This window comes from Bos indicus, chromosome 16 (assembly GCF_029378745.1).
Source record: "Bos indicus isolate NIAB-ARS_2022 breed Sahiwal x Tharparkar chromosome 16, NIAB-ARS_B.indTharparkar_mat_pri_1.0, whole genome shotgun sequence".
Classification (NCBI taxonomy): Eukaryota; Metazoa; Chordata; class Mammalia; order Artiodactyla; family Bovidae; genus Bos; species Bos indicus.
This window is the reverse complement of record NC_091775.1, coordinates 45271740-45343562: the sequence shown is the minus strand read 5'-3', so window position 1 is coordinate 45343562 and position 71823 is coordinate 45271740. Positions and strand designations below refer to the sequence as shown.

The window sequence follows — 71823 nt, the reverse complement described above, 5'->3', positions numbered from 1 at the left end:
GTCACCTTTTCTGTAACCACATATTTGACTGTCTGGGAAATGGAATTTTCTGAAAATCCAAACCACCTTTTCTGAGCATCAGTCATTAATGGGTCTCCTGGTCCAACCTGGACTCTTAGACATCAGAGCAGCGAGACACAAACTCATCCCTGTTTCATTGTGGGTCCTTTAATCCCTCCACTGATCAGCTGTTTGCAGTTACCCTGGCTCTTGTATAAAGCTTTTAAAATTCTGCACGGTGTTTTTTTGACCACTGGATGTCATGAGCGCACAACGTATGCTTCAGCTAGAAAAACTGCATGCTTAAGGGAACACGGCTTCACCCACCATGGCAGTAGGTGTCTGTATGGCCGTGGAGAGGGCACCAGTAAAGTAATCAGGTTATGAGCTCTTGAAAAGTTTGTTTCTGCAAGCACGACTGAGAAGTAAACAAAATACAGGCGATTGAAGATAAGCAAAAACACAGCACTGGCTTCCTCTTTGTTTTTTTCCAGTATATTTCAGTGGATTAGCTGTTATGGGAGGAAAATCAAAGTCTAACGTAAAATACTCTTAGGGCCACTTCTCAAGTATTTTGATCAAGAAAGGTGAGTGACCTGAAACTGTTTGGCCTCAGATGGTACAGAGCTCGGCTCAACCAGCAAATTAAAATGAGGATAAGTAGATGCCAGTTGTCACTATCTTATTTCCCATTGACTGGTCTTTTAATTGGGTTTCCCAGGTGACACAATGGTAAAGAATCCGCCTGCCAATGCAGGAGATGTGAGTTCAATTCCTGGGTTGGGAAGATTCCCCTGGAGTAGGAAATGGCAACCTACTTCAGTATTCTTGCCTGAAAAATTCCATGGACAGAGGAGCCTGGCGGGCTACAGTCCATGGGGTCATAAAGAGTCTGATAAAACTGAGTATGCTTTCACATAGGTCTTTTAATTTCACTAGAGAGTAACTTGTAAATTGTCCCGAATACAGTTGATCCTACTTCAGAATCATGTGATTATGGGATTTTTGGCTATGTCCAGTCTTGGAACCAGTACTTCCTCACTGATAAATGTACTCCTGATGTCCTCTCTAAGCCGGGGCAGCTGAGAGAGGCCTGAATGTGCAAATCAGCCCCTTTAGTTATTCCTCTTGGCTATGGGAAATCGCCTGTGTTAATGACATCATTAACATTCTTTTAATTAGGAAGGAAGGTCAATGAACAAAGGAGGAAATAAACTGGGGCTCCAGAGAAGTTAAATCTAATACTTCTGAGGACATCAGGGTCATTTATCCCCTCAGTAGGTTTGTCTGCAAGTTACAAGGATTTTAATGGTTTGTGAAAACCTATTCATGTTCACGAAGGTGGAACTGTTGAGATGTGGGCTTAGAGAAATTGGAGCCAAGGCGTTGGGAAAAAAGAAACTATCCACAAACTTAGATAAGACTTCTCAAAATATATATTTTTATTTCTACGAGGTATTAAACAATAGACATGTTAAAGCAGCAGCCCAACATCTGAGCAAACCCAGGAGTGAAGAGGAAGATGCTTTGACTTTGAGAATTCACCCTAATTCTCCCCATCCTTAACACTAATGATTTCCAGCATGGAAAAAAGAGCAGACTCGGAATGTAAAAAGAAGATTTGGTCATTCTTCAGAACTATCGTACAGGAAGAAATATTGGTGCGTGTTTTGGGATGGACAGTGAAAGCCTCTCTTAAGAGATGGACCTTGAGCAGTGACCTGAATGGGATGGAGGAGGACCCATGTGAGTATCTGGAGGAAGAGCATCTCAGGCGGGAGAACAGCAGGTGCAAAGGCCCTATGGTGAGAGCTCATTTAGTAGGTTTAAGGAACAGCAAGAGGCAGATGGAGTGATAGGAGATGATGTTGCAGAGAGAGCAGGGCAGATGGTGTAAGGCCCGGAAATCATGGTGAGTACTCAGTGTTACCCTGAGCGAGATGGGAGCCATTGGGTAGCTTTAAGCAAAGACCTCTGGGAGATGGCTTGTGCTTTAGAAGGATCTCTGTGGCTACTTGGAGAATAGACTTCAGAGACCAGAGTAGAAATGGGAGTCCAGGTGGAGGCCACTGCAGGTGTCCAAGCAAGGGAGCTGGTGGCTTAGATCAAGCTGGTGATGGATCAGCGTCTGGTAATGGATTGAGTGTGGGTGACCCTCACATTTACTGAGTTTCTTCCTGCCTTTGAGTTGCCATCCTGGTGGGCATCCTTTGCCATTTCCATTCTCTGGTTTTTTCCCTGAAAGCAGTATGCAGGTAATTCCATGTGCCATTGTGGAAAAAGAAAACAACACCACTATTTTTTAGATTGGTGCTGGTGTGAGTAGCCACATTACTCTCTTGGGTGTGTATTTTAAAAGGTTTTTGTTTGTTTGTTTTTAAAATTAATGCCAAAAGTCAAGCATTATAATTTGTAAACTTAAATTATATGTCTTGTATCTTATTAGCTTAGTAGTTGGAATGACTTAGTCTTTAGGTGCAAGATTGTTGTTAGAGGACAGAGAGAAAATGTTTTATGGATTATGAGACTGTACATTTTTAAAAATAGCAATATGCAATAAAGAGATGAATTCATTCATGGTCATACTGAGTGGCATCTGGGATCTTAACTCCCCAATCAGAGGAATCTAACCTGTGCTCCCTGAAGTGGAAGTACAGAGTTTTAACTACTGGACTGCCATGGAAGTCCTCCCAAAATCTTACTTATTTTTAGTATTTGTTTCCTCCAATCAGAATGTAAGCTCTGTGAAAGCATAGCTTAGAAAAGTGACAGAAATATTGTATATTTGTGGATGTATCGTATGTTTTTATATACAAGTGACAGGCCACCCCCCAACCCCCACAACTACCAGAGATTCACAAAAAGGGATATTTTTTGGATAACAAACAGTGTGGAGGCAGTATCTGATATTACTTCAGCTTCTCTCTGAAACCATTGAGGACCCAACTTTCTGCTCATTCGACTTGGCCATCATTAGCACCCTGGCTTTTTATCTTCAGGGTCACAAGATAGCTGCTGCAGCTCCAGGCATCTCAGTTGATTTTAAAAAGGGGAAGAAACAATGTTGGCAAGCTCTCCTCTCGTCTGTTTTTATAACAAAGGTAAAGATTTCCCAGAAATGTCCCCACTTGACTAACTTTTATGTCTCAGTGAAAGTCATGACTACTATTAGATACAAGAGAAACTGAGAATTGGGCAATGTAAAGGAATTGAGTAGCCAGCAAGCATCCTTCCAGAGCTGAGTGAATGAACTGAAAGAGAGTCATTAGTAAAAGATGATACTCATCTAAGGGACCCAAAAAGCCCTATGGATATAGACTGAAAACTAGGAAAGTCTCAGAGAATCTTCATTCATTCATTCATCCTTGTTTTCTTTAGATTTTTTCTATCCAAGTTCACAAACGACACTAGATTATAATTTTTCTTTTACACACTGTCCTTGTCAGATTTTGGTGCCAAAGCTATTCTACCCTTATAAAATGGGCTGGAGAGAGTTCTCGATTTTTGGCAGGTTTTTTTTTTTCTGTGAAAGGCCAGATAGTAAACATTAGAGAGTAAATATTTGGCTTTGCAGAGCCTACAGTGTCTGTCCTAACGTCTCGACACAGCCGTTACGGTGTGAAAGGAGCCACAGACAGTACGTGAAACAGCATGCCTGGCCAAGCTTGGCCCACAAGCTGTGGTTTACTGGTCCCTATTCTAGGCTGTGTTTTGTGTATGTTTAGATTTATGTTTTTAAATGTTTGGAAAAACTCTCCTGTAATACCTCACAGGCCTGTTTTTGATTTGGAAAATATTTTTAAATTGTGGATTCAATTTCTTCAGTAATTATAGGACTGTTCTGGTTGTCCCTTATGCAGAGGGACATTATGCAGAGACATTACCTTACATCGTATTTTTGAAGAAATTTGTCCATTGGATCTATGTTTTCAAATGAACTGACAAAGAATTTTTAATTATTAACTATTTCTTTTATTATGGCAAAATACATACAAAATAAGCATACTCATTCTAACCATAAAACTTAAAATTTAAAAACTCGTGGTAAAATATACACAACATAAAATCTACTATCTTAATCATTTTTCACTTCTAACACATAGTTCAGTAGTGTTAAATACATCTACATGGTCGTGTGACAATTTCCAGAGCCCTTTTCCTCTTGCAATCCTGAACATTTTAGTCTTTAAATTTTTTTTTTCCTTTTTTGACTGTGCCACACATGTGGGATCTAGGTCTCTGACCAGGGATTGAACCTGCACTCCCTGCATTGGAAACTTGGACTCCTAACCACTGGATCTCCAGGTAAGTCCCCATTTTAACCATTTTAAGTGTTTGATTTGGTGGCACTAAGTACATTCACAACGTTGAGAAACCATCGCCACTATTCATATCCAGAACTTTCTCAACATCCCAGATAGAAACTGTACCAATTAAACAAAACCTCCCCAGCCCCCTCTCCCCCTAGACCCTGGTAACCTCTATTCTACTTTCAGTCTCTATGAATTTGCCTGTTCCGGGAACCTCATGTAAGTGGAGTCATATAATACTGGTTCTTTTGTGTCTGGCATATTTCACTTAGTGTAGTCTTTTCAAGGCTCATCGTTGCTATAGCATGTATCAGAATTTCATTTCTAGCTAATGCTATGGTGGCAATCATTTTCCAGTATTAACAAATTAACATATTGTTTACCTTAAACTTGTGTTAAATGTCAACTATAACTTGATAAAGTTGAGAAAAAATTTTTAAAAAGATCTCATTCCTTTTTAGGGCTGAATAATACTCTATAGATATGGATCTACCACATTTGCTGATTTGCACCTTTTGCTGATTGTAAAAAATTACTGTTGTGTACACAGGTGTGCAGGTAACTGTACTTTCAATTTTGGTGGGGGGGTCTACATTGAGAAGAGGAATTGCTGGCTCCTAAGGCAATGGCACCCCACTCCAGTACTCTTGCCTGGAAAATCCCACGGAGGGAGGAGCCTGGTAGGCTCGGACACGACTGAGCAACTTCACTTTCACTTTTCATTTTCATGCATTGGAGAAGGAAATGGCAATCCACTCCAGTGTTCTTGCCTGGAGAATCCGAGGGACGGGGGAGCCTGGTGGGCTGCCGTCTATGGGGGTAGCAGAGAGTCGGACACGACTGAAGCGACTTAGCAGCAGCAGCAGCATGGTAATTCTATGTTTAACCTTTTGGGAAATTGCCAAACTGTTTTCCTTTATTATGGACATGTAAATATTACTTTGTTTTTGGCTGCGCTGGGTCTTTGTTGCTGTGCACAGGCTTTCTCCAGTTGCGGTGAGCAGGGACTCCTCTTCATTGTGGCGCATGGGCTTCTCGTTGCGATGGCGTCTTTTGTTTCGGAGCATGGGCAGTAAGGAATGAGGGCTTCAGAAGTTCCAGCATGCTGGTTCAGTCATTGTGGTATACAGGCTTAGTTGCTCCTTGGCATGTGGAATCTTCTCAGACCAGGGATAGAACCCATGTCCCCTGCATTGGCAGATGATTTCTTATCCACTGGACTGTTAGGGAAGTCCCTATTATGGACATTTTAATCGAAGGTTTTCATATTGAAAATTGCACAAATCTTAAGTGTACAGTTCACTAAATCACATCACATCAACACCCCGGGTAAACTGTCACTAGTTCAAGATCATGACCAGCTCTCCAGAAGACCCATGTTCTCTTCCATTCACTTCTCACACTATTGGTTAGTTTTGCCCATTTTGGAACTTTATAAATATAAAATAATATTTTATTTATTCTTTTGTGATAGACTTCATTCAGCATATTGTGAGGTTCATTTATGTTGTTCCCTGGAGCAGTAGCTAATTCATTCCATTGCATAAATATACCACCATTTATTTATTCATTCTTCTGTTCTGTAAAATAATATTTTTATTTTAAAATTAATTTTAAATATTTGTTTATTTGGCTGTGCCAGATCCCAGATGTAGCACGAAGGATCTTCAAACTTTGTTGTGGCATGCAGGACCTTTCATTGTGGCATCTTTAGTTCCCTGGTAGCTCAGCTGGTAAAGAATCTGCCTGCAGGAGACATGGGTTCGATTCTCAAGTCGGGAAGATCCTCTGGACAAGGGATAGGTTTTTGGGCTTCCCTCGTGGCTCAGCTGGTAAAGAATCTGCCTGCTATGTGAGAGCCCTGGGTTCGATCCCTGTGTGGGGAAGGTCCCCTGGAGAAGGGAAAACCTACCCACTCCAGAATTCTGGCCTGGAGAATTCCATGGAATATACAGTCTCAAAGAGTCAGACACGAGGCAAAGAGTTGGACATGTCACAAAGAGTCCGACACGACTGAGCGACTCCCACTTCTTCACTTTCATTCATGCCATTGTAAATGATGTACTTAAAAAGAATAAACTTATTTTAGAATAGTTTTAGTTTAAAAAAAATATTGCAAAGATGATGTAGAGAGTTCCTATAGCGGAAGCACTTTTTAAATAAAAAAAGTTTTAGTTCCTAATTTTCTGTTGCTGTTACATAAAAATACAATTGCATCTAGGCTTCCCTTATGGCTCAGATGGTAAAGAATCTGCCTGCAATGCAGGAGACTCAGGTTTGAGCCCTGGGTCGGGAAGATCCCCTGGAGAAGGAAATGGCAACCCACTTCAGTATTCTTGTCTGGAGAATCCCTTAGACAGAAGATCCTGGCAGGCTGCGGTCCATAGTGTTACAAAGAGTTGAACAGAACTGAGCAACTAACACTTTCACTTTCATATTGACTTTGTATATATTAACTTTATATATTTGCTTATTAATTGTAATAATTTATCTATTGATCATTTTGGATGTTTTACCTATCCAATTATGTCATCTGTAAATAAGACTGTTTTATTTCTTCTTTCCAAATCCCTAAAATTTTGCCCCTGTATTGAACTTGCCTGGACTCTCAGGAAAAAATTAGCTGTGGTAGCAAGTGTCCTACTCTTTCTCAAACTCATGGGAAAACGTCCAGTATTTCTTCTTTAAGAGTGATGTTTGCTATAAAATCTTTTTTTTTTTGTAAACATTCTTTATCTACAGTTTAGATTGATAAAATCCACACTTTACCTTCAGTTTTTTTTTTTTTAATTAATTGAATTTTGATTTTTATCTTTTGGATGATGAATTTTATCAGTTGATATTTCTCCATATGTTGAAATGCTTTTGGTATCATTTTACCCTTATTTTTTGTTACATTAGTTTCCAAATGTTAAGCCAGCCTTGCATTCCTGGGACAAACCCAACCTCTGATGATATATTATCCCATTATATAACTCTGCCTTAATGATCTCTGATGCTTTTAGAGAGTCTAAAAAAAAAAAAGTAATTTGTCCTGCATTTCTAGTTACTTTAATGGAAGTATTGATAAAATAAGCTATCTTTCTTTTGCTGAAGATTTTTAATTTCAGTGTATTGTTCTGTCCTCCTTTTCATTTTTAAATCAGTATGGCAGAGGTTTGTGTGGACACAAAGCAAAGGAATCCGCATCCAGTGCAGAGGCTTCCCATGCATGACTCAGGCCAAAAGCTGACTGCTCCTTCTCCCACACATTAAAAGGGTGTTGGCCCACCCACACCTGGCAGATTGACTACACTGAGTCTTTGACCCCTCTCCTCTCTGCTATTAACATTTTTTTCAGGCTGCTGGGTTGCTGTTCCAGTCCATCCAGCTGACTCTGGTCCTACTATTATGGCCATTAAAAGTTCAATGCAGTGCCTGGCAATTGTATTGTTGTTGTTTAGTTGAGAAGTTGGGTCCCACTCTTTGCAACCCTATGGACTGTAGCCCACCAGGCTCCTCTATTCATGGGATTTGCCATGCAAGAATACTAGAGTGGGTCGCTGTTTCCCGTTTTTTTTAAATTTGTTTATTTTTAATTGAAGGATAACTGCCTTACAGTATTGTATTGGTTTATGCCAAATATCAACATGAATCAGCCATAGGAATACATGTCCCCTCCCTCTTGAGCCTCCCTCCCACCTCTCTCCCTATCCCACCCCTCTAGGTTGTTACAGAACCCTGGTTTGAATTCCCTGAGTCATACAGTAAATTTCCATTGGCTATCTATTTCACATATGGTAATGTATGTTTCCATGTTACTGTCTCCATACATCCCACCCTCTATGTCTGTGTCTCCATCAAAAGTGAAAGTGTTAGTTGCTCAGTCATGTCCGATTCTTTGTGACCCCATGGAGTATAGCCTGCTAGGCTCCTCTGTCCATGGAATTCTCCAGTCAAGAATACTGGAGTGGGTTGCCATTCCCTTTTCTAGAGGATCTTTTTGACCCAGGGATTGAACCCAGGTTTCCTGCATTGCAGGCAGAGTCTTTACCATCTGAGCCACCAGGTAAGCCATGTGTCTCCATTGCTGTCCTGCAAATGATGCCATCAGTACAATCTTTCTAGATTTCGTATATGTGCATTAGTATGTGATATTTGTTTTTTTCTTTCTAACTTACTTCACTCTGTGTAATAGGCTCTAGGTTCATCCACCTCATTAGAACTAATTCAAATGCATTCATTTTTATGGCTGAGTAGTACTGGCACTCCACTCCAGTACTCTTGCCTGGAAAATCCCATGGACAGAGAAGCCTGGTAGGCTGCAGTCCATGGGGTCGAGAAGAGTCAGACATCACTGAACGACTTCACTTTCACTTTTCACTTTCATGTATTAGAGAAGGAAATGGCAACCCGCTCCAGTGTTCTTGCCTGGAGAATCCCAGGGACGGGGGAGCCTGGTGGGCTGCCATCTATGGGGTCACACAGAGTCGGATACGACTGAAGTGACTTAGCAGCAGCAGCAGCATCGGTATTCCATTGTATATATGTACCACATATATATATTCTTTATCTATTCATCTGCCTATGGAAATCTAGGTTACTTCCATGTCCTAGCTATTGTAAATAGTGCTGCAATGAGCATTGGGGTACATGTGTCTTTTTCAATTTTGGTTTCCTCAAGGTATATGTCTAGTAGTGGGATTGCTGGGTCATATGGTGGTTTTATTCCTAGTTTTTAAAGGAATTTCCATACTGTCTTCAATAGTGGCTGTATCAATTTACATTCCTACCAATAGTGCAAGAGGATTCCCTTTTCTCCACACCCTCTCTAGCATTTATTGTTTGTAGACTTTTTGATGATTGCCATTCTGACTGGTGTTAGGTGATACCTCATTGTAGCTTTGATTTGCATTTCTCTAGTAATGAGCCATGTTGAGCATCTTTTCATGTGTTTATTAGCCATCTGTATGTCTTCTTTGGAGAAATGTCTGTTTAGGTCTTTTTCTACTTTTTGATTGGGTTGTTTGTTTTTCTGGTATTGACTTATATGAACTGCTTGTATATTTTGGAGCTGTAAGGAATTTGCCTGCAATGCAGGAGCTGCAGGAGACAGGTTCAATCTCTGGGTTGGTAAGATCCCCTGGAGGAGGACATGGCAACAAACTCCAGTATTCTTGCCTGGAGAATTCCTTGGACAGAAGAGCCTGAAGGGCCACAGTCCATAGGATCATAAAGAGTTGGACACAACTAAAATGACTTAGCATGCATACATGCAATCCTTTATCAATTGTTTCATTTGCTATTATTTTCTTCCATTCTGAAGGTTGTCTTTTCACCTTGTTTATAGTTTCCTTTGCTGTGCAAAAGCTTTTAAGTTTAATTGTCCCTCTTGTTTATTTTTGTTTTCATTTCCATTACTCTAGGAGGTGTGTCATAGAGGATCTTGCTGTGATTTAGATCACAGAGTGTTTTGCCTATGTTTTCTTCTAAGAGTTTTATAGTTTTTGATCTTACATTAAGGTCTTTAATCTGTTTTGAGTTTATCTTTGTGTATGGTGTTAGGAAGTGTTCTAATTTCTTTTATACCTAGCTGTCTAGTTTTCCCAGCACCAGTTATTGAAGACTCTATCTTTTCCCCATTGTATATTCTTGCCTCCTTTGTCAAAAATAAGGTACTCATAGGTGCGTGGGTTTATTTCTGGGCTTTCTATCTTGTTCCATTGGTCTATATTTATGTTTTTGTGGCAGTACCATACTGTCTTGATTACTGTAGCTTTGTAGTATAGTCTGAAGTCAGGAGGGTTGATTCCTCCAGCTCCATTCTTCTTTCTTAAGATTGCTTTGGCTATTTGGAATCTTTTGTGTTTCTGTATAAATTGTGAGGTATTTGTTCTAGTTCTGTAAAAAGTGCCATTGGTAATTTGATAGGGATGCATTGAATTTGATAAATATTGCATTTGGTAGTATAGTCATTTTCACAATATTGATTCTTCCAACACAGGACATGGAATATTTCTCTATTTGTTTATATTTTCTTTGATTTCTTTCATCAATGTCTTATAATTTTCTGTGTACAATTCTTTAGTCTCCTTAGATAGGTTTATTCTTAGATATTTTATTCTTTTTTTTGCAATGGTGAGTGGGATTGATTCCTTAATTTCTCTTTCTGATTTTCCATTGTTAGTATATAAGAATGCAAGTCATTTCTATGTATTGATTTTGTATCCTGTGACTTTGCTAAATTCACTGCTTAGCTCTAGTAATTTTTGATAGTATCTTTATGGTTTTCTATATATGGCATCATGTTGTCTGCAAACAGTGATAGTTTTACCTCTTCTTTTCCAATCTGAATTCCTTTTATTTCTTTTTCTTCTCTGATTGCCATAGCCAGGACTTCTAAAACTATGTTGAATAATAGTGGTGATAGTGGGCACCCTTGTCTTTTTCTTGATCTTAGAGGGAGTGCTTTCAGTTTTTCACAATTCAGAATAATGCTTGCTGTGGGTTTATTGTATATGGCCTTTATGGCCATATGTTGAGGTAGGTCCATTCTATGCCCATTTTTTTGAGGAGTTTCTATCATAAATTGGTGCTGAATTTTGTCAAAGGCTTTTTCTGCATCTGTTGAGATTATCATATGATTTTTTATCTTTCAGTTTGTTAATATGTATATCACAGTGATTGATTTGCTTATATTGAAGAATCCTTGCATCCCAGGGATAAACCCAACTTGATCATGGTGTATGATCATTTTACTGTGCTATTGAAATCCATTTGCTAGAATTTTGTTGAGGATTTTTGCATATATGTTCATCAGTAATATTGGCCTGTAATTTTCTTTTTTGTGTGTTGTCTTCATCTGGTTTGGTATCAGGGTGATAGTGTGTCACAGTCTTTGTAGACCAAGACCTGGGGACTGGAGTTGATGAGAAGAGGGATGCAGGGGACCCAAGTCTCAAGTGAAACAAGGGTGCTTTATTTGTAGAAACACATATTTATATATCTTCATACAAGGCAGCTTTAGGCAGTAAAAAAAAAAAAAAAAAAAAAAAACACACTGAGCAAAAACAAAGCCAAACAAATAACAATCTTCAAAGGGCCAGAAAGCATTCCATATCCTGAGTAAGAGGGGCATAACTGAATAGATTACATTTAAGTAAGGTCATTGAAGGGAGTCACTGAAAGGAATCCAAACAGGTGCCCTTTCTCATGATCACAGTCCTAAGAACTGCGTGCAGCTCTGCTCGTTCCTGTTTTCCAGGAACTGATGAGGAATAGAGAATCCTTGAGAAATGGCACACAAAAGAAAAGAATAATATATTGGATCCCTTAAAGATGAACGTCCCCTGACAATAGTGGCCTTGTACAATGAGTTTGGAAGTGTTTTATCCTCTGCAATTTTTTGAAAGAGTTTTAGAAGGATAGGCATTAACTATTCTCTAAATGTTTGATAGAATTCACCCGTGAAGCCCTTTGGCCCTGGGCTTTTGTTTTCTGGGAGATTTGTGATCACAGTCTTTTTTTTTTACTGCTTGTAATTGGCTCATTCATAATTTCTTTTTTTTTTTCCTGGTTCAGACTTGGAAGATTGAGCTTTTCTAAGAATCTCTCCATTTTTTCTATGTTGTGAAAAGACAGGAAGCAAAAAGCAAAGGAGAAAAGGAAAGATGTACCTATTTGAATGCAGAGTTCCAAAGAATAGCCAGGAGAGATAAGAAAGCCTTCCTCAGCGATCAATACAAGGAAATAGAGGGAAATAATAGAATGGGAAAGACTAGAGATCTCTTCAAGAAATTTAGAGATACCAAGGGAACATTTCATGCAAAGATGGGCTCAGTAAAGGACAGAAATGGTAGGGACCTAACAGAAGCAGAAGATATTAAGAAAAGATAGCAAGAATACACAGAAGAACTGTACAAAAAAGATCTTTATGACCCAGATAATCACAATGGTGTGATCACTCACCTAGAGCCAGACATCCTGGAATGTGAAGTCAAGTGGGCCTTAGGAAGCATCACTATGAACAAAGCTAGTGGAGGTGATGGAATTTCAGTTGAGCTATTTCAAATCCTGAAAGATGATGCTGTGAAAGTGCTGCACTCAATATGCCAGCAAATCTGGAAAACTCAGCAGTGGCCACAGGACTGGAAAAGGTCAGTTTTCATTCCAATCCCAAAGAAACGCAATGCCAAAGAATGCTCAAACTACCGCACAATTGCACTTATCTCACACGCTAGTAAAGTAATGCTTAAAATTCTCCAAGCCAGGCTTCAGCAATACATGAACCATGAACTTGCAGATGTTCAAGCTGGTTTTAGAAAAGGCAGAGGATCCAGAGATCAAATTGCCAACATCTGCTGAACCATCGAAAAAGCAAGAGAGTTCCAGAAAAACATCTATTTCTGCTTTATTGGCTATGCCAAAGCCTTTGACTGTGTGGATCACAATAAACTGTGGAAAATTCTGGAAGAGATTGGAATACCAGACCACCTGACCTGCCTCTTGAGAAACCTGTATACAGGTCAGGAAGCAACAGTTAGAACTGGACATGGAACAACAAACTGGTTCCAAATAGGGAAAGGAGTACATCAAGGCTGTATATTGTCACCTTGCTTATTTAACTTATATGCAGAGTACATCATGAGAAATGCTCGGCTGGAAGAAGCACAAGATAGAATCAAGGTTGCCGGGAGAAATATCAGTAACCTCAGATATGCAGATGATACTACCCTTATGGCAGAAAGTGAAGAAGAACTAAAGAGCCTCTTGATGAAAGTGAAAGAGGAGAGTGAAAAAGTTGGCTTAAAGCTGAACATTCAGAAAACTAAGATCATGGCATCCGGTCCCATTACTTCATGGCAGATAGATGGGGAAACAGTGGAAAGAGTGGCTGACTTTATTTTTCTGGGCTCCAAAATCACTGCAGATGGTGATTGCAGCAAAGAAATTAAAAGATGCTTACTCCTTGGAAGGAAAGTTATGACCAACCTAGATAGCATATTGAAAAGCAGAGACATTATTTTGCCAACAAGGTCCATCTAGTCAAGTCTATGGTTTTTCCAGTGGTCATATATGGATGTAAGAGTTGGACTATAAAGAAAGCTGAGCACTGAAGAATTGATGCTTTTGAACTGTGGTGTTGGAGAAGACTCTTGAGAGTCCCTTGGACTGCAAGGAGATCCAACCAATCCATCCTAAAGGAGATCAGTCCTAGGTGTTCATTGGAAGGACTGATGTTGAGGCTGAAACTCAAATACTTTGGCCACCTCATGTGAAGAACTGACTCATTGGAAAAGACCCTGATGCTGGGAAAGATTGAGGGCAGGAGGAGAAGGGGACGACAGAGGATGAGATGGTTGTATGGCATCATCGACTGGATGGACATGGGTTTGGTGGACTCCAGGAGTTGGTGATGGACAGGAAGGCCTGGCGTGCTGTGGTTCACGGGGTTGCAAAGAGTCGGACACGACTGAGCAACTGAACTGAACTGAACTGTCCATTTTATTGACATATTGTTGCTTGTAATAGTCTCTTATGATAATTTGCATTTCTGCATTGTCTGTTGCAACCTCTCCTTTTTCATTTCTAATTTTGTTGATTTGACTCCTCTTTTTTTCTTGATGAGTCTGGTTAAAATTTGTCAACTTTGCTTGTCTTCTCAAAGAACAAGCTTTTAGTTTTATTAATCTTTTCTATTGTTTTCTTCATTTCTTTTTCATCTATTTCTGCTCTGATCTTTATGATTTCTTTCCTTCTAATTTTGTTGTTGTTCTTCTTCTTCTTTTCCCAGTTGTTTTAGGTGTAAACTTAGGCTGCCTGTTCAATGTTTTTCTTGTTTCTTGAGGTAAGATTGTATTGCTATAAACTTCCCTCTTAGAACTGCTTTTGTTGCACCCCATAGGTTTTGAGTTGTTGTGTTTTCATTGTCAATTGTTTCTAGGAATTTTTTATTTCCCTTTTGATTTCTTCAGTAACCTGTTCGTTATTTAGAAATGCATTGTGTAATCTCCGTGTGTTTGTGTTTTTTACAGTTTTTTTTTCCCCTGTATTTGATATCCAGTCTCATAGCATTGTGGTCAGAAAAGATGCTTGATATGATTTCAGTTTTCTCAGATTTACTGAGATTTGATTTGTGACCCCAGATGTGATCTACCCTGGAGAATATTCCTTGTGCACTTGAGAAGAAAGTGTATTCTTCTGCATTTGGATGGAATGTCCTGAAGATATAAATTAGATCCATCTGGCATGATGTGTCATTTAAGGCTTGTGTTTCCTTATTAATTTTCTGTTTTAATGATCAGGTCACTGGTGTAAGTGGGGTGTTAAAGTCCCCTCCTATTATTGTGTTACTGTCAATTTCTCCTTTTATATCTGTTAGTGTTTGTATTGAGGTGTGCCTATGTTGGGGGCATAAATATTTATAATTGTTATGTCTTCCTCTTGGATTGATCCTTTGATCATTATGTAGTGTCCTTCCTTATCTCTTGTAATATTCTTTATTTTAAGGTCTATTTTGTCTGATATGAGGATTGCCACTTTGGCTTTCTTTTGATTTCCATTTACATGGAATACGTTTTTCCATCCTCTCACTTTCAATCTGTATGTGTCTCTAGGTCTGAAGTGGATCTCTTGTAGACAGCATATATATGGGTCTTGTTTTTGTAACCATTCAGCCAGTCTGTGTCTTTTGGTTGGAGTGTTTTATCCATTTACATTTAAAGTAATTTTTGATATATATGTTCCGTTTTCTTAATTGCTTGGGGTTTGTTTTTGTAGGTCTTTTTCTTCCCTTTTGTTTCCTGTTTATAGAAGTCCCTTTAACATTTATTGCAAGGCTGGTTTAGTGGTACTAAATTCTAACTTTTACTAGTCTGTAAAACTTTTGATTTATCCATCAATTTTTAATGAATTCTTTTCTGGATAGAGTAGTCTTGGTTGTAGATTTTTCCCTTTCAGTAATTTGAATATATCCTGCCATTCCCTTCTGGCCTGCAGAGTTTCTTCTGAAAGATCAGCTATTATTCGTACGGGGTTTCCCTTGTATGCTACTTGTTGCTTTTCCCTTGCTGCTTTTAATATTCTTTCTTTGTGTTTAACCTTTGTTAGTTTGGTTATTATGTGTCTTGATGTGTTTCTCCTCAGGTTTATCCTCTATGGGACTCTCTGCCCTTCTTGGACTTGACTGACTATTTCCTTCCCCATGCTGGGGAATTTTTTTTACTATAATCGCTTCAAAAATTTTTTCATATGCTTTCTTTTTCTCTTCTTTTTCTGGGACCCCCATAATTTGAATGTTGGTGTGTTTGATATTATCCCAGAGGTTTCTGAGACTGTCCTCAGTTCTTTTCATTTTTTTCCTTTATTCTGCTTTTCAGCAGTTATTTCCACCATTCTGTCTTCCAGCTCACTTATCTGTTCTTTTGCCTCTGATATTCTGCTATTGATTCCTTCTAGAGTATTTTTAATTTCAGTAATTGTGTTGTTCATCTCTGTTTGTTTATTCTTTATTTCTTCTAGGTTCTTGTTAAATGTGTTAATTGATTCCTGCATTTTCTCCATTCCGTTTTTGAGGTTTGGGATCATCTACACTATCATTAGATCTTCCTGGTGGCTCAGACGGTAAAGCGTCTGCCTGCAATGTGGGAGACCTGGGTTCAATTCCTGGGTCGGGAAGATCCCCTGGAGAAGGAAATGGCAATCCACTGCAGCACTCTTGCCTGGAAAATCCCATGGACAGAGGAGCCTGATAAGCCACAGTCCATGGGGTCGCAAAGAGTTGGATACAACTGAGCAACTTCACTTTCATACTATCATTACTCTGAATTCTTTTTCAGGTAGTTTGCCTATTTCCTCTTCATTTATTTGGACTTGTGTGTTTCTAGGCTGTTCCTTCATTTGCATAATATTTCTCTGCCTTTTCTTTTTTTTTTTAACTTATTGTGTTTGAGGACTCCTTTTCCTAGGTTTTAAGATCAAATTCTTTCTTCCTTTGGTTTCTGCAGGTAAGGTTGGTCCAGTGGTTTCTGTAGGCTCCATGTAGGCTGTGATCTGTGTTTGTGTTCTGGTGGGAAAGGTGAGGTTTTTTTGTTTTTTTTTTAAACCTCTGATGGACAGGGCTGTATGAGGTGGTAATGCTGTATGCTGAGGATTAGGCGTGTATCTGCCTTTGTTGTTTGGATGAGGTGTCCTGCACTGAGTGTTGCCGGCGGTTGGCTGGTGCCAGGTTTTGTATACTGGTGGATGCCTGTGTGGGAGTTCTTGCTAATTAATGCACCCTAGGGTTAGGAGTTCTCTGGCGGTCTAGGGTCTTGGAGTCAGCACTCCTCCTCCAAAGGCTCAGGGCCCAATCTCTGGCCAAGGAATGGAGATTCCACAAGTGGTTTGTTATGGCATTAAAGGGGATTAAAACAAACACACAAAAAGAAAAAAGAAAAGGCAAACCCCAGACAAATGGCAAATACAAAATCAGGCAAATAATAGCAAAAATAATGAAATATACACAAATCTATATACACCATTAAAAAAAAAAACCCACAATTTCCCTCACCAAAAAAAAAAAGTACAGTAGATTGGCCCAGCAAGCAAAAGAAACCGAAAATGATATCAACCAGTTAAAAACAAAACTAACTAAAGCACAAACTGGAAAACAAAACGAAATCAAGGTGCCAACTGGGGAATAAAGCAATGAAAACAAAACAAACTACCAAACATGGTGAAAAAAGAAAGAAAGAATAGAAATACAAAGTTAAACAGAGATAGATAAAGAAGATTTACATATATTAAAGAATAACTACAATAGGAAAAGCAAACAAAAGAAAAAATGTAGAAAAAGATAATAAATTTTAAAAATCTTTAAATAAAAAAAAGGAAAGCCCCACAAAACAGCAAAAGGCTAACGTACAGGCAGAAGTATATAAAGGAAATAAAAAGTGTGATTAAGAAAAATAATTCTCAAAAACTTAAATAGATTTAATAGTACTAATAAAATCAACAATTATAGCAACGGAGGGGGAAAAAAGAAAAAAGAATCCAGAAGCAACTACAGAACTAGTCAACATAAAAAAATAATAAAGGTTTTTCTTGAATCTCAGCTGTCATCACACTCCACCTCTCCTCCCTAGGATGCCCTTCAATATTGGGCTGATCTCTGGACCTGCTGTGGGGGCTGCTCAGACTCTAATCTGGTTCTGCTCCTATGTGTTCTTGCCTCCAGTATCCACACCTGCCAGAACTATTGCATTTTTTGTGTGTGGGAACACTCAGTGTCCTTTTATATACTCCATAGACACAGAGTCTGCCTAGTTGATTGTGTGGACTTAATCTGCAGCTTATACAGCTGGTGGAAAGGTTTTGGGTCCTCTTCCTTAGCCACACTGCCCCTGGGTTTCAATTGTGGTTTTATCTCCACCTCTGCATGTACTTTGGCCACCTCATGCGAAGAGTTGACTCATTGGAAAAGACTCTGATGCTGGGAGGGATTGAGGGCAGGAGGAGAAGGGGACGACAGAGGATGAGATGGCTGGATGGCATCACCAACTCGATGGATGTGAGTTTGAGTGAAGTCCAGGAGATGGTGATGGACAGGGAGGCCTGGCATGCTGCAATTCATGGGGTCACAAAGAATGGGACATTACTGACAGACTGAACTGAACTGAACTGCATGTGAGTCATCCACAGGCCTTTACTCCTGAGGCTTCCCTGGAGGACTTGGGTCTGCCCCAGTGAGGCCCAGGTATGGAGGTGGCACAGCTGCTTGGTTCACAGGGGCTCTGGTAGCACCAGGTATTCAGGAGAGCCAGTGGCTAGGTCAGCAGGAAATAGTACTCTTAGGGTTTTTTATAGCCTTTTATCACACTGTCCCAGGGGGATTGAGTGTGAATGTGGTGGGGTTGCTTGGATCACGGGGATCCCGGCAGTGCCAGGTTCTCAGGGGGGCCAGTGGCTATTGTCACGAGATACGGTGCGCTATTAGGGCTTTTTCTAGCCTCTGGCTGCTTTGCGCCAGTGAGAGTTGAGCATGGAGGTGGTGCAGCTGCTTGGATCTTGAGGACCCTGGTGGTACCAAGTCTGTATCTTGGGGACCCTGATGGTGCCAAGTCTGTTTGTGTCCTGGGGACCCTGGCAGTGCTAAGTGTGTGCCAGCTGCCTTAGCCGCAGAAGCTGTAACCCTATCAGAGTCTCTTTCTAGTCTCTGGCAGCTGGCAGTCAGAGGGCCTCTGACTGGTCCTGCTCTGTTGCTTGGTGCATCAGGTGCTTAAAGGACAGCCTCTTTGTGGTCCTCATTGTTCAGCTACTGGTGCTGCTCTGTGGGGAGAGAGAGGCTACAGTAATGGTTCCACCCACTGCACAGGACTCAGCAGTATTGCCCTGCCTCCAGTGGCTACCTGGTTTTCCTCCACAGGCATTTTCCATGTGATCTCCCCCATTACGTCCCCTCGGGCTGTCTCCATGCAATCAATAGCAGACCTTGCCCTGAGACTGCTCTCCAATCCCTACGCGTCATCTCCCAGCCACTATGCTTTCTAGGGGACTTGCATCCTTGTCTGGGGTATGTATGGCTATGACAAGGACTCTATGTGTGATTCTTATTCCATTCAGACTGCCACAATTGAGCTGCTACAGTCAGTCTCAGCCTCAGATGCTTTCCCTCTGTCCTGGACAGTTGCCCCAGTGTGGGGATCTGACCCCTGTTTCAGTTCTCCACCTTCCAGGTGCAGATCCAGTCTTGCTCACTCTCCTCTTCTCCCCCTGCTTCCTTCATCCCACTGAATTCTGCGTGCTCTATATGTTCTTTTCCAGTAGTCAGGTGCTCCTGCCTGCTCTCTGCTGGTGTTCTGCAAGATCTTTTGTCTCTGAAGGTGTATTCTTGATGTATTTATGGAGAGAGATATAATCCACGTCTGCCTACTCCTCCACCATCTTGTTCTCCCTTGCTGTTTCCTTCTGCAGGGAATCTTCTCAACCCTGGGATTGAACCTGTGTCTCCTGCGTTGGCAGACAGAGTCTTTACCACTGAGCCACCAGGGAAGCCCCTGGCAATTGTATTGGGTTGGTCAAAAAGTTTCTTTGGGTTTTTCCATAACACTGTACCAAAAACCCTGAGTGAAATTCTTGGCCAACCCAATATATTCTCCTGACAGATCAGCTGTTGTCCATATTGTTTTCCTGTAGTCCTCTCCATTTCTGGTTTATTTCATGGCATTGTGGATTTGTTTTGCTGTTCTTTAAAGTTTAAATCCCATTTTTAGCCACTCATGGTTTAATTTAACTTGGTAGACCCCTGAACCCTTGCGGTAGGCTGAACAGTGCCCTCCTCAAAGATGCCCACATCCTAATCCCCAGAACCTGTCAAAGACACAAGAAATAATTGCAGGTGTGATCAAGTTAAAGATTTTGAGATGGGGAGATGATCCTGGATTACCTGGGTGAGCCTTAAATGTGATCACAAGGATGCTTGTAAGAGGGAAGCTAGAAGATCAAATGAGGAAGTAGGAGATGTGATGATGGAAGGGAGAGATTGGTGGGATTCAAGGAAGAAGTTGTGAGCCAAGTAGTGTAGGCAGCCTCGGGAGCTGAAAAGCAGGAGATTCAGATTCTCCCTTGAAGTTCTAGAACGAACCACCTCTGCCGACACCTTGACTTCAACCCAGGCAAAGCAATTTTGGGTTTCTGACCTCCAGATCTGTAAGAGAAAAACATTATCTTGTTTTGAGCACTGAGTACTTTGTGGTAATTTGTTACAGTGGTGACTGAAGAGGTCTTTGGGGCCTAGGAAAGAAAACAACAGTTTCAAAGGCCCTTGATGAATCATCTAACTTCGGAGAAAACAAAACAGAACTTTAGGTCCCGCCCTGATGCTCCACGCTGGTTGCATCTATCTGGGACTTATCACCCCCTGTCAAGAAAGACAATGCCAAAGAATGCTCAAATTACAGCACAATTGCACTCATCTCACATGCTAGTAAAGTAATGCTCAAAATTCTCCAAGCCAGGCTTCAGCAATATGTGAACCATGAACTTCCAGAAGTTCAAGCTGGTTTTAGAAAAGGCAGAGGAACCAGAGACCAAATTGCCAACATCTTCTGGATCATCGAAAAAGCAAGAGAGTTCCAGAAAAACATTTATTTCTGCTTTATTGACTATGCCAAAGCCTTTGACTGTGTGGATCACAATAAACTGGAAAATTCTGAGAAATGGGAATACCAGACCACCTTACCTGCATCTTGAGAAATTTGTATGCAGGTCAGGAAGCAACAGTTAGAACTGGACATGGAACAACAGACTGGTTCCAAATAGGAAAAGAAGTTCATCAAGGCTGTATATTGTCACCTTGCTTATTTAAATTATATGCAGAGTACATCATGAGAAACACTGGACTGGAATAAGCACAAGCTGGAATCAAGATTGCCGGGAAAATAACAATAACCTCAGATATGCAGATGACACCACCCTTATGGCCGAAAGTGAAGAGGAACTAAAAAGCCTCTTGATGAAGGTGAAAGAGGAGAGTGAAAAAGTTGGCTTAAAACTCAACATTCAGGGAACGAAGATCATGGCATCTGGTCCCATCACTTCATGGGAAATAGATGGGGAAACAGTGGAAACAGTGTCAGACTTTATTTTTCTGGGCTCCAAAATCACTGAAGATGGTGACTGAAGCCATGAAATTAAAAGACACTTACTCCTTGGAAGAAAAGTTATGACCAACCTAGATAGCATATTGAAAAGCAGAGGCATTACTTTGCCAACAAAGGTCCGTCTAGTCAAGGCTATGGTTTTTCCAGTGGTCATGTATGGATGTGAGAGTTGGACTGAGAAGAAAGCTGAGCACTGAAGAATTGATGCTTTTGAACTGTGGTGTTGGAGAAGACTCTTGAGAGTCCCTTGGACTGCAAGGAGATCCAACCAGTCCATTCTGAAGGAGATCAGCCCTGGGTGTTCTTTGGAAGGAATGATGCTAAAGCTGAAGCTCCAGTACTTTGGCCACCTCATGTGAAGAGTTGACTCATTGGAAAAGACTCTGATGCTGGGAGGGATTAGGGGCAGGAGGAGAAGGGGACAGCAGAGGATGAGATGGCTGGATGGCATCACTGACTCAATGGACGTGAGTCTGAGTGAACTCCGGGAGTTGGTGATGGACAGGGAGGCCTGGCCTGCTGCGATTCATGGGGTCGCAAAGAGTCGGACATGACTGACTGACTGAACTGAACTGAACTGATATAGGAGGGAGTCTGTTGTAGTGGACATGGGTAAAAAGCTGGCGGGGTTAAGGGGAGAGCAGGGGGAGAATGAGAGCTGAGGGTTGAGGAGAAAGGCATGTAGGACCTGTACCCTGGAAGGGGGAAGGGAGAGGAAAGCCCGATGTGATAGTAAGTCTCGGAAGGTGTGTAGAGAACAGACTGTTAAAGGGGCATATCTAGAGAGTTTATTTGCTTCAGGTACGAGGGCTGCGATAGCAGCCATGGCCTGTATACAGGGAGGCCACCTGTTGGTCACAAGCTGTTTTGATAGATAGGCTATGGTAGCCCAGGTGTCTCCGGCCCACTGACACAGAAGTCCCAGGGCCTGTCCTTGGTTGGAATGGGCAAAAAGAAAGAATGATCTGGTGTGATCTGGCAGGTGGAGAGTTGGCACTCGGAGGAGGCTCTGGGTGAGCTGGCAAAGAGGATTGGCCAGAAAAGGAGGGGTTAAAAAGGGGCTTATCCAGACATCCTTTAGTTGCCTCACAGTGTGGCTTTGCAATGAGGGAGAAGTTAGGGATCCAGATACAGATAGGTTTAGGAGGCTGAGGATAGACAGGAGTTCCCTTTTCGTTTTTGGAGGTGGACAGTTAATAAAGGCCTGGAGTCTATCTGGGGGAATAGTTATTTGTTGATGGGATATGGAGAGCCCCAGGTAGGTGACATTTGTCTGGGCTATTTGGGCTTTAGATTGGGATACTCGATAACCCCAGGATCCCAGGGCCCCAAGGGGTTTGGTAGTATGTTGGAGGCAGAGTTTTCGGGTTGGGCTACAAAGGAGGATGTCATCTACGTATTGGAAGAGATGACTTGGGGCTAGGTCAGGTGTCTGTAGGTCCTTTTGTAAAGCCTGTCCAAAAAAGTGAGGACTGTCTCTGAACCCCTGGGGGAGAACTGTCCATGTTAGTTGTTGGGAAACGTGAGTCTTGGGGTCTTGCCAGGTGAAGGTCAAAAGGGGTTGGGAGAGGGGATGGAGGGGGATGGTGAAAAAGGCATCTTTGTGATCTAATACCGTGAAGTGGGTTGCAGTCGGGGGTATGGTAGACAGCAGGGTGTAAGGGTTAGGGACTACTGGGAATGTCGGTGTGATGGCCTCATTGACTTTTCACAGATCCTGGACCAGTCTCCAAGAGTTTGGTACCTTCCTTACTGCCAGAATAGGGGTGTTGTGTGGTGAATGGGTAGGAATTAAGATAGAGGCTTGAAGAAGACGGTCTATGACAGGCTTAAGTCCCTTGTGGGCCTCCGGGGTGAGAGAGTACTGTTGTTGGGTGACTATAGTCGAGGGGTCTTTTAGGGTAATGTGGACTGGGGGGTGATGTTCGGCTATGGATGGGTGATCAGTGTTCCAGACTTGGGGGATTAAGGTGGGTAGATCCAAGGGAAGGTCAGGGGTGAGGGATAGGGACTGTCCAGGGGCCATCTGCATGCAGAATATAGACTGTTACGAGGGGTGGTATGGCAATAAAGACCCCCAATTTGGATAACAAATCTCTCCCTAGGAGTGCCATTGGGCACTGAGGCATTATGAGGAATGAGTGTATAAGGGTCGATTTTCTAAATTGACAGAGTAATGGAGGGCTGATTTTTGGCTTTAGGGGAACTCCAGAGACCCCCTTGATTGTGACTTCTGAGTCTTGAGTTGGACCAGAGTAGGAAGTTAAGAGAGAGAAAGTGGCTCCAGTGTCTACCATAAAAGAGGTCTTTTTTCCAGCCACTACCCTGTCTACCCTAAGTTCCGAGCTCATGTTCAGGTCATGGGCCAGGGGCCTGGAACCCGGGCCCCGTCATTGGAACAACTGTAGTAGGGTTGGGCTGGGGTTCTGGGGAGAAGTGGAGATTTCCCCAGGGGTGCCAGGGCGTCCCTGTGGACATCCCACTCTCCAGGTCTGGGAGGTGGGGACCTCCCCAGGGGTGCCAGGGTGTGGGGGGACAGTGCATCTTCCAGTGTCCCCATTGGCCACAAGTTGGGCATGCTTTTGTGGGGGGCCGCGGGTTTGGGCATGCCTTTGCCCAGTGTCCTGACTGGATGCATCGGAAGCAGGATTCGGGGGGTTCTTAAGCCCTGTTCTGGGATGACTTGCGCCAGGCTGATCTCTTCACTTAATTGCTGCCGCCAAAAAGGCATATTTAGCTTTTCTCTCACGTTCTTTTTCTCTCTTAGCCTCCTCCTCCCCATTATTGAACACCTTGAAGGCAACTTCTAGAAGGTCTCTTTGGGGAGTCTCAGGGCCTTTTTCTAGTTGTCGAAGAAGTTTGCATCTGATATCAGGGGCTGACTGGCTGATGAATTGAATGTGAAGGTAGAGTAATCTGGCGGGGGTGGTGATATCTAGGTTGATATACTTCTGGTCTGCCTCTGTGAGGCGTGCCAAGAATAAGGCTGGACTTTCGTCTGCCCCTTGGGTGATTTCTCTGACTTTATCATAGTTGACATGGATATGAGTATGTTTTGCATTCCTTCTAGAATGCAGGTAATCATATGATTGAGTCTCCTGATACCTGGGTCACCGGGCTGGTAAGTCCAGTGGGGATGAGGCACCGCCTCATCAGCACCTGGGCTCTCCCGGTCTTGGTCATGTGAATGATCAGCATGGGCTTTTGCCACTTGTCGGATATGGTCCTTTTTGTCAGGGGTGAGAGTGGCATTTAGGATATAGTAGACGTCACTCCATGTGAGGTTATAGGCCTGGGAGAGCCTCAGGAATTCTTTTCTCTATCTGGTAGGATTTTCAGAAAATGATCCTAACTTTTCTTCTATCTGGCTCATATCTGACAATGAAAATGGACTCGGGTGGGGCCCTCTGGTCTTGCCATCTCTCTCAGGGAAACATGTGCGGCAGCGGGGGAAGGAAGGGGGTAGGGGGAGTCGGGGAGATGGGGTAGCGGGGTGGAGGGGGAGTCAGGAGAGGTAGAGCCAGTAGGTGAGTTGGATGAAGGGGAAGGAGAGGGTTGGAGGGTGGCGGGTAGGGAGGGGTCTCGTCTGTGGGTTGAACTCCGGGGGGCGGGCGCAGAAGGTCACGGTCTGTGGTTAGTTGATGAAGAAGAGCCCTTTTACTTGGGAGGCAAGGTGCATAGAAGGACCTCGTGGGTGGAGCAGGCCTTGTATAGGGAGGGCCTGCTCCGAAGGGCCCAAAAGGCTAGCTTGGGCATAGGGGACCTCCGACCACTTGCCATTCCGTTTAAGAAGTCTGTGAGATTTTGAAGAATGTTAAAGTCAAATGTGCCAGCTTCAGGCCAGCGGTCTTGATTGTCTAATTGGTGTTGAGGCCAAATCTGTGTACAGAGTTTTTTTAAACGGTTAGCTTTGAGTTCAGTGAGTGAGAGTGGTTTGAGATTTTTGAGAACACAGATCAGAGGGGAATCTTTTGGGACAGATTAGCCAGACCCCGTAATTGAAAAGCAAGCGGAGGCTCCTATTGAGAGCTCGAGTCGTCACCCATAGTCACAATAGGAGTTATGAGAAGAGAGGTCTGTGTCGAGGTGGAGCGTCCCCCACCGTCGCCTATAGAGTGGCCCTGGGCTGGGGGTCCCCAGGACCCAGACAGGACTGAGTTCTAGGCTGCCTTTAGAACATCGTCCGGATCTTACCTTAATCTAGGGGCCGGTTTGAGTGGAGTGTTGCATGTAGAGCAGTCGAATGGCAAGAGTTTTCTCTTCGGGAGGTCGTCAGAGAGAAAGAGAGGGAGAGGGAGTAGAGCTGAGGCCTGGGGGTACGCAAAGCACCAATAAAGCCTTAGGCCAAGGCTTGCAGTGCTCACAAAGGCACTAGGCGTCCCTGAGGGGAACTTGAGCCCTGGCAGAAAAGTGAGCTCAGCAGATGTTCACGCTCCTAGACTCCGGGAAAAGGGAAAACAATGAGAGTGAGGGAGAGTGAAAGAGAGTGAGCCGAGTGCCTCGCCTCTTTCCAGGTTTCAGCACGAAGAATGTAAGGTATAGTTCGGGCCAAGGCAGAAAGAGGAAAGATGACCTCAACAGAAGTAGGTTACCTTCATTCATGCAAGGAGGGGCAACAGTCGGCCTAGCGACCAGGCTGAGAGGGATAAGGGAGGCTCCATACTTATAGGGAGGTTTGTGGAAGCGATAAGGGAAACGTTAATCAGATGGGATGTTTTGGGTATTCTTTAGTTGAGATGGCATTTGTGGTTGGGCAGGGGGTGAAAAGTCTTCTGGGCAGGTGTAGGGGGTGAAAGGTTTCCAGACAGGGGGTGATAATTTCCAGATAGATGCAACCAGCCTGGAGCCTCAGGGCAGGACCTGAAGTTCTGTTTTATTTTCTCCGAAGTTAGATGATTCAGCAAGGGCCTTTGAAACTGTTGTTTTCTTTTCTAGGCCCAAAAGACTCCTTCACACAGAACCTTCTACAACCTGACTCCAGAAGAAATTGATTTCTTCACTCTCATTCTCTACATCATTTTACATCCTAATGAACACTGTTCCTCCTCAGATTCAAACCACCACCAACTTGGGTCCTTTTCCCCTCGCCCTGACTGGCCTCTCCCTGTCTTTCTAACTATAACAGCACTCAATCTTAATCCTTGCTATAGGCCTAGTAACTGCCTCCCCTCAGGACTGGCCACGTACCGTTCGTCTTTCCATGGGTATCGCCTACATTGCTAGCTGTGTTATACTCCTCGGGTGCTCTTTCCTCTGCACTGCCTAACTGACAGCCCCATGACTCCTCTGTTCCTTATCCTTGCTGCACTCCCCAGCCTTCTGGCTACTCCCTGCCCCTGCTCTGACATTTATTCCTATGTACATTCCTCATGTTATAATACAGCTCCAAAACCATGCACCATGAACCTCGGCGGTGGGAAGTCCAAATCCCTACTCACTGTTAAAGTACAAAACAGAGGGAGTTTCGTGAGTACCTGCCATAAGCCAAATGGAAGAAACATATGTTTCTATCCCATTACCCACTGGGGGTACTCAGATGGGGGCGGGGTACTAGATCAAAATCGGGAAAAGAAGCAAGAACAAGTCATAAAGAACATAATTTCCCTGTTATAAGCGACCCCTGAGCCTTATAAATGCCTAGACTTCCTTTCCCAATTACGGGAGGTCTCCTAAAACCTCCCTCTGGCAACCAACACCTTACCTGCCTTCTCAACTCTTCCTTCCAATTCTTCCAGTACACACAACACACATCCCAGTATTGGATATGCATGTCACTGGCTCTCTCACCACACATAGCAATTCCTTTACCTTCAACCTGGCTGCGAGAGGGCAACTATACCTCCCCCTGCTTATTTAACTTATATGCAGAGTACATCATGAGAAACACTGGGCTGGAAGAAGCACAGGCTGGACTCGAGATTGCTGGGAGAAATATCAATAACCTCAGATATGCGGGTGACACTACCCTTATGGCAGAAAGTGAAGAGGAACTAAAAAGCCTCTTGATGAAAGTGAAAGTGGAGAGTGAAAAAGATAGCTTAAAGCTCAACATTCAGAAAACGAAGATCATAGCATCCGGTCCCATCACTTCATGGGAAATAGATGGGGAAACAGTGGAAACAGTGTCAGACTTTATTTTTTTGGGCTCCAAAATCACTGCAGATGGTGACTGCAGCCATGAAATTAAAAGACACTTACTCCTTGGAAGGAAAGTTATGACTAACCTAGATAGCATATTCAAAAGCAGAGACATTACTTTGCCAACAAAGGTTCATCTAGTCAAGGCTATGGTTTTTCCTGTGGTCATGTATGGATGTGAGAGTTGGACTATGAAGAAGGCTGAGTGTGGAAGAATTGATGCTTTTGAATTGTGGTGTTGGAGAAGACTCTTGAGAGTCCCTTGGACTGCAAGGAGATCCAACCAGTCCATTCTGAAGATCAGCCCTGGGATTTCTTTGGAAGGAATGATGCTAAAGCTGAAACTCCAGAACTTTGGCCACCTCATGCGAAGAGTTGACTCATTGGAAAAGACTCTGATGCTGGGAGGGATTGGGGGCAGGAGGAGAAGGGAATGACAGAGGATGAGATGGCTGAATGGCATCACTGACTCAATGGACGTGAGTCTGGGTGAACTCCAGGAGTTGGTGATGGACAGGGAGGCCTGGCGTGCTGCGATTCGTGGGGTCACAAAGAGTTGGACTCGACTGAGTGACTGAACTGAACTGATACCTCCCCTTCCCAACAAAAAACTACACAACTCATTGGGCCAGTCTCTGACAATGTCCTACTCTCAGCCTCTTCAAACCTAAGCTGTATTAACTACTCTAGTCCCAACTACACTGGTCTTGCAAACTCTGCTCCCTCCTTCTGTTCCACTTGGGTTCTCTGGAACAGCACAAATAATTGGACCAATCCAGGAATCTTCATTCTCTGTGGGACCTATGCATATTCATGTCTCCTGTTGGACCCCCCTGGACCTTGCATCTTGGTCTTCCTGACCCCGGGTCTAATATTCCTCAAAGAAGAAGAGATAGAACAAATAGTCTACCCCCAAGGGGAACTTTCCCACAGAAAAAGAGGAGCTGTCATAGCCCCCCTCCTGATTAGGACTGGCATAGCAGCAGCCCTAGGCACCAGGATTGGAGGCATCTTGACCTCTGCCCATTTCTACTACAAGCTGTCCCAAGAACTTAATGAAGACATGGAGCAGGTAGTGGAGCCCTTCATTTCAATTCAAAGACAAATTAACTCATTAGCTTCTGTGGCCCTTCAAAATAGGCGAGCCCTGGACCTTCTCACCACAGAAAAGGGAGGGACCTGCCTTTTCCTAGGAGAGGACTGCTGCTATTTTGTTAATGAAACGGACATACTCCAGGGCAGAGTCAAAGAACTTAGAGACAGAATTGAATGCCACAGAAAAGAGTTACAAAACCTTTACAGTCCCCAAAACCTGTTCCAACAAGTCCTCCCTTGGTTGCTCCCTTTCCTGGCACCACTGGTACTTATCATTCTATTCCTCTTATTTGGACCCTGTCTCTTCAATCTCTTTCAAAGGTTTCTCCAAGAACAGATCCAGGCCATCTCTTGAGATCAGGTCAAGACCATTCTTCTCAAGAGCCTCACCCCAAGCTCAGAAAAAGGAGACTCTGGGCCCTAGGATGATCCTCCATTCCAGACCCAAAATCATCACCCCTATCCAGCATGAAGTAGCCAGAGAGATATGGTGCCCTTTTCCCCATTTTTTTATGATTTCAGGGTCTGGAATGAAGGAGCCTGTTGGGCCTAGAAAAGAAAACAACAGTTTCAAAGGCCCTTGCTGAATCATCTAACTTCGGAGAAAACAAAACAGAACTTTAGGTCCCACTCTTATGCTCCAGGTTGGTTGCATCTATCTGGGACTTATCACCCCCTGTCCGAAACCTTCCACCCCCTACACCTGCCCAGAAAACTTATCACCCCCTGCCCAACTACAAATGCCATCTCAACTAAAGAATACCCAAAACATCCCATCTGATTAACGTTTCCCTTATCGCTTCCACAAACCTCCCTATAAATATGGAGCCTCCCTGATCCCTCTCTGCGCTCAGCCTGGTCCTTAGGCCAACCGTTGCCCCTCCTTGCATGAATGAAGGTAACCTACTTCTGTTGAGGTCGACTTTCCTCTTTCTGCCTCAGCCTGGACTGTACCTTACAGTGACAGGAAATGAATAGTCTTCTACTTGTGTAACCAGTTTCTGGGTGTAAGGGGAAGGTTAGGAATCAGTATAGATCTGGAATTGCTTATTGACCAGTTCAGGGTGGAGCTGGAAGCACACAAACCTGTCCTACATAAATAGACCAGGGGAGGAGTACACAAAAGGGCTTGAAGCAAGACCTGGACCAAGTGTCTTCCAAGGAGCTGAAGAGACAGCCAGCAGGAGAGGCTAATGGGACTTCCAACTCCAACAGGCCCTACGGTGAGTTTGCACAGGCAAGGGCCACAAAATGTGGATGGAAGTCTGAGCAGTAAATATTTTTAGATATTGGATCCTATCTTGCTTGCATGTGTGTGTGCTTCCTAAGTCTGACCAGTCGTGTTCGACTCTTTGCGACCTTATGGACCGTAGCTTACCAGGCTTCTCTGTCCATGGTGAGAGGGTAACAGGCAGGAAGGCCAGGGGTCTCCAAACGGAGGAAATAGGCTGCAAGTGTCAGACATTTTTATCTCTCTTAAGCAGCAGGAGGAAACAAACTAGCGATATTTTTTTCCCTTCTTTATACAAATTTAAAAGGAGGTTTCTCTTAAAATACTGTGTTCCCATAATGACACCTGGTTCCACCTGAAGTTATCTATTCTCAAACCTGGAGTCAACCAATGCATTTTTCTTATGGAAATGTTTGTCTTAAGTCATGTTAATGTGCTATGCATTTACCCCAGACTCTGTCTTCAAGTTGGTTCTGCCTAATGGCTCAGAACCTACTTGACAAATCATTATGTTATACTTAGTCATTGTTTCCCTAATCTATGTAAACAAAACTATTTGTATGGTAATGTGCTCTTCTACAGAATTCAAGTCATTCATTTTATGGCCTGGGAAGACTTGTCTGGTGCCAAGATTATCCCAAAATACATCTTACGGATGAGGGGCTTGGTGCCATTCTGAGTTTTAAGACATTCCTTTCTTTCATTAACAAACTGCTAGTGACTATATAACATCTAGCTGAAGACTAGCAGGGGGTTACTCTTTCTGCCCCCTTCTGATGCCTATGTCAGAAGCTTTCTCTATCTCCTTTATACTTTAATAAAACTTTATTACACAAAAGCTCTGAGCGATCAAGCCTCGTCTCTGGCCCCGGATTAAATTCTTCTCTTCCAGAGGCCAAGAATCCTGGCCTCTTTTCGCGGTTCAGCAACAACCTTTTAGTGGGATTCTCCAGGCAAGAATACTGGAGTATGTTGCCATGCCCTCCTCAGGGGATCTTCCCAACCCAGGGATCGAACACACAAGTCTCATGTCTCCTGCATTGGAAGACAGGTTCTTTACCACTAGCACCACCCAGGAAGCTCTCTATTATTCCCATATTAATAATGGAGAAGAGAATCTCCACAAGGGTGTTGGTCTGGATTTTTTTTTTAATGTTTATTTATTTGTCTGATGGGTCTTAGTTGCACCACATGGGATCTTCATGTGTCATGTGAGAATTTTTGTTGTGCTACACAGACTCTGTAGTTGTGGCACGCAGGTTCAGTAGTTACAGCATGTGGACTTAGCTGCTTCCTTGTGTATGGGATCTTAGTTACCTGATCAGAGATCAAATCTGTGTCCCCTGCATTGCAAGGTGGACTCGACCACCAGACTGCCAGGGAAGTCCTAGTCTGGATGTTTTTTGATGTGGGTTACTGGTACCCAGTAAGGAAGAAGGATAGATACAATGGACGAAAATGCCTGCTGGTAGACGAAACAGTAGGTGCTGAATTCTAGGAGGACAGATGAGACTGGAGGTTCCCTGTAAGACTGGGGAATTCATCCACCAAGAGACTGGGGAAAGAAATCATGGGCCTCACTGAATCAGGGCTAGATGTGGTCGAATATTCTGCAAGTAGGTTATTTAGCTTGACAGTTTAGTAATGCTTCACTTATATGGGTATAACCAAAAGTCAGAAAGGATATAAACATTTCATGAGTAGTCAAAAATGAATATTTCAGTGTTTGCATTCTTTGGTTTTAGAATAGCCTCAGAGCTCTTGGTTCAGCTGTCTCCATTCTTCTTGTGCATATAATTCCAAGGAGTGTAATTATCTGATCGCTGACCAACTAGATGAAAAGCAGCAAGAAGCCAGGAAGTGAGGGCACCAAATGGACAATTAAGAAGCAACAGCTGACAGCCTATGTTACAGTTTGTCGTTGTTATTCAGTCACTAAGTTGTGTCCATGTCATTGCAACCCCAGTGATTGTAGCCCACCAGGCTCTTCTGTCCATGGGGTTTTCCAGGCAAGAATACTGGAGTGAGTTGCCATTTCCTTCTCCAGGGGATCTTCCAAGACCAGGAATCGAACCCATGTCTCAAGCATTGGCAGGCAGATTCTTTTACTACTGAGCCATCAGTAGGGAATCATTGACTATTAAAAAGTGAACATACACACTGGTACCTCCAGATGCTCCAGCCTCCCAGCCTTTCCCCAGCACTTCCCAATCTCTTTATAATCTATCAACTAAAGAGTTAACTTCTAGCAGAGCAGAGTTCTCCAGACCCTGCCTTAGCACCAAGTGTCATTTCTGTATCGATTGGTCTTCTGTTGTTGCTGAGTGGCTAAGTCGTGTCCAGCTCTTTGCAACATCATAGACTGCAGCAAGCCAGGCTTCCCTGCCCTTTACTATCTCCTGGAGTTTGGTCAAATTCATGTCCATTGAGTCAGTGATGCTATTTAACCATCTCATCCTCTTCTGCCCTCTTCTCCTCCTGCCCTCAGTCTTTCCCAATATCAGGGTCTTTTCCAATGAGTTGGCTCTTCGCCTTAGGTGGCCAAAGTATTGGAGATTCAGCTTCAGCTTCAGCATCAGTTCTTCCAATGAATATTTCCTTTAGGATTGACTGGTTCGATCTCCTTGCAGTCCAAGGGACTCTGAAGAGTCTTCTCCAGCACCACAGTTTGAAGTCATCAGTTCTTCAGTGCTCAGTCTTCTTTATGGTCCAACTATCACATCCATACATGACTACTGGAAAAGCCATAGCTTTTACTATACTACATTCTATATGTTACATGCCTTCTATATGTTAATAATTTGATTATTTTACCCATGAACATGGGTGTACATTGCTTTAATAATTGAGAGATGAAATTCCTCTCTCAACATCTAAACAAGAAATCCAAAAGTGTAACAGTTAGGGTTGTTTCATGTAGGGAGAGGACTCATAAAATTATAGGCCCAGTGGGCATAAATATATTATGATGAAGGATAATAATTGATATTTATATTAGTGGGTCTTGGTCATTAAGAAAAGTTTAATTGTTTGCCACATACCAGGTGCTACTCTTACTATTACATCCTCAGGAGTATTGTATCCTCAGGATGAGGTTGCTGTTGTTCAGTTGCTCAGCTTAATCTATTGCAGACAACAGGCAAGAGCATGGTACACCTTAAAAGTTTTAATCCAAAGTGGACGAAGCATCTTAGAGGTGCTTATATAGAATTGAACCCTTACTCATCTAGACAACTAACTTCTTGAGAATGATTCAGTCTTCAGGACTCCAGAGCTGGAACTCCTAAATGAAACAGAACAATGGCCTGTCTGTATTACTTATGGCCAAAATGTATGTGTTCTTGTGTAGCCAAATTCATCTTTCCATGCCAGTCCTGTGCAAACCTGAGCATTGGCTCCCTTGGGCTTACAGTACTTCCCTGTTTATGTGGGCTGATAGTATTTCCCTGTACACCTGGGCTTATCCCCCTCCCTGCTCACCTGGACTGACCATATCTCCTTGTTCACCTGTGTTAATCACTTCTTTCTGCTCACCTGGGCTGATTACCCATCCCTGCTCATCCAGACTGATCACTCTTCTCTGCCCCCTGGACTGGTGTTGCTTCCTGGTTTATCTGAGCTGATCACACCTCACTGCCCTCCCTTTTTCTTTGCCTCGGTGGGCCTCCTTCATGCAGCTGTGGTGGCACCAAGAAGAAACAAGTCTCCTTTGTCATTTCTGACATTATGTCGTGATTAAAAATGGCATACTTGTCAACTCATCTCAGACAGCCGCTCAAATCACAGTCTCCAGAAAAACAGTTGAGAATAAGACACATCCTTGATGAGCTGGAGATATGGGTGGATGAAAGCAGAAAAGACAAGTTCAGAGTGTAATGTGGCACATGATAAAAACCGAAACAATATGCTTTTCAAATACAGGGCGGAAACATGTTCAAGGTTAATGGAAAATTTTAGGGTCAAAGAAGACAGTGAGCTAGAAAGTAGGCAACAAATGTGACCTTGACCGATTCTATGTGGATTAGGTCACTGAAGTCTTCTACACAGGAGAGGGAGGGGACCCAGAATCCCCACACCTCTCTAGTAAGGTGCCCTCATTAGCACCTTGATGGGACTTGACTAGTCTGATCACTTTATTAACATAATCATTCACCCTAACCACTTATTCGCAATGTTAGCCAGCTGTACAGACTAGCAGCTGGCCAAAGAGGCAGAAAAACCCAGGAAAAGCTGCAGGTCTGATGGATGGATGCATGTTCTGCAGTAGGGTTCCAGGCGAGGGATGCTAACATTACAGATGCCCAAAAGCAACTGTGCACTTACTTCAAAGATTTCGCAGAGCAATAAGGAACCAGGGCTCTCTCAGGCATCCCAAAGCGCTGACCCCAGGAACACACTTCTCACACACAAATGAGAGATGGAGCGTGGGAGCCATTGGAAACGGCTGACACTCAGGCCAGACCATGTGGCTCCAGGAACCCTCCTTTCTCTGTGGGTCTATTCCTGTCTCCTCTCATTCTCCCTTCCGCATCCCTCTCTCTGCAGTTTCCCCTGTCTTACACTCTGGCTTACTTGAGTTCCTTCTCACATCAGCAAAGCCCCTTGGCTTCTCCACATCAGGATCTTTCTGGCTCCCTCTGCAGTTCTCTAATTCTTTCTGTGATTCTCAAGAAAAAAGTTTAGATGGCTCAGTTTTTGTTTTCCTGCCAGTTGGGTATCAGGGCTCCCTGGCATGTCTAAAAGTCCTAAAGGTAGATGCCCAGCTCAGTGTCCTCAGAAGAACTGGGGTCTTACAAGGTGGCCCTTTCAGCCAGACCTGGGCCCAGCAGGCTGGGATCTAATTTCCTTAGCAAAGACTGGGCAGTGGATTTCCTATTTCTGGAAACCTGGAAAGCTGTTTCAGTTGGAGATCGAGTTTTGCATTTTCACCTCTGTTCCCTTCCCAACAGGCTAGGTGACAATGATGTCACTTCCTTTCTCCATAAAATGATAATAACACTGTTTGCCACATACCAGGTGCTACTCTTACTATTACATCCTCAGGAGTATTGTATCCTCAGGAGGAGGTTGCTGTTGTTCAGTTGCTCAGGCATGTATAACTCTTTGCAACCCCATGGAATGCAGCACGCCAGGCTTCCCTGTCCTTCAGTATCTCCAGGAGTTTGCTCAAACTCATGCCCATCAAGTCAGTAATGCCATCCAACCATCTCATCCTCTGTTGCTCCCTTTTCCTCCTGCTCTCAGTCTTTCCCAGCATCAGGGTCTTTTCCAGTGAGTCGGCTCTCCACATCAGGTAGCCAAAGTATTGGAGCTTCAACTTCAGCATCAGTCCTTTTAATGAATATTCAGGGTTGATTTCCTTTAGGGTTGACTGGTTTGATCTCCTTGCATGAGGAAGTACTAACCTTAAGTCTTATTAAACTGGAGAAATGGAGGCAAAGAGCAGTTGAATAACTTGCTGAAGGTCACACAGCTAGTAAGTGGTAGAGCAGGGATCTGAACTCTGTTGGTCTGGCCACAGAATCCTTTCTCTCCACCAGAGTTAAATCATGCTACTGTACTGCCATTGCAGCATCCCTCAGACTCCAGGGAAAAGTAGGCCATGAGATTAAGGAAGCTGCAGAGGGCCTTCGCTCTGTTGTACAGAACAGGACGGTCCTTTGTTTCAGGTCAGGAACATTTCTGCCCTTTGCCTGTGTCCTCTGTGAAGGGCATGGGAGGTGCGAGCCTGTCAGCAAGTACAATCTTGAAAACTTCTCTCTCAGCTAACTTCAAGGACTGTTTACCCAAGTGGACACAGGAGGATTAGGCAATTCATTGATCCGGCATGTAGGATGGGTTTGGGTGTGACCAAGTGCACTGTGGCTGTCAGAGTAAATCCATTCCATAGAGCAACTCAGACACCCACAGCAGCTGGGATAGCCCAGGATACATGTCGGGATGTGGCTCGTGAGCTGGGACTCAGCACCCACCAGTGATTCAAGAGTTAGGATGAGGAACTTCCCTGGTGGTCTAGTGGTTAAAACTTTGCCTTCCAACACAGGGGGTGCAGCCCTAGGGCAGCCCTAAGTCTGCATTAGTGGCAGGTGTCTACTGCTGAGGCAGGCAGGAAATACCACGTAGCATCTGGCTGGGAGTTGATGATGGACAGGGAGGCCTGGCTTGCTGCGATTCATGGGGTCGCGAAGAGTCGGACATGACTGAGCGACTGATCTGATCTGATCTGATCTGGGAGCTAAGATCCCTCATGCCTTGTGGCCGGAAAACCAAAACATCAAAAAACGGAAGCAATGTAACAAATTCAATAAAGACTTTAAAAATGGTCCCCACACACACACACACAAAATAGGCTTAAGAAAAAAAGAGGAGGAGAACAGAACAGCCTACAGTTGGATTCTCCATTTCATGCTCAAACATGGGGCTTCCCCAGTGACTCAGCAGATAAAGAATCCACCTGTAATGCAGGAGACAGAGAGACGTGGGTTTGATCCCTGGGTCAGGGAGATCCCCTGGAGGAGGAAGTGGCAACCCACTCCAGTATTCTTACCAGGAGAATCCCATGGACAGAGGAGCCTGGGGGGCTACAGTCCATGGAGTCTCGAAAGAGTTGACACCACTGACCACGCATGGGGCCCAGGCCGTCTCTCCAACTGTCTGGCTGAGGGCAGCCCTAAGTCTGCATTAGTGGCAGGTGTCTACTGCTGAGGCAGGCAGGAAATACCACGCAGCATCCGGCTGGGGTTTTAGGCACTGGTGATGCTCCTCACCGGTTTCCTTCCTGGGCCCTGCTTGCCAGGAAGGAAGTCACAGAAAATGCCATTGTTTTGGAAAAACCTCCCCACTCTGCAGCCCTCTGCCTGGGGCCATCTCCTTGGCCCAAGGTAGTTGCTTGCCCACAAAGGCTGCACTGTGTGATCCTCTGAGTGAGTTTTCATAAATCAGACAGCAAACATCCGAACCCTCAGGCGAAGTGGACTCAGTGCTTGTGCCAGAGGTGATGGGACAGGTGCGCGTCACCTGGCCAGGGAAGCGGGTGTGGGGGGCGTGCTATTTTTCAGTGGGCACAGCGAAGGGTGGATCAGCCAGCCAGACCCGGTAAATTGTTATTTACAGTTTCTGAGCCTTTAAAAGAGGAGCCTCTGCAGCATCGGCCCTGACTCCAGACCTGCTGCAGCATGATCACCCTGCTATTCCTGCTCGTGGTGGGAGCCCAGGCCCAGCACGAGTGGACCTACTCAGGTAAGGCCCACCCCAGGGGCAGTGCCCACTTCTCGAGGGTGAAGCCTGGTCAGTCAGGGGCGACCACGTGTGACAACTGTGTGCGGTGCTGTTGGGGGCTCTGCGTCTCGGGCTGGGGGAGACCTCGGTTAGGGAGAAGAGGACAAAGTTCTCCCCATGGTTTTCCACTCCTGGTGCTGGCTTGACAGCCCACTCAGTGCTTCTGACAGCAAAGCCATTTGCACTCTTTGTCTGTGTAGATAAAAAATAAAGTGGTTATATGGAGTGAAGTAAGTCAGAAAGAGAAAGACAAATACTGTATATTAACACACGTGTATGGTATCTAGAAAGATGGGACTGATGAACCTATCTGTAGGACAGTGAGGGGCTTCCCTGGTGGCTCAGACGGTAAAGAATCTGCCTGCAATGATGGAGACCCAGGTTCGGTCCCTGGGTTGGGAAGATCCCCTGGAGAAAGGAATGGCTGCCCACTCCAGTATTCTTGCCTGGAAAATTCCATGGACAGAGGAGCCTGGCTGGCTATAGTCCATGGGGTCACAAAGAGTTGGACATGACTGAGCGACTATCACTTTCACTTCAGTAGAGATGCCAGCATAGAGAACAGATTTGTGGACACAGGAAGGGGAAGAAGAGCGTGTGACGAATTGAGAGAATAGCATGGAAACAAACACATTACCATAGGTAAAACACACTGCCAGTGGGGATTTCTGTATGACTCAGGGAGCTCAATCCAGTGCTCTGTGACAACCTAGAGGGGTGGGATAGTGTGATGGAGGGCGGTTCAGGAAGGAGGTAACATATGAATGCACAGGTACTAAGTCGCTTCAGTCATGTCTGATTCATGGACTATAGCCCACCAGGCTCCTCCATTCATGGGATTCTCCAGGCAAGAATATTAGAGTGGACAGCCAGGCCTTCCTGCAGGGGATCTTCCCAACCCAGGAATCAAACCTGTGTCTTTTATGTCTCCTGCATTAGCAGGCAGGTTCTTTACTACTAGCATCACCTGAGAAGCCCAGATATATGTATACCTGTAGCTGATTCATGTTGATATATGGCAGAAACCAACACAGTATTGTAAAGCAATTATCCTCCAACAGGAAAAAAAAAAAGTGATTGAAGGGAGCTCCTTGCAGTCCCACCGAGAATGTGTGGGGTTTGCAAGAACTTTCTTATTGGAAATTCCATGATACACAGTTTATCTAGAATGACTCAATGTGCCGAGAACCAAGTGACCACTACATGGCCTCCGGGCTGGTCTCTCTCCCTTGCCTAGCCCTGCTGAAGCCCCAGACTCACACCTTGAGCCCCACTTACAGGACATGAAGTGGAAAAAAAAAACCTCTGGTGTTTACCACAGGCCCACATGTGAGCCAAAGAGAGGAAGATTGTGGGGTTCAGATAAGAAATACCTCTTCTGCGTGGCAGGAGCAAAAGCACCTGCCTGGCCCTCCTCCTTTATGTCCTGGAGGGAGGCATGGGGCCCAAGAGGATGCTCACGGCTGCTGGAGTCAGGAGCAAGTAGGTTTTGAACCTGTTCTCTGCACAGTCCACCCCGGCCTCAGATACTGGGGGGAGTGTCCACCTAGGGTGTCCTGTTAAGTCAAGGGCAGCAGAGTTAGGGACATCATGGGAAGGTTCAGGAAGTCTGGCAGCAGAGGGCAGGACAGCCAACTGACCAATCATTCTGTCTGACCCAGAGGATCCCTCCCTGGCTCAGCGCCATGAGACCCCAGGGTTTCTGCTTGGGCAGGCCCATAGATGCTGAGGGTGGTTGTAGGGTAAGGACAAGCGAGGATTCCCACAGTGCAGACTGTCCCTCTCAGCTCAGCACAGCCTGAGACTGTGGCCTTCTGGAAACACCAGGAGTACAGGAAAGCTACTGCAATTACCTCTTGGAAACACTTGAGAAACCCCCATGCTGGCAAAAAGCAATTTGGCCCATGAAGGGGCTGTGCTCAAGACGTTTGGCCTTGGGACTTCCCTGGGGTCCAGTGGTTAAGATTCTGCACTTCTAATGCAGAGAGCAGGGTTCGATCCCTGGTCCCAAGACCTTAGATCCTGCATGCCAGGCATGGAGCAAAAAAAAAAAATTCTGACTTTGATGCTTGCATCTGCCTCTAGGAAAGACTTGCCTACAATTTGGTGTGTATTATTGAATAGTGAGGAGAGGAGGAGAAATAAAGAATTGACTTTTTATTGAACCAGGAAACTATAAGAGGCTCAGATATGATCATCTTTCTCAAAATAACCTGTGGATGACACAGCTGCCCAGTGAGGGGGAAAGAGAGCTGGAGTCCCTGTTGCAAATGGGTGAGACCAGACTCCTCAACTGTTTGCAGGCTGAATAACCCATTACAAAGACTTGCTTTTTTTTGTTTTTTGTTTTTTAATTTTTTGGCTGTCCACACAGTGTGTGGGATCTCAATTCCCAGTCCAGGTATCTAACTGTGGAAGTGCACAGTCTTAACCACTAGACTATCAGGGAATTCCTATGATGACTTGCTTTTATCACTCTTTTCTGTGATTAGTAACTACCTTTAAAAAGATGAATTTCCTTTCTTTGACATTTTTTCAACTAATTATTCTAGGTCATCCTTGAACCTGATGCTTCGTTTCTTGCCTTGAATCCACAGTGTAGGCACCCAGGTGGTCTTTACAATACTGGGAACCGGTGAAGAGGGGTTGGGAAAGAAAAGAGGTGGGAACGTCCTGCCGGTAGGGTGTAGATGGGGCTTTGATAATGTTGAGGGCTGGGAAAGGAAACTGCCACTCAGAAGAAGTGAGGAAAAGCCCTTAAAAGTAACACAGGAAGGCCAAGGCCAAGGAGCCCTCAGGACCATTTATCATCTGTGTGCCAAGTTCCTTTAGTCAGGTCTGACTCTTTGTGACCTCATGAACTGTAGCCCACAGGCTCCTCTGTCCATGGGATTCTCCAGGCAAGAACACTGGAGTGGGTTGCCATGCCCTCCTTCAGGGGATCTTCCCAACCCAGGGATCGAACCTGTGTCTCTTTTATCTCCTGCATTGGCAGGCAGGTTCTTTACCACTAGCACCATAGCCAGATCCCATATTCATCAGCTGACAGTCACTCAAAGGAAAAACCAAAGCTAGGTCTTAAAGATAGCCATTGCTTTCAAAATAATAAGCCATATTCTCAGGGCCAGTGGTTGCAACAGAAAAATTAGGAACCAGCCCCGAAGCCCTCCAGGGTCTGTGAAGCTGATTTAGAAGCCCTTCCTGCCTCTTTGGGCTTCCCAGATAGCTCAGTGGTAAAGAATCCATTTGCCATTGCAGGAGATGCAGGTTTGATCCCTGGGTCAGGAAGATCCCCTGGAGAAGGAAATGGCAACCCACTCCAATATTCTTGCCTGGGAAATCCCAGGGACAGAGGAGCCTGGCAGGCTACAGTCCATGGGGTCACAAAAAGTTGGACACAACTGAACAACTGAACAACAACAACCCACCTCCTGGAGGCCCTGCTCTGCTTTCTGGAAGACAGGCCTCCGGCCTTGATCTCAACCTCTGCCGGCCTCCCTGGCCAGGCCCTGCTGTGAGCTACCAGCTCTGGCCTCTATACTGGGTGAAGTGCCCACAGAGAGGGCCCGGCTGGGCAGCACCTCTCACTGTGACCCCCTTGGCTCTCTCCCATGTCAGAGGGGGTGCTGGATGAAAAACACTGGAGGCTGCAGTACCCGGACTGTGGGGGGACAAGACAGTCGCCCATTGACCTGAAGATGAAGAAAGTTCGGTACAACCCTTCCCTGAGGGCTCTGAACCTCACAGGCTATGGACTCCGGCAAGGGGAGTTCCCCATGACCAACAACGGCCACACGGGTAAGGATGGGCGACAGACCGGCTTCTGTCCCTGGGGGAAGCGGGCGGTGGGGGAGGCTGGCAGGGCTGCCCGGAGCTGGACACCAGAGCTGCAGAGTGTGGCCTGGGGGCTGCAGGTGTTGAGTCCTGGCACTTCATCCCGGGTTGTGCAGCAGCTGTCTGTAGACTCGGTTCCCCACTCACCCCTTCATTTCGCACTGGCCTCTCTCCAAACCCACTCTGACCCAACCAGCGGAAATTCAGCAGACAGACAGGCAACGCAGCGAAGCTGCACGGCCCACTGTGTGTTCTGTTGATCTGTGCCCTGGTCTGATTGGCCACGTTTTCTATGTGTGAAGGTCAGACAGGAAAGGCTGGGTGTTGGGGCCCCCCTATTTTAGAAGCCCAGATTGGACACTTATAAAATCCAGCTATACCTTGGCACACATCTTTCTCATTTTCACCATGTGGGTTCATCTCCTCCAAGCCTCAAGACAAGCCCAGAGAGAGGTATTTTTTAGGCTGAAACCAGGGACTTTGAGAATCTAAGGGACTTCCAGTCATACAGTCTATAATGGTCGAGCTGGACACAGTCCCCAGATGTCTGATTCCTCCACTGTGTCCTCCTTGGAAACATCCCTTTCTACTCCCATTACTGTCCATTTGCATAGGCTTATGGAGGGTAGGGTCATAGGACTCAGATTCCCTCTTTGCTCTATTGAGAAAATAAAACCCATTGCTCTTCATGTGGCTGGTGAAGGTAGCAGCCCTCAGATACCTATGATTTGGATCACCAACCTCCACAAATAATTCATGAAAGCGTCATTTTATCACGAATGTCAAGATCCTGCTTCCAACATCACTCTCTGAAGCATCTGGGAGGTTGGCAGAAGAGTGGGACCTTTTCAGACTGGCTTCTTTCCCCTGTGCTGTGCTGTGCTTTGTCCCTCAGTCGTGTCCAACTCTTTGCGACCCCATGGACTGCAGCCCGCCAGGCTCCTCTGTCCATGGGATTCTCCAGGCAAGAATACTGGAGTGGGTTGCCATGCCCTCCTCCAGGGGATCTTCCCAACCCAGGGATCTAACCGGGGTCTCCTGCATTGCAGGCAGATTCTTTGCCAGCTGAGTTACCAGGGAAGCCCTTCTTTCACCTAGTCATATGCATTGAAGGTTGCTCTGTGTCTTTTCACAACTTGATAGCTCCTTTCTTTTTTGGCATTGGATAATATTCCATTGTCTGGATGCACCAAAGTTCAGTTACCCATTCACCAACTTAAGGGCATCTTAGCTGCTTCCAAGATTTAGCAATAAAGATAAAGCTGCTATTAACATCAATGAACACCAATGTGTAGATGTTTGTGTGGACATAAGGTTTCCACTCATTTGGGAAAACAGCAAGGAGCACGATTGCTGGATTGTATGGTAAGAGTATGTTTAGTTTTGTAAGAAACTGCTCATCTCTCTTCCAAAGTGGCTGCACCATGTTGCATTCCCACCAGCAATGCACGAGTGTTCCTCTTGCTCCACATCCTTGCCAGCATTTAGTGTTGTCAGTGTTCTGGATTTTGGTTATTCTCATAGGTGTATAGTGGCATCTCATGGTTGGTTTAATTTGTATTTCCTTGATGAACTGTGCTGTGGAGCATCTTTTCATATGTGTATTTGCCATCTGTGTATCTTCTTTGGGGAGGTATCTGTTATGGTCTTTGGGTTATCTGTCTTCTTATTGTTGAATTTTAAGGGTTCATTGTATATTTTGGGTGGCAGTTCTTTATCAGATGTGTCTTGTACAAATATTTCTTTCCAGTCTATGGCTTGTTGTCTACTTCTCTTGATGCTCTCTTTTTCAGAAGTTTTAAATTGTAATTGAGCCCAGCTTATCAATTCTTTCTTTCATGAATTGCGTCTTTGCTGTTGAATATAAAAAGGTACCATACCCAAAGTTATCTGGATTTTCTCCCATGTTATCTTCTAAGAATTTTATAGTTTTGTACATTACATTTAGGTCTGTGATCTATTTTGCATTAATTTTGGTGAAGCATATAAGGTCTTTATCTAGATTCTTTTTTTTTTTTGCATGTGGATGTCTAGTTGTTCCAGCACCATTTGTTGAAGAGACTCTCTTTGCTCCATTGTATCACCTTTGCCTGGTGGCTTAGTGGTAAAGAATCCACCTGCCAATGCAGGAGATGAAGGTTCGATTCCTGGGTCAGGAAGATCCCCTGGAGAAGGAAATGAAAATCCACTCCAGTATTCTTGCTTGGGAAATCTCATGGACAGAGGAGCTGGGCAGGCTACAGTTCATGGGGCTCACAAAGAATCAGACACGACTCAGCAAGTAAAGAACAATAACAACATCACCTTTGCTACTTGGTTAAAGATCAGTTGAATATATTTATGGTGGTCTATTTCTGGGTTTTCTTTTCGGTTCACCGATCTATTTATATATTCTTCCACCAAGACCACACCGCATTGATTATTGTAGCTTTTTTTCCCCCTGGCCTTATAGAGAGGTGTGTGGGATCTTAGTTCACGACCAGGAATTGAACCCATGCCCCCTGCAGTGGAAGTGCAGAGTCCTAACCACTGAACCTCCAGGGAAGTCCCTACTGTAGCTTTTTAGTAAGCCTTTAAAAAAAAATTAATTTATTTATTTGGCTGGACTGGGTCTTAGTTGCTGCATGTGGGATCTAGTTCCCTGACTAGGGATCAAACCCGGGCTCCTAGATGGGGAGTATAGCATCTTAGCTACTGGAGCACCAGATGTCCCTACTGAAGCTCTACAGTAAGTCTTAAAGTTGGGCATCATTGGTGCTCCAACTTTATTCCCCTCCTTCAACACTGTGTCAGCTATCCTGGGCCTTTGGCTTCTCCATGTGAATGTCAGAATTAGTTTGTTGACATCTACAAGATAACCTATTGGGGTTTTGATTGGGACCACACTGAGTCTCTAGGTCACATTGAGAAGAACTGACATCTGGACAATAGTGAGTCTTCCTATCCAGGAATATGTACTACCTCTCCATTTTTTTAGTTATTCTGTGACTCCTTTCATCAGAATTTTTCAGTTTTCCTCATATAGATCTTGTATATAATTCGTTAGCTTTATACCTAATTATTTAATTGGGAGGGAGTGCTAATGTAAATGATATTGTGGGGTTTTTGTGGCTTAAACCACAGAATCTTATTTTCTCACTGTTGTGGAGAGTAGAAGTCCAAGATCAAGCGTTGCAAGATTAGTTTCTTTTTCAAGGCCTTTCTCATTGATTTGCAGATGGTCAATGGGATTGTGTTCTTAATTTCAAATTCTGCTTTATATATCTATTTAATGTTTATATCCTTCCATTTTTATTATTAGATTAGAATACAGATATAAAATTACATTTTAACAAAAAGAAATCGAAAACACACTTGGATGTTGAGAGAAAGTGCTGCAAAAGTTTCTAAAGCTTATTTTCTTCTTTTCCAAAAAATATTTATTTATTTATTTGGCTGCACCAGGTCTTGGTTGCAGCGTGCAAGATCTTCAGTTGCGGCTTGTGGGATCTACTTCCCAGACCAGGGATTGAACCCCGAGGTCCCCTGCACTGGGAGCATACACCACCAGGGAAGTCCTTCTAAAACTTGCTTTCAGTTTCTCTATTTTGTTGTAGACATGAGCACAGAAAATGCTCAGATCATGTGGTTTTTCTGGGCTGATAAGAATCTGGTTAAATTAGTTCCAAACAAAGAAGAGTAAGTTCTGGAAGTTAAATCAATTGTCAGAATCCGGAAGGTTCAGCAAATTGATTTTGGGGAGGACGGCTAGTTGGCCTCACCTTTTCAAAAGCACAGTGATAAGCCCAGAAGTGCTGCCATTTTTCAATCCGGCCTGTGCAATCCTGTTGATACAGCTTGAGAACTGAGACATTCTGTCTGCAGGGGATTGTGTTTCTGGGGAAACACGCTTATCGGGATCTCTGTTACGTCTTCTGTGGTACTAACTGTCTTCAGCTCTGCAGTCTCTGGACACAGAAAACTGAACACCTTCTTTGATAAACTCTTCCATTTTCCTCATGGGAGCACTGACTTTGAGGCAGGCCACATTTTAAGCACTAAACACAAAACACCTGTTCTGCCAAAGGGCATGTAAAACCTCAGAGGCCAGATTCCTGCCTTCTGGCTTATTATGAAGCTGTCATCACAGCTTCCTGCTGCTTCTGGAAGGGAAGCAGGGGACATTTGACAGATATCAAATTCCTAATTTGGGGGTTTTTTGGCCACACCTTGAGAAGTGTGGAATCTAATTGCTTGACCAGGGATCCAACCCATGCCCCCTGCATGGGAAGTACAGAGTCTTAACCACTGGACCACCAGAGAAGTCCTCAAAGATCTCATATATGCTCGTTAAGAAATGTGCTTGCTTATAACTATCATCAATGACTTTAAATAGAAAAACCTTATTAACAAGACAGATGCTGACTGTCCCTTTCCAAGTCCTAAGTTATACTCTCATAGATATTTTTCTTGGTCACTTTTGGGGTCACTCTTCATGTCTCCCTTTTGCCTGACTCATTCCAAAATATAGAGATTTCTCTGAGGCCTGAGCCAGTGGAATAAACAAGACAGCTGTCTGACCAGAGTGACTTCCCTGTAGAAAGTCTGTAGGGCCCAAGGCATGAGTTAGCTAGAAGACTGAACCATTTTCCTGTCGGCAAGAACCTAACATTTGAAACTGTTGATGATTACATCAAATTCAATCCCGTGCTGAGAGTCTGCGTGTTCCCTGACATGCCACAGAATTTGATCTCTTGTCTTCTGAAAACAAATTGAGGCCTGCAGTGATGATGTCCTGTCCAGGCCTGGTTCTGCCTGGACCTATGAACTGAGTGACTGCAAATCTTTCTACCTCCCTGGGTTGGCTCTTTGGTCCATAAAATAAAAGGACTTCTCTAGGGGTCCAGTAGTTAAGAATCGACCTGCAAATGCAGGGGACACAGGTTTGATCCCTGATCTGGGAAGATTCCACAAGCCACGGGACAGCTAAGCCCAAGCACCACAACTACTGAGCCTGTGCTCTAGAACCCAGGAGCTGTAACTATTGAAGCCCACATGCCCTAGAGCCTGTGCTCCACAAGAGAAGCCACCATAATGAGAAGCTAGCACACCACAACTAGAGAAAGCCTGAGCAGCAATGAAGACCCAGAGCAGTTCAGCAACAAAAAAAGGGTTGAAACCCTCAGGGATGCTCCCTTCTATGCAGCGGGATGGGTTGTTAGTTGGGCTGGTTCTAGAAGTCAACGTGGGATGAAGATTTTAACCACATCATGGAAAAGATAATGACCTCAATTCAGCCTTCCAGGGTATTCACCTCAGGTAGTAAAAGTAACGGAGAAGGCAATGGCACCCCACTCCAGTACTCTTGCCTGGAAAATCCCATGGACGGAGGAGCCTGGTAGGCTGCAGTCCATGGGGTCGCTAAGAGTTGGACACGATGGAGCGACTTCACTTTCACTTTTCACTTTCATGCATTGGAGAAAGAAATGGCAACCCACTCCAGTATTCTTGCCTGGAGAATCCCAGGGACGGGGGAGCCTGATGGGCTGCCATCTATGGAGTCGCACAGAGTTGGACACAACTGAAGCAACTTAGCTTAGCAGTAAAAGTAATCAAAACAGTCCCAAGAGGCCCCACTTCCTGTTCCCTACCCTGTGGGCAAACTCCAAAATTGGCCACAGGTGAAGAGTGGAGGCTTCCACACTCACTAGCCCTATTTTTTCAGGGTAATCAGTTGGACCTGCCCTTTGGTGTCCTGCCCCTGACCTGCTGGTCCTGAGTAGGAAGGTGTGTGCCCTGGGACAAGTGCCTGTCCAGCCCAGCTCAGGGCCTGGTCCCCAACTGGCCCTGTGTGCCAGTGCCTCCTCTGCGTCACCCTGCCCATGGCAATCCAGGTCTGTCTATAGCACCAGCTTGCTCCAGGAGTGGGCAGGTGAGCAGGGTCGCTGCCTCACCTGCGGGCCTGCCCTGTCCCCGCCCGTCCGCACACTCCCTGCCCCTCATCTTCTCTTCTAGTACAGATCAGCCTGCCATCCACCATGCGCATGACAACCTCCGACGGCACGCAGTACTTAGCCAAGCAGATGCACTTCCACTGGGGCGGAGCATCCTCGGAGATCAGCGGCTCTGAGCACACTGTGGATGGGATGCGATACATAATTGAGGTACCTTCAGGCTCCTCTTTCTTTCAAACCCCATAGTCATGTTTGTGTTACTGTCTTTTTAAAAAATATTTATTTATTTATTGGCTGTCCTGGGTCTTTGCCACTGCGAGGGCTTTTCTCCAGTCTGCCACCCCATGGACTGCAGCCCTCCACGCTCCTCTGTCCATGTGATTTCCCAGGCAAGAATATTGGAGTGGGTTGCTACTTCCTCCTGCAGGAGATCTTCCCAACCCAGGGATCAAACCCAGGTCTCCTGTGTTTGATCGGCAGGTGGATTCTTTACCACTGAGCCACCTGGGAAGCCCTGTTTTAAAAAATATTTATTTATTTTATTTTTGACTGTCCAGATCTTCATTGCTGCTAGGCCTTTTCTCTAGTTGCAGTGGTTGGGCTTCTCACTGCGGTGGCTTCTTTTGTGGAGCACGACTGTAGAGCCTCAGACTTCCATAGTTGTGGCATGTGGGCTCAGTAATTGCAGCTCCCAGCTCTAGCGCATAGGCTCAGTTGTTTCGGAACAGAGGCTTAGTTTGCTCCTCAGCATGTGGGATCTTCTCAGATCAGGGATCAAACACAGGTTTCCTGTATTGGAGGCAGATTCTTTACTACTGAACCACCAGGGAAGCCCAGTTTAATTTATTTTTAATTTATTATCACTATTATTTTTTGGTGGCTCTTGCTGCTTCTAGGCTTTCTCTAGTTCCAGTGAGTGGGGGCTACTCTCTGTCATGCTGCACAGGATTCTCATTGCGGTGGCTTCTCTTGTTGCGGAGCTCGGGCTCTCGGGTGTGCAGGCTTCAGCAGCTGTGCTGCACCGGCTGAGTTGCCCTTTGGCACATGGGATCTTCCTGGACCAGGGATTGAACTGGTGTCCCCTGCATTGCAAAGCAGATTCTTAACCATTGGACTACCAGGGAAGCCCTACTTTTCTCACTAAAACAGCCAAAAACACTTTGTGCAGTGGTGAGTCAGGTCACCCTGAGGTTAAATTTATTTTTCATTCACTCACCACTAATCACTGCTCTGTGCTGGGGGTTCCGGATGGGTCCCCTCCTTCACGAAGTCAGCCCAAAGCAGGAGTATACAGCCCAGAGAGTGGGGCAAGCCCTCTTTAGTTTCAGCTGGATTTCTGTGTGGTAGATTTGCTGGTTTCCTCTCTTGCTTAGGATGGGTGCTTGCCAAGTCGCTTTAGTCATGTCTGACTCTTTGCAACCCCATGGATCGTAGCCTGACAGGTTCCTCTATACATAGGATTTTCCAGGCAAGAATACTGGAGTGGGTTGCCATGCCCTCCTCCAGGGGATCTTCCCGGCCCAGGGATTGAACTTACATATTTTAAGGCTCCTGCCTTGGCAATCGGGTTCTTTACCACTAGTGCTACCTAGGAGGCTTCATAAGGAAAGCCTATTGGATTCTACTTCAAAACAGAGACCTGATGAGACACTACCTGAAAAGATGTGGCTAGTGAGGATTATTCGGAGAAGGCGATGGCACCCCACTCCAGTACTTTTCCCTGGAAAATCCCATGGATGGAGGAGCCGGTGGGCTGTAGTCCATGGGGTCGCTAGAGTCGGACACGACTGAGCGACTTCACTTTCACTTTTCACTTTCATGCATTGGAGAAGGAAATGGCAACCCACTCCAGTGTTCTTGCCTGGAGAATCCCAGGGATGGGGGAGCCTGATGGGCTGCCATCTATGGGGTCGCACAGAGTCAGACACGACTGAAGCGACTTAGCAGCAGTAGCAGCAGCAGCAGCAGTGAGGATCATTACTGCTTCGGATGACCATGGATTTACAGTGGCCTCCTGAGGTAAGGGGGCATATGCCCACTCTAGGGAGACCTCAGGAGAACCTTGTGGCCTCATATGATCTCCTGGAACTCTGCCAGCTTGTCTGCCTGGGAGAAGGTATATTGCCATCTCCCCATAAGAGACGCAGGTTTTATCCCTGGGTCAAGAAGATCCCCTGGAGGAGGGCATGGCAACCCACTCCAGTATTCTTGCCTGGAGAATCCCATGGACAGAGGAGCCTGGCAGGCTACCATCTGTGGTGTCACAGACAGTCAGACATGACTAAAGCAACTTAGCACACAGCACACGTAATCCCACTCATGTTCTTTGCATTCTTGTAGAATTTTCTGGTCTTTTTTTTTTTTAGCGTCAAAATTTTAATTTAAACTTGATTCACATATTTTATACATTATTCTTTTTTATTGATATATATATATTACTGAAGTATAGCTGATTTACAATGTTTCAGGTGTACAGCAAGAAGATTCAGTTATACATATATACATATATTATTTTTCATATTATTTCCCATTATAGGTTATTACAAGATATTGACGGTAGTTCCCTGTGCTATACAGTAAACTTTTGTTGCTTGTTGTGTATCTATTTTTTTAAAATTAGGAATCTAGCACTGATTCTTACTAAGCAAACAAGTGGTATACATTATTTTTTTTTGTATTGAGTACAGGCTATGCAAATTAAGCTGTTTCAATAAATATTAGAAATGTTCATTACTTTGCAAATATAAAGGAAAATCAGCTAGTACAAACAATACAAGCCTGCATGAACCAGAGCTTCTCCCCATGAACATTTCTCAGCCCTCCCCTCACGTCCTTCTCAGAACTTTCTGGTCTTAGATCTTGTAGCCCAGATGGAGGGAGATGGTGGTCAGCAGTGTTTGTCGGTCAAGCAGAGGCGCCAGATGAAGCATCTTTTTTTCATTTTCCTCCTTTCCTGAAAACCTGAAGCATTTGAAGATTATGGGAATTGCCCTTGACTTGCCCTGATAGCTCAGCCTGTAAAGAATCTGCCTGCAATGCAGGAGACCCTGGATTGATTTCTGGGTTGAGAAGATCCACTGGGGAAGGGATAGGCTATCTACTCCAGTATTCTTGGGCTTCCCTGGTGGCTCAGTTGGTAAAGAATCCACCTGCCATGCTGATGACCTCAGTTCAATCCCTGGGTTGGGAAGATCCCCTGGAGAAGGGAAAGGCTACTCACTCCAGAATTCTGGCCTGGAGAATTCCATGGACTGTGTAGCCCATGGGGTCGAAAAGAGTCAGACACAACTGAGCGACTTTCACTCCCTTTCTTGCTTCCACAGATTCACGTCGTCCACTACAATTCTAAATATGGCAGCTATGAGGAAGCCCAGAATGAGCCGGATGGTTTGGCTGTGCTGGCGGCCCTGGTTGAGGTAGGCTGAACCTACACACTCGAAATTATAAACTGGTGGCAAAACAAGGTGTTAAGTGTAGACAAAGGCTTTTCCTACTTGTCTCTCCTAATGTATTCCCGAGCTCACAGTTCTTGGAAACACTGACTTGATAAAAAATCTACTCTTTTAAAGAAAAATATTTGTCTACTTATCTGGTCTTAGTTGTGGCATGAAGGATCTTTGTCCCTTATTGCAGCATGCAGCATCTTTAATTGAGACATGTGGGATCTAGTTCCCTGATCAGGGATCAAACCTGGGCCCACTGTATTGGGAGTCTTAACCACCGGACCATCGGGGAAGTCCCTGAAAGACCTACTCTTTCCCCAGTCCTTGCTCACAGTTACTGAGGTGCCTCTGGGTCACCAACCTCAAGGACGTTGGATGATCTGGACAAGCTGAGTTAGAAGAGCTGATCCCAGAGGGGCTGACTTGATAGAAATTGGTCTGAGGACATGAGAAAGCCTGCACCCCAGTAGACAGAGGCCACATCTCTGCATTCCTCAGAAAGTCTGGAAGGTGGGACTTATGTCTAGGCAGCAAGAAATGGTCAGTGAATATGATCCCCTCCCAAAACAAGTATATTAGCTTCCCTGGTGGTTCAGCTGGTAAAGAAACCACCTGCCAATGCAGGAGACACAAGAGACATGGGTTCAACCCCTGGGTCAGGAAGATTGCCTGGAGAAGGAAATGACAACCATCTCTAGTATACTTGCCTGGAAAATTCCATGGACGGAGAAGCCTGGCAGGCTAAAGTCCATGGGGTCACAAAGAGCTGGACACGACTGAACACAGCACATCAAAAACAAGCATATCAGTGCTCTGGAAATGGACCAAAGACAGGAACAAGGTAAAGCACTTACGTGTGATAAATGGTGAGAATTTTGAGTAAGAACAATGGAAGTTTGTGGGCTTCTTGCCTGGCATTCTTTCCATCTGCTAACTTGGTCAGTAAGTAATCCTAAAGGAAGTCAAACCTGAATAGTCATTGGAAGGACTGATGCTGAAGCTGAAGCTCCAACACTTTGGCCGCTTGATAGGAAGAACTGATTCACTGTAAAAGACCTTGATGTTGGGAAAGATTGAAGACAGGAGGACAAGGGACAATAGAGGATAGGATGGTTGGATGGCATCACCGACTCAATGGACACGAGTATAAGCAGACTCCAGGAGATGGTGAAGGACAGGGGAGCCTGGCGTGCTGCAATCCATTGGGTTGCAAAGAGTCGGACACAACTTAGCAACTGAACAACAACAACTTGGTCAGCAAGGTAGTTTCATCAGGGCAGGTGAACAGGAAAACCAGCAGCTTCACTGCCTGGTACAGGGATTCATTAGATTGGAAGTAGAGACTGAAAACCCATGCCCGAAGGGCGTTGCTGATAAAAGTAGCAAAAAACAGAAAAGGCAGAAAACAAGGAAAACTCGCAGCTTTGGGAGTCTGTCACGTCCTAACTGAGGTGAATGGCAAGGGGCAGGCCAATCAGAAGTCTAACTGGGAGATCCTGAAAATGAGAGAGCCATAGAGAGCTTGTATCGGCTTCCCAAGAAGGCCTGATGGAATGTGAAAGCTGAGTCTGACTTGGTAACTGGCTGACCTTTGAATGTGCTCCTCAACCCACATACAGATTCATCAGTTTGGGCTCCTGGGGTTTGAGCACAACCTCTACTAAAATCACTGAGTGACTGTAAAATTGTGCTGACCATAGATGGTCTAGGCTAAAAAAATAAAAATAAGACTTAAGACCTGAGCAGATTCATCAGCTGCTACACAGTACTATGGACACATATTCTACAGATAAAGCCCAGGCAAGTCACTGAATAGTTGCATGAACAACAACAAAAACTCCGCAGGATAGTTTTTAAAAATCAGAATTTAGATTAGCTACCATATATTATCTAAAATGTCTAGTAATCAAGGAAAAAGTTCAGCATGCAAATAGGAAAATGTGATCTGTATTTAGGAGAAAATGCTCAGTTGTGTCCAACTCTTTGCGACCCCATGGACTGTAGCCCTCCAGGCTCCTCTGTCCCTGAAATTTTCTAGGCAAAAATACTAGAATGGGTTGCCATGCCCTCCTCCAGGGGATCTTCCTGCCTGGGGATCAAACCCGAGTTTCTTGTGTCTCCTGCATTGGCAGGTGGATTGTTTACCACTGCGCCACCTGGGATACTCTCTAGCACAAAATGATGTAAGTTGCACATTGAAGTCACTAGAGCAACCATTAATAACTTAAAATGGTTAAATGGTACACTGAAAGTATTTGTTTAACATGAAAGGTAGCTAGAAGAACAGAGAAAGAGATGACACATTTAGAAAACAGATAAACGACAGTCAGAAATCCAAGGAAGGGGGTTGGGAGGAAGGAGGGGGAGGGATGTATGGGAGAGAGTAACATGGAAACTTACATTACCATATGTAAAATAGATAGCCAATTGGAATTTGCTGTATGACTCAGGGAACTCAAACCGGGGCTCTGTAACAATCTAGAGAGGTGGGGTGGGGAGGAAGGTGGGAAGGAGGGTAAAGAGGGAGGGGACATATATATAACTATGGATGACTCATGTTGATGTTTGGCAGAAACCAACACAATTCTGTAAAGCATTTATCCTTCAATTAAAAAATAAATTTAAGATTAGAAAAAGAAGAAATCCAAGAAAGTCTGAATTTTCACCCAGTGGAAGAATGGATCAGCATCACTGACTGAAAAAAACCATTGTTCATAGACCTTTTTCACCAAAAGCAACTTTCCTGTCTTCTAAAAAGTAAACACTCATTCAAAAAATAGAGGATGTCGGAGGTCAGCATTGGAGCAGTTTTGCCTTGGACATCTGGCTCTCGTCCATCCAGTCAAAAGTCCTGAGGATGAAGAAGGGAGCACTTGAGACCAAGCCCCCTGATCATAATGCATCTGGGGGCCTCCCTGGTGGTCCAGCAGTTAAGACCCTACACTTCCCCTACAGGGGGTATGGGCTTGATCCCCCTGGTCAGGGAACTAAGATTCTGCATGCTGTGTGGCAGTGGCTAAAAACAAAAACAAAAAACCCACAATGAATCTGACTGTGGCTGACAATGCCCAAAACAAGGTCACTGGGGATATTTTAACAGTGACTTTGGCCATTTCATGAGGATATCACCAGATACTGCCAAGAAGGTCTTTTTCCGGGAAGCTGCCAAAGTGCTTCAGATCTTGTCTTTCTGGAAGAAACTGGTGAGCCAAGGCAGTTGGTGCAAAGAAGCGCCAGACTGTCTCCCCGGATGCCTCCTTGCCCTCATAGCTCTGCACCACCAGCCAGGATACCAAACAGCTGAATTAAGGGAGATAGTACCAGATGGAGGACCCACCTCCCTTAGGTTAACTGCTCCGTGTTTCCCCTGCAGGTAAAGGATTATGCTGAAAATACTTACTACAGCAACTTCATTTCTCACCTGGAGGACATCAGGTATGCAGGTAAGAGAAACCAACAGAAGGCGCACCAGGGCAGAGGAATGAGCCTGAGTGTGATGGGGACGGGGGGCAGGGAAGAGTCACGGGTGGGCAGGGTTGCAGATAAGCTTTCCAGGGGACACTTAGCTCCCTGTGCAAGGTCTCTGGCTCCAGCAGTTCCCGTGATTGGCTCACGCTGTACACACCTCTGGGAGACCCGTTCATAAACTACCTGTCGATTTCCACGACTAGGACGTCTGGATGGCCAGAGTTCCATGAATGAGGGATGTTTTCAATTAAGTCACCCTGACCTCTGGCCCCAGCTGGTCGTGATGATCCTAGTCCTCAGACAGAGATGAGCTCCTTGACCTCTGGCCCCAGCTGGTCATGATGATCCTAGTCCTCAGACAGAGATGAGCTCCTTGGTTTCCAGTTGAGAAGAGTCTCAAGAGTGAAGCCTCTTGCCGTGGTGTCTGTGATGCAGACACAGGGCTGGCCTCCCTGCTCTCTGCCTCCGGAAGGCAGGGTTCTCGTCAGAGCATTTGCCCACTCCCATGATCAACTCTTGACTTTAAGCTGTTACCATGTCTGCTGCAGCCTTGGTTCTGGGCATCTCACTCTGCCCCATATGCCGGTCTCCAGTTCCCTGACCTGAGTCCTCACCCTCTCCAGCGATCTCCTGACCTCCAAGTCATGGGCCTCCACGTTTTCACTACTAGTCACGCTTCTTGCCTCTCAGTTCTCTTTACCTGGCTTGGATGCCACAGACCATCATTCTGACACACCCATACAAATGCCCTCCATCCCTCCACAAACTTACCTGATAAAGCCCTCCGCCAACTTCTGCTTTCTCAGAGTCTGTAGCCAAACAGCCTATAGGGAATGTGCCTGAGAGAAACACAGATATTTCTAACTGGTATTACTTTCATTCCTAGCTAAAATATAAACAAGTACTAACACGGCTCAGAAATCCTAAAATACTCCTCTGGGCTTTTTCTTTTCCCCTCTCCACAATGATTGCATCACCTTTTCTCCTCTCTCCCGAAGCACCCCCTCCCTGGCCCCAGCTTCTCCCCTGACGGGATGCCTGACCTCCCACTTCATGGAGAAGGTAGCCAGTTACTCACTCATCTTCTTAACTTGGCAGTCCCGTGGTTAAGACTCCCAATTTCCACTGCAGGGAGCATGGGTTCAACCCCTGTTCAGGGAAGTAAGATCCTGCATGCCATGCAGTGCAACCAGAAAAAAAAAAAAAAACTTAGAAATTTTTTGCCTGCTCATTGGGCTATGCACTACTAGACTTCACAGCCTTGGTTAAACAAACCTGTTTATGTATATATCACAAAGATATCCTCTTTGCCATTAAAAAAATGCAGAAGTGCTCAGGGAAAAAAGCAGAGTTCCTGCCTCGTGCAGCATCTTTCGTTGCAGCATGTGGGATCTAGTTCCCTGAACAGGGATCGAACCCAGACCCCCTGCATTGACAGCATGGAGTCTTAGCCACTGGACCACCAGGGAGCTCCCATGAGTGTCCCCTGTCTATAGACAGGTGCATATCCTGCCAGGGCCACCCAGCCAGAGGAGGTATTTGAGTGGGTTTCTCCCCAAAGTCTTTGCTCTTAACCCTTTCCAGGAAGCAGTACACTGGGTGATGTTTCCCAATGATCAGGTTCTAAGTTCTTCTGCTTAAATCAGGAGATTTAAAGATAGTGAGATATGAGCCAGAGCTGTCCTCTCAAGGGGCAGCAGTGGTCCCTGACTTTGCTTCTCATCCCCTCTATTAGGACAAAGCACAGTTCTGAGGGACCTTGACATTCAGGACATGCTACCTGGGGACCTCCGATACTACTACAGCTACTTGGGGTCACTCACCACTCCTTCCTGTACAGAAAACGTCCACTGGTTTGTGGTAGCAGATACTGTCAAGCTCTCTAAGACACAGGTAATGTACAAGATTGCTTTAATATCCAAGTCTCTCCTTTCCATGGCCTGATCAACAAGAGCGTTCCCCTAAATCTTATCTAATGCCAATACCTGGGCTCCTATAGTGTTTTCTATGTCCAGGGCTGTAGTGCCTCACCTCTATCACCATGGGTGATCCTACTAGTGCTGTGCTGTGGCAGAAACGGGCCAACAGGCTTCAGAGAATCCAAGAAATCTATAGGCAATGCAACAACAACAAAAAAACACTGGGACCTGATTCAAGTCATAGGAGAAAATTTGCATAGTGAAGGCAAATATTTATTGAGTGCCGCTCTCACCGGGTATTACATGTGCAAACTCCATGTCCTTATGGGGCTAATTCTTTTTTTTTTTTTTATGGGGCTACATTCTAATCTCATAAATGACTTTATGCAAGAAGGACAGCTTCAGATTTAGCCCTTTATCATCTAAAAATATCTGTAGCCCTTTGAGGGGAAGAGCTGTATCAACCGTCTTTTGTCCTTGAGCCTAGCACGGGCACATAATAAGTATTTGTTGAGTTAAATAAAGGACAAATGTTACTGAGGTTGCAAAGCAAACCTTCTGGGTTCCTCAGAAGTGAATATTTCTCTTTTTAAATTTTCCATTTCCCTATTTCAGGAAAAAGTGCAAAGACCCCTTATTCTTATACCAACATGTAAAAACATTGCCAACCAGGTTGAAAGTGCCCTGAGATACCTAACAAAAGTCATTGTTAGTTATCTACGAAAAATGCACCTTAAATTCAGATCTAGAAGAATTTCTACAAATAGTTATCTGAGATGAACTCAATTAAAAAAAATCACAAAATACTAAGAAAAAGGCACTATGAGTGAGTATCAGCAGAATTAGACCTACAAAGATTTCAGATATTATAATTATCAGCCAATTAATATAAAGTATGTTTAATATTTGGAGAAGGCAATGGCACCCCACTCCAGTACTTTTGCCTAGAGAATCCCATGGGCAGAGGAGCCTGGTAGGCTGCAGACCATGGGCTCACTAGAGTTGGACACGACTGAGCGACTTCACTTTTACTTTTCACTTTCATGCATTGGAGAAGGAAATGGTAAAGAATGCATAATATCTATAATTAAACATATTTGATATGTTTAATATGTACAAGAGTTTGAAATACAAGGAAAGAACAAAGCATAAAAATGACCAAGTCAACTTGAAAAAAAGTAAATTGTTAATTTCTAGAAATGAAAAGATAGTAACCGAAATTAGTTATCCAACAAATGAGTTTAATAGCATGTAGGACAAGTTCAAGAAAGAATTAGTAAGCTGGAAGACAGAGCTGAGACAATTATGCGAAATGCAGCATAAAGAGAAAAAGAGGTAGAAATATGAAAAAATAGAGAGGTATAGAGAACATTCTAGAAAGACCTGAAAAATGTCAAGTTGAAATTATAGTGGGAGAAGAGAGATGGCATAGAGAAGAGGAATAATTTAAGAAATGTTGACTGACAATTTTCCAGAGGGTTGAAAGTCACCATGTTATATAATAAGGAAGCCCAATGAGTCAATGAAAACAAAAAGAAGCCCACACTAAACACATCACAGTGAAGCCACAAGCTATCAAAGCAGAGAAGATTTAAATATCAGCCAAAGAGAAAAGACATATTTCATGAGAGACCTACGATTAGACGAGCATTAATTCAATGCAGCAACAATGAAAGTCAGGAAGCAGTGCAACAACTTTTTCACAGCACTGAGAGAAATGAGTAGCTTACCTAGAGTTGTACGGCAGCAAAAATGTCTCTCAAGAATGTAGACAAGGGACTTCCCTGGCGGTCCAGTGGTTAAGACTCTGCCTGCCAGTGCAGGGGACACAGGTTCAATCCCTGGATTCGCAGGACCCCACATGCCTCAGAGCAATTCAACCTGTGTGCCACAACTACTGAGCCTGTGAACCTAGAGACTGTGCTCCGCAACAAGAGAAGCCACTGTACTGAGAAGCCCTCACACCACAACAAAGTGTAGCCCCCACTGGCCACAACTAGAGAAAGCCTGAGTGCAGCAGTTAAGACCCAGCACAGCAAAAATAAATGAATAAATAGAATTTACTCTAAAAGAAAATGTAGACAAAAACAGGAATTTTCAGAAAAACAGAAATTGAGCTTGCTACTTGGTATGTCTCTGTTTACTTCTTTCTCTCTTTTCTGCTACCGGCTAAACCTGTAGAAAAAGATTGAAAGATATTGTCAGAAGAATGACTGGGTGGATGAATGCCAAGGCACATAGTACCCAGAACCGCTTCAGGACTTGAGATCGTCTTTATCAGAGTTATATAAATCCAAGCGCTGGTTCAACTGTTAACTAATTAAAAAAAAAAAAGTTACCCAGTGCCTCTCCTCTCATTAATTCCTTTCATGTTGCTGGCAGATTGAGAAGCTAGAGAATTCCTTACTGAATCACCAGAACGAGACCATCCAAAATAATTACCGCAGCACTCAGCCCCTGAACCACAGAGTGGTAGAAGCCAACTTCGTGTCTCACCCTCATCAGGGTGAGTGAGATCAACTCTCGTTTGTTCTTTGCCATGTGCGATGATAGTTTCCTGTTTTCCTCCTTCTCTGGGTGAACCCGTCTCTTCTGGCCACAGTGAGGGAAGGGGAGTCATCTAAGCCTCAGGGGGCACAGGTGGACCAATCAGAACGGGGCTTGGGTGAAGGGCATGACTCATTTTCCCAGTCCAGGCAGTGGTACTACTGAGTAGGACAGAGAGGGTGATGAGAACGAACCAGCTCCAGAATATCACCTAGTATTGGCCAGAGACAGTGGGAGAAGCAAGATGTCAGGAACATAAGATGCTCCCATAGAGTGTCGGCTCAAGTGAACCTCATCATATCCAACTCAGATATTTCCCCCACACTTCTATCTTGGTCTGCATTACAAACCCATCCTCAACTCCTCCCATAAATTCCCTCAAGGTGGAGTTAACTAGACCACATAATGCTTATTACCTTTTCTTGGGGATCAAACTGGGGATGGATTAGCCACCAAATGGCCTTTGAGCCTTGCAGGTGGCTCAGTGGTAAAGAAACTGCCTGCCGGTAGAGGAGAAGCACAAGATGCAGATTAGATCCCTGGGTCAGGAAGATCCCCTGGAGGAGGAAATGGCAACCCACTCCAGTATCTTTGCCTGGGAAATCTCACAGACAGAGGAGCCTGGTGGGCTACAGTCCATGGGGTCACAAAGAGTTGGACACTTCTGGATGCACACAGGTGAAGCTGCAGATGCCAGGATGCTGGAAGCAGGCATAAGTGGTCCAGTTTCCCCGGACCTTCCAGTCCAGGAGGTGGGGCTTCAGCTGTGTCGGTTTGACTTACCTCATTTCTGTGGTCACAGGAATGTAAATATTCTGCAATTTCCCATCTTTATTTTGTCCAGTTCTCTGTAAAGTGGTGGTGAACTACACACATTCCCTGAATTCACTTTACAGTGAATTCCTTTACAGTATATTCCTATTAACCATTCCTGACGACTTTATTGGAGTAGGAAATGGCAATCCACTCCAGTATTCTTGCCTGGAAAATTCCATGGATGCCTTTATATTCTTTAATAAATAGACCTGGTCTCCAGTCAGTATTACCCTATCTCCGCATGTACCTTGCAAAAGTTAAAAATTTCCGTACATACTCCTCAGCACAATAAAGCTCCATTTATAGTTTTCTCCCCATCTCTCCTGGTTCATTTATTGTTTCCCATTGTATCAGTTTGCTCCTTTCATACAATACTAACAGGAAAAATGATACCAACTATAATTTTAATTTCCCCATATTATAATTTATACGATATTGTTGTTGTTCAGTCACTAAGTCATGTCCGACTCTTTGTGATCCCATGGATTGCAGCATGCCAGGCTTCCCTGTCCTTCACCATCTCCTATAGCCTGTTCAAACTTGTGCCCATTGAGTTAGTGATACCACCCAACCACCTCATCTGTCTCCACCTTCTCTTTCTGCCCTCAATCTTTCCCAGCATCAGGGTCTTTTCCAGTGAGTCAGCTCTTTTCATCAGGTGGCCGAAATATTGGATATTAACAGTCACAATTTCTTTTTCTAAAGGATGACACCCTCCTAAACAGGTCCAATCACTAGCAGACTAAACAAAGGGAGCTTAGACCCATTGATCTGTCTCCTTGTTCTAATTTTGCTATGCTCCCTGTTTAACATTTTATGCTATTCTTGCAACAAGCACAGATTGTATCATTCTCCTTAGGCCACTTCTCAAATGCTCTTTCCATTGAAGCAGGGCAGGAGTGTCATCCCAATGTACCCTCATGAGTGACCTCAGAGGTTCTAATAACCACCTCTTAGTCCAGAATGTCCCATCTTGCAGTATGTCATTTTGGCCCTCACTTCTGAGACTTGCTATTTAGGAGGAGTACACGAATTCCCAGGCTTCCCAGGTGGCTCAGTAGTAAAGAATCCTCCTGCCAATGCAGGAGACTTGGGTTCCATCCCTGGTTTGGGAAGATCCCTGGAGAAGGAAATGGCACCCTGATCCAGTACTCTTGCCTGGAAAATCCCAGGCACAGAGGAGCCTGGCAGGTTACAGTCCATGGGGTCACAAAGAGTCGGCCATGACTTAGCAACTAACGACAGCGATAACAATAGCAACAACATACCAACTCCCAGGAGGTAGGAAGAGGGCTTCCTCCCAACCCCAGCCAAGGGATCTGAACAATGCCCTTCCTTTACTGAGAAGAGAACAGAGAATTGGGCATCATCTCACTCCAACTTTACTCAGACCCAGACTTCTATGTTGGAGAAGGCAATGGCACCCCACTCCAGTACTCTTGCCTGGAAAAATCCCATGGACGGAGGAGCCTGGTAGGCTGAAGTCCATGGGGTCGCTAAGTCTGGCACGACTGAGCGACTTCACTTTCACTTTTCACTTTCATGCATTGGAGAAGGAAATGGCAACCCACTCCAGTGTTCTTGCCTGGAGAATCCCAGGATCAGAGGAGCCTGGTGGGCTGCCATCTATGGGGTCACGCAGAGTCGGACACGACTGAAGCGACTTAGCAGCAGACTTCTATGTAGCAACCCAACTGTACAATCCACATGATATTTCATAGTTCTATAGTATCCATACCAGATTGGTTAATATGATCAACTCATCAGAGATGAATGACCTGAGAAACAAAGATCAGTTATAAACACAGGAGAATAGCAAAATCAGCCCTCTTGCAACTTATTTGTTAGAAAACACCTATGTATTCTAAGGTAAAGGCTACTGAGCTTCACATGAAAACCAAGGGTCAAGGGTTGAGCCATCTTTGACATGTCACCCCTTGGATTCTGGCAGCTTACAAGCCTAAATTCAGACATAGCAAGGATGCCTGAAGCCAATGGGTTGGGAACATGGCAGGCATATGAAAGAATCAAAAATATTTCTCCTAAATATTACATGTAGGGAGTGGTATCTGGCTGTCCTGTGTCCCCTGTTTTCCTGAATCTCTTCAAAGTTCTGACTTTTTCCTGTTAACTCTTCTTTTTATAGAATACACTTTAGGCTCCAAGCTCCACTTTTATCTAAACAACATTGACCAAAACCTTGAGTACCTGAGAAGATTTATTGAACAGAAGATAACAAAGAGGAAAAAAGAAAAGTATTGGCCTTGAAGAGTGAGCCCTGCCTTCTGTTCAAGAAGCCCTGGGTGTCCAGATCATACCATTTCTACCGAGGCAGCTGCTTAATTTACGATTAAAACAGGAGAAACCATCATCCATGAACGGAAGTGAGATGGCTTAAATGCATGAGAAGGGTTTGAGCGAGATGATACCAATGGGAATTGACTGGAATAGAAATTTAACTACCCTCCTCTCGAATCACATACATTGATTTGTCTTAATTAGAAATCAACCTGAAATCCTGATAGCATTTAAATGAAATAAAATAACTTTGGAAATTTGTTATTTAAACTTCTCTTTTCTATTCCTTTGTGCCATTTCAAATATCGTTTTTTTGCTCTATCCGGAGGGACCCAGGTGATGGGGTAGAAATGAAGGTGGGAGGGATTTCCAGCTTTTTTCAAAAGTTCCCACTGACGTTATTGAAAGGTTAAAAATGAAAGTTTCCAATCAACAACTGATATTTTTATAACTTTTATGGAAACTGTAAGTACTATTATTTGTTTGTATTATTATTGTTAATTTATGCTTCCAACTTTTCACTATTACAACAATGCAGAGTAGGAATTTGGCTGTGCTCAGTCACTTCAGTCGTGTCCGACTCCCTGCGACCCTATGGACCACTGCCCGCCAGGCTCCTCTGTCCATGGGATTCTCCAGGCAAGAATACTAGAGTGGGTTGCCATTTCCTTCTCCAGTGGTAAAGTGCGAAGTGAGTGAAGTGAAGTCGCTCAGTCGTGTCTGACTCTTTGCGACCCCATGGACTGTAGCCTACCAGGCTCCTCTGTCCATGGGATTTTCTAGGCAAGAGTACTGGAGTGGTTTGCCATTTCCTTCTCCAGGATTTGGCTGAGTTAAGCTTAAAAAACCTGACTTCCCTGGTGTATCAGACCAGGGAAGAATTCACCTGCTACACAGGAGAACCGGGTTCAATCCCCGGGTTGGGAAGATCCCCTGGAGAAGGGCATGGCAACCCACTCCAGTGTTCTTGAAACTAAAAAAATAAACCCAACAACAACAAAAGCCAAAAACACCCAAGGAAAAAAGTAAAATGGTTTCAGGTGATATTAATTTGGGCTAATGTTATTTCTCTAGATTGTCATTGCGAACATTTTAAAAACTATCTGCATTGGCATGGAGCCTTTACCACTACACCACCTGGGAAGCCTTTTTAAACTAAGTTGCTGTCTATTTTGTGATCCAAAAGTTTTGTCCTGGGAGGGAACTGGGAGGACAGAGGGCACATTGCATCCTAGTGACAGCAGAAAGTGTGGTTCTTTAAAAAGCCACAAAAACAACCTCCTGCTGTCAGTGACAAGAAAGCCACCTGGCCAACCACCCCCTTCAGGGGCAAGCCTGGGTCCCCCAGGAGCGGAAGCTGGGAGGACCCCCTTTGCAGGCTCTGCAATTTCAGAATTCCAAAACTGGTTTCCATGAGTTCGTGGTTCTCGAGAGAAGTTTTGAAAAACAAAATATCCCTTAGAAACAGCCCCTTAGTTGTTCCATGGTGCTCTCAGTGGACGATTCTCTTCAAGAGTGCCGGAAATTTCCCCAAAGGCCTTCTGCTCTGGTGCCATTTTGTGAAGGACTAACTAAAGCAAAGGTTTTTGTGAAGGACAGATTAGAGAGGTGCGTGGACTGGCTGTGTTTGAAGGGAAGCTGCTGCCCTCCAGTGGCCACTGTGAGATTGGCGGGGCCTGTGCCCAGGGGACCTTGGCAAGCCCCTCCACACCTCCCATCTTTCCTGTTGGTAACCTGGGGCCCAAAGACCTCTAAGGATTCTTCTGTAGTTACAGGCGTATCAGGGATGAACATTACAGTGCAAGTCCCTGGACTTCATCCTTTTTCACACAATGAAAGACGTGGAGTTGCAGTCAGTGGGCTCTGGTCCCTCTTATTTCCATGTCCTGCTTTTAGAATTTCAAAGCATCATTACTCTTGGATGATAGATACCCAGCCCTTCCCAACTACCCTCTTGTCACCTGGGGGCCGCCTCCCCAACCCCTGCTGAATGGACGGCTGCCAACTCAGATGCCCCTTCTCAGGCCTGAGCTGGCAACTTGAACCCAGCTGACATGAGGCCCGGCTGACGTCCAACCGAAGCCGTGCAGAGGGGCCCAGGACAGCACCTGGCAACCCTGAACCTCACACAGGGGGAGCAGATGCCATGCCCTCCCAGGAACAGCTGCTGTCCAGAGAGAAGTTGCTGGAGAGAAGCACAGAAGGATCTCCGGTCTCAGAGAGGTGGTTCAGTGTGGCTGAGAGTAGCAGGTGGTGAATGCTGGACTGGGCTGTACTTCCTGCCATTGGAAGTCCCCTAGCCACAGGCCTCGACTGAGCAAGTTATGATTGCATTTTTGCTCTCCACAAACACACAATCTCCAACTAAGACATAATACATCTCTTATTTTGTTGGATCCTCAGAAGCAAACAGCTGGAGGACCTGGTTTAATTATCTCCAGTTGAGATAATCGATTAACTGGGACCAGATAGTGTGCTCTGACACACAGCATCTTAGTGGGGAAGCAGGAACTCAATGGATGTGAGAGTTGGATCACAAAGAAGGCTGAGCCCCAAAGAATTGATGCTTTCCAATTGTGGTGCTGGAGAAGACTCTTGAGAGTCCCTTGGACAACAAGGAGATCAAACCAGTCCATCCTAAAGGAAATCAACCCTGAATATTCATTGGAAGGACTGATGCTGAAGCCTCAATGCTTTGACCACCTGATGCAAAGAGCCAACTCATTGGAAAAGACCCTGATGCTGGGAAAAATCAAAGGCAAAAGGAGAAGGGGTTGGCAGAGGATGAAGAGGATGGTAGATAGCAGCACAGACTCAATGGACATGAATCTGAGTAAACTCTGGGAGAGTTGGACGGGACTTAGCAACTGAACAACATCAAGGAACACAACTGCAAGTCCTGTGCTATAACCACGTTCTTGGTGACCCTTTGGAACACTGGAATTGGCCTAGGGAACAAGTCAGGAAGAGGCAGGGGGTTATTTTCAGGATTTCAATTCAGTGGCCTCAGCTCCACCAAGAAAGATCCTTGGGGTGAGTTTTAGGGTGTCAGTACCTCCAGAATCTTCCAGATGCATGGTAAATGCCTCACTGGCCCCTGCTCCAGAGCTCCCCACCCCACCCCTGACAGCAGGCTGCTGGGGGGTGGAAGCTGAGAGAGAGAGGCCCCGGATGGCTCCACGGTGGAAGTTCAAACACTGGTCCCTCTGTGGGGAGTCACAGGAAAGCCTGCTGATGTACATCTTGCTTAGAGGTAGATGGTGGGCAAACAGAGCCATCACTAGGCCCAGGGTCAAAATGCCACCACGTGGGACAACTAGCCTTTGCCAAGAATGAGAGGATCCAAGGAGGGTGTTAGAGGCACTGCCCGCTCTGTCACACCCTCTCCACCTGGTGAGCTCGTGTCATCTTTCAGGGTCAGTATTCTTGCCTACAAGATTGCCCACCGATATGATGCTGGGACCCTGATGCTGGGAGAGGTTGAGGACAAGAGGAGAAAGGGGTGACAGAGGAGGAGATGGGTGGATGGCATCACTGACTCAATGGACATGAGTCTGAGCAAACTCAGGGAGATAGTGAAGGACAGGGAAGCCTGGCGTGTTCAGTTCATGGAGTCGCAAAGAGTTGGGCACGACTGAGCGACTAAACCACAACAACAACGATACACATTTAAGAGGAAAGACCAGAGATGAGGAGGTTAAGCAACTTGCTCCAGGTGCTTCAGGTACCAAATGGGAGAGCAAGATATAGAACCAGGTCTCCGGTTTCTTAGGTTAGTTATCTTTCTACTAATTTCTCGTTTAAGGATTTCCCTGGTGGCTCAGAAGGTAAAAGCGTCTGCCTACAGCGACTTCACTTTCACTTTTCACTTTCATGCATTGGAGAAGGAAATGGCAACCCACTCCAGTGTTCTTGCCTGGAGAATCCCAGGGACGGGGGAGCCTGGTGCGCTGCCGTCTATGGGGTCGCACAGAGTCGGACATGACTGAAGCGACTTAGCAGCAGCAGCAGCAGCACAGTGCAGGAGACCCGGGTTCGATCCCTGGCGGGGGAAGATCCCCTGGAGAAGGAAATGGCAACCCACTCCAGTACTCTTGCTTGGAGAATCCCATGGATGGAAGAGCCTGGTAGGCTACAATCCATGGGGTCGCAAAGAGTCGGACACTACTGAGCAACTTAATTTTCACTTTCTCGTTTGAGGAGAACCATAGGGCTCCTGTCAGAAGTTTATATCATCAGAGATTTAAAATCCTTTATGGTCAACAAGCTTCTATTTGAAAATGAAAACACTATGGGGAGAATTCATAGATTAGGCTGTTACCAGTTATTTCAGTCTCAGTATGAATTAAATGCATAGTTCAAGCCCAGTAAATATTTTTAGGATGAAGGACTGTGATACATTTCCTTTGGGTTTAGAATGGTGCTTTTGATGAGGAAGACTTAGGAGTAATCTGGTTTACCACAGGTTGCTCCAGGGGGGCTAGGATTGATGGATGAGAGCCTGAGGTTGTTGACTTGAGGGTTCATGGATATGGTAATGAAAGAAGGTCTAGAAGGTGAGAAAGTGCTGTAAACGGTTTCCTCTGTGGTGGCCATGGTCTATCAGCTGAGCCAAGAGTTCAGAGGACTTCAGAACAGAGCTGGAGGGACTGCCACATGCAGCTAGTGGGCTCTGAGGCCAACATACTAAGTCTCACCTCCTCACCGGGCTCTGGATCTGACTCCAGGAGCCTCTGGGACACAGGAGAAGGTTTGCTAGGGCTGTTCCTGGAAGTGCGGGGCAGGTAGGGGAGGCACAAAGTGAAATGGGTGTGAGGACACAGCTGAGGTCAGGAAGCTCAGAGATCAGGCTCTGGGCCAAGGCAGGGCTGTCTGAGGCTGAGGGGGGCCTGGCCTGGGGCCTCTGTGTGCCCTGAGTGCATGGATCAACCTGTGGGTCCCACCCTCTGTCACAGGGAGAAGGAACCACACCTGAGAGTGGTTTTGAGCAGCTGCCTGGGCCTCAGGGGCTCTGTGGGCACTGTTAGTAAAATAAAAATAGGATGTAAGGCTTCAAATTGTGGATGTAAAAATGAAGCACAGTAGGGACTTCCTTGGCGGTCTAGTGGTTATGACTCCGAGCTTCCATTGAGAGCTGTGAAGTTTCCATCCTTGGTCAGGGAACTAAGATCCCGAATGCCCTGTGGTGTGGCCAAAAAAAAGGAGGAGGAGATATACATATTGTATACATATTGTTGTTCAGACGCTCAGTCACGTCCGACTCTGTGATCCCATGGACTGTAGCGTGCCAGGCTTTCCGGTCCTTCACTGTCTCTCAGAGTTTGATCATTCATGTCTATTGGGTCAGTGATGCCATCCAACCATTTCATCCTCTGTCATCTCCTTCTTCTCCTGCCTTCAATCTTTCCCAGCATCAGGGTCTTTTCCAATGAGTCAGCTCTTTGCATCAGGTGGCCAAAGTATTGGAGCTTCAAGTGCATATCAGTCCTTCCAATGAATATTCAGGGTTGATTTCCTTTAGGAGTGACTGGTTTGATCTCCTTGCTGTCCAAGGGACTCATATAGCTGATTCAACTTTTTGTACAGTAGAAACTAACACAACATTGTAAAGCAATTATATTCTAATAAAAAATAAAATAGTAAAAGAAAAAAGAAAAAGGAATTAAGAAATTAAGCAAAGTTAATCAGCATAGGGAGAGATTGGAAACTGAAAAAAAAAAATAGCAAGAACATATAAGAAGCAAACCATAAAATAAGATGCCAAAGATTGCAACAAGTATAAATGGATTAACCTCTGATATTTGAGGGCTGACTCTCAGATTAGATCAAAGGAAAAAAAAATCCTGAGCATGTCTAAAACATAAGACACAGAGAGGTTAAAAATATAGGGGTGAGTAGATACACACTGGAGAAGGCAATGGCACCCCACTGCAGTACTCTTGCCTGGAAAATCCCATGGACGGAGGGGCCTGGTGGGCTGCAGTCCATGGAGTCGCTAGGAGTAGGACACAAGTGAGCTTTTGACTTCACTTTCACTTTTCACTTTCATGCATTGGAGAAGGAAATGGCAACCCACTCCAGTGTTCTTGCCTGGAGAATCCCAGGGATGGGGGAGCCTGGTGCGCTGCCGTCTATGGGGTTGCACAGAGTCAGACATGACTGAAGCGACTTAGCAGTAGCAGCAGCAGATACATACTAAGCAAATACAAAAAAAAAAAAAAGCAAGTTTTGATGGCAATATCAATATTCATGTAGAATTTAAGACAAAGTATTAAATCTATTAATAAGTTGAAACAGTAGCTGTATATATATTTGAGATGCTGAGGTGTGATCAAGTTGGTACTTCAATAGCACTGGCTGAGGGCACCAGGAATCCTGAGCCAGACACCCTTTCCTTAGAGGTCTTGTGAGAATAGAGCAGTTAACTCTATTCTTCCTCCCCAATGCTCAGTCCATGGGGTGGTCAGTCAGCATGCTCCATCCATCCTTCTGGCCATAAGAATTGCTTCCAAGTAGCCCATTCAGAGCCAATCCCAGAATCTGGGGGAACTCAAGCCCAACACAGACAAAACTAAATTCATGATTTTCCTCCATAAAACCCAGTATTCTTTTTGTGACCCCAAACTCTAAATGGTACCACCAGCCATCCAATGAAGGATGTAAAAAAAAGAAACAGTAAACATTTTAATGTCTCCATTTTCTTTGCCCACCATCCCTTTGATCTTATCTCCTAAATATCTCTTAACTCTCTCTGATTACCTCTCAAGTCCATGGTCTCTTTCCTGCTGCTGCTGCTAAGTCACTTCAGTCATGTCCGACTCTTTGCGACCCCATGGACTGCAGCCCACCAGGCTCCTCTGTCCATGGGATTTTCCAGGCAAGAGGTCTGGAGTGGGTTACCATTCCCTTTTCCGGTCTCTTCCCTAGCCTCCTCTTTAGTCTCCTTACTTCCACACTTGATAGCTTGATTCCAATCCAGCTGCAGAACAACCTTTCTAAGATGGAACTCTGACTGAGTCCTAGGGTGAGATTTGAGTGAAGTCCTGGGGTTAGGTTAGCCTTGTTGAAACACAGATTCTTGGGCTCTGCTCCAGAGTTTCTGATTCAGCCAGTCTGGGAGTAGAGGGGATAGAATCTGTATTTCCAACAAGCTCCCCGGTCATGCTGACCGACACTGCAGTCGAGAATTGCTGGCATTGCTTACGTAGTTTACCAGAAGTCTGCACTGGGGTGTGGGTCTAAACCTCCAGCCAACTGTGAAGAGTTTCTCTGACTTGCTTTGTTCCTTAAGAACAAAAGAACCTATTTCACTCAAGACTTGTTTTCAGAGGCAGAAAACCCAAATCAAGCAGGTTTCAGCAACAAAGGAAATCCATTGGCTCACTGAACTGAAAAATTCAGGTGAAGCACAAAAAAAAGACATTCAGGTGAAGCACAAAAGAAATTCAGGCTTAGTGGGATCCCAGCTCACATGGTATCATCAGAACTGAGTTCATCCTCCCTTTGGCCTTGATCTCACAGCCAAAGTGGTCCCTCATGGTGGGTTGCAGAAGCTCCAGGATTCGGTCCTCTGGGCTTAGCAACCAAGGCAGAGAACTGGAATGGGGACCCCGTATCTACAGTGGGACCCTGGGGAAAATACCTTCAGCAAAAGGGAGAGAGGGATGAAGTCCACCCAATAAAGGGAAATGGTGTCCAGGTCTCAGATAGAGGTGGAGGGTGAGAAGGTGGGCCTTGAGCAAATATTCATAAGCACCAGCTGGCCCTTCCCTGACTTTAGTGTTCATATTCACATTATCTATATGTTAAAAGGAGACATAAATGAAGACAATAGGGAAAAAAACCCACAGCTAAACCAAAAAAGAAACTAAAAACTCAATGATGACTCCTGCTGCCTGATGGGAGCAAACCCAGAAGTATTTTGGGGGCCACTGCAGATGTTTGAAAATGGCAAAAATGTTAGATGATATGAAGGAATTATTTAAAATTTTTGTATTTAAAATAGAAGAATTTAATAAAGGGACTCCCTAGCAGCCCAGTGATTACGACCCTGCTCTTCCAATGCAGAGGATGCAGGTTCAATCCCTGGTTAGGGAACTAAGATCCCACATTTTATGAGGCATGGTCAGAGATGAAAAAAAGATAAGAAAGTATTTAATAAAAATATAGCTTTTCTAAAAAGCCTTAAAAATATTTAGGGATGAAATGTCATGATGTCTGTAATTTAAAATATTTCCACAAAGAAAATGGAGGAGAGGAAATATGGCAAGTTATTTTAAAAATATCATTACTGGAATGTGTCTTAGAGTTTGAGGAGACTGGAGACTTTCAGGACCTAAGAATGAGGTGTAGGGACTGTAACAGGCTGCGAGGGGAATAAAGACTAAAGCCTGGGGCTCTCTTTGCTGTTGTTCAATCACTAAGTCATGTCTGACTCTTTGTGACCCCATGGACTTCAGCATGCCAGGCCTCCCTGACCCTGCCGGAGTTTGCCCAAGTTCATGTCCATTGAGTTAGTGACCATCAAACCATCTCATCCTTTGTCGCCCCCTTCTCCTACCCTCAATCTTTCCCAGCATCAGAGTCTTTTCCAGTGTATCAGCTCTTCGCATCATGTGGCCCAAGTAAGTGGGTTTTCCAGTGGCCACCTGGCCACTGAGTTTCTCTCCCTGGGTTTCAGCAGAGCTCAAACCTTGCTAGCCGTGCAATCTGCCAGCAGTTTCTGATGACCAGGAGCCGTGTTTGCCCCAGGTAAGCTCTGATCCCACTGGAATGAGGTTCACTCCATCCTGTTCATTCTGGGCTTGGGATTCTCACCTGAAAACAATGGAGGAGATGGGACCAATCTGTTTCCTCCACCGACAAAGATCTATGACTCTGGGTTCAGACAAGGAAGAGAAGGGCAAGCTTCCAAAACAGTTCAGTCAATCCTGGTTTAGTTGAGAACGGCATAGTCTGAATTACAAAAAGAAAAAAACCCTGGATTATGGCATAATCGCATAATTGTATTATGGCACCACCAACTCAATGGACACGAGTTTGAGCAAACTCCAGGAAATAGTGAAGGACAGGGAAGCTTGGCATGCTGCAGGCCATGGGGTCACAGAGTCAGACACAACTGGGCGATGGAACAACAACAGTGGCATAACTGCAATATGGTGAATGTTTCCTTCATTCAGGCATACGGCAAATGGCGAATTAGCTGTTAATCAAGCATGTACAAGAAGAGGTTCTGGGAATTCCCTGGTGGTCCAGTGACTTCCACCACGTTGGGGGTGCAGGTTAGACCCTTGGTTGGCGAACTAAGATCCTGCATGCTGCATGCTGCAACAACAAAAGACAGTCCTATGAGTCCTGCTTTAATAAAGAGTTTTCAATTACCAATGTGTTTTCTTTTATGCATGAAAACTGAACTAGAATGGCTCTTTAAAGTGGAAGCAGTGGCAGATTGTGTTTTCCTGGGCTCCAGAATCACTATGGATGGTGACTATAGCCATGAAATTAAAAGACACTTGCTCCCTGGGAGGAAAGTTGCGACAAAACTAGACAGTGTATAAAAAGCAGAGATGTCACTTTGCTGACAAAGGTCCATAAAGTCAAATCTATGGTTTTCCAGTAGTCATGCACGGGTGTGAGAGTTGGACCATAAAGAAGGCTGAGCTCTGAATAACTGATGCTTTCGAACTGTGGTGCTAGAGAAGGCAGATTCTCGAGAGTCCCTGGGACAGCAAGGAAATCAAACCAGTCAGTCCTAAAGGAAATCAGTACTGAATATTCAGTGAGCCAACTCACTGGAAAAGACCCTGATGCTGGAAAAGATTGAAGGCAGGAGGAGAAGGGGCCAGAGGATGTGATGGTTGGATGGCATCACCAACTCAACGGACATGAGTTTGAGCAAACTCAAGGAGAAGGTGGAGGACAGGGAAGCCTGGCATGCTGCAGTCCATGGGGTCACAAACAGTTGGACATGAGTCAACAACTAAACAACAATGGTTCTTTAAGACCTAGTTTTCTTTAGGGGACTTTCCATTCTTCCCTAAAAACTGACAACCATGGCACATCAAGTCCAAGTGTAAATGTGAACTCCAAGGAGAGACCCAGCCAAATGGAATTCCTCGGGGCCTCACCAAGACTTTGGCTCACTCCCTTCCTGGGACCTTGACCTAGGCATCCCTCCTTATCTGCAGAGTCATGTCTTTGCAGCAACTGGGCTTAGGAGTAAAGATCAGTGAGTCCCTGTAAACTAAGCAAAGTACAAGTATTATGCTTAATTCTCAAATAAGACATGAGTCAAGGGCATGAAGAGTTACCTAGTGTGAGCCCCACTCCTCAGAGCAACATGATTGAGGCTGCAAAGGGAGAGGCTGCAGCTGTTATAACTTGGAGCCATGGGTCACCTGACCTTGAATTAAACCACCTATAAAATAATTGGAAGTGTTATTTGCTCAGTCATGTCCAACTGCTTGTGACCCCATGGACTGTAGCCTGCCAGGCTCCTCTGTGCATGGAATTCTCCTGGCCAGAATACTGGAGTGGTTTGCCATTCCCTTCTCCAGGGGATCTTCCCAACCCAGGGACTGAACCCAGGTCTCCTGCATTGCAGAATGATTGTTTACCATCTGAGCCATATATATCAGGATGTATTATTATTATTATAACACATTATTGTATTCTATTTTTGAAAATTTAAAAATGATTTTTGTATCTGTTTATGAGGGTATCAGTCTGTAGTTTTCTGTCTCTAGTTTGGTTTTGGTATCAGAGAAATGATGGTTTCTAAAATGAGTAATGTATTCCTTTCTCTTAATCTTCTGGAAAAATTAATGTCAAATTGGTATTATTTCTTCCTAAAATATTTAGTAGAATTCACCAGTAAGTCCATTTGGACCTTGAG

The 71823-nt window shown here is 44.8% G+C and overlaps 1 protein-coding gene across 1 annotated transcript; it reads left to right on the top strand.

Annotated features, from left to right (window-relative positions):
• The first annotated feature begins 36317 nt into the window (after positions 1-36317).
• On the top strand, positions 36318-61199 carry CA6 (carbonic anhydrase 6). The gene is made up of 9 exons (XM_019976060.2): positions 36318-36399; positions 36507-36632; positions 40290-40469; positions 46500-46648; positions 49762-49854; positions 53255-53324; positions 55085-55242; positions 57651-57774; positions 60778-61199. The coding sequence occupies exons 2-9, from the start codon at positions 36569-36571 to the stop codon at positions 60897-60899; spliced, it is 960 nt and encodes a 319-aa protein (XP_019831619.2). The 5' UTR covers positions 36318-36399; positions 36507-36568; the 3' UTR covers positions 60900-61199.
• The last annotated feature ends 10624 nt before the right edge of the window (positions 61200-71823 follow it).

What these genes read in the sequence shown, in the direction of transcription:
- CA6 (XM_019976060.2), top strand. Translation starts at nt 36,569, where the DNA reads ATGATCACCCTGCTATTCCTGCTCGTGGTGGGAGCCCAGGCCCAGCAC. An exon ending in TGCTGGCGGCCCTGGTTGAG is followed by an intron (nt 49,855 to 53,254) that starts GTAGGCTGAACC and finishes TTTCCCCTGCAG; the next exon opens with GTAAAGGATTATGCTGAAAA. An exon ending in GGAGGACATCAGGTATGCAG is followed by an intron (nt 53,325 to 55,084) that starts GTAAGAGAAACC and finishes CCCCTCTATTAG; the next exon opens with GACAAAGCACAGTTCTGAGG.